This window comes from Felis catus, chromosome B4, assembly GCF_018350175.1.
Source record: "Felis catus isolate Fca126 chromosome B4, F.catus_Fca126_mat1.0, whole genome shotgun sequence".
Classification (NCBI taxonomy): Eukaryota; Metazoa; Chordata; class Mammalia; order Carnivora; family Felidae; genus Felis; species Felis catus.
Window position 1 is genome coordinate 131359674 of NC_058374.1, and position 58721 is coordinate 131418394.

The 58721-nt window shown below is 53.8% G+C and overlaps 2 protein-coding genes and 1 long non-coding RNA gene across 7 annotated transcripts; 1 reads left to right on the forward strand and 2 right to left on the reverse strand.

The window, feature by feature from the left end:
- Positions 1-286: 286 nt before the first annotated feature.
- On the reverse strand, positions 287-14060 carry LOC109501794. Of its 3 annotated transcripts, XR_002160084.3 has the most exons (6): positions 12909-14060; positions 9874-10002; positions 5033-5193; positions 4151-4228; positions 1095-1739; positions 287-858 (listed from the first exon to the last, which is right to left on the reverse strand). It is a non-coding gene; the product is annotated as an uncharacterized LOC109501794 (long non-coding RNA). The 3 variants fall into 3 exon arrangements; XR_002160085.3 differs by lacking the exon at positions 5033-5193 and having other exon boundaries at positions 12909-14056; XR_006601111.1 differs by lacking the exons at positions 4151-4228; positions 5033-5193 and having other exon boundaries at positions 12909-14053.
- Positions 14061-24186: 10126 nt separating this feature from the next.
- CDC42EP1 (CDC42 effector protein 1) lies at positions 24187-31964 on the forward strand. 2 transcript variants are annotated; one of them, XM_023257482.2, is made up of 3 exons: positions 24187-24336; positions 28750-29479; positions 30712-31964. In XM_023257482.2, exons 2-3 carry the CDS (start codon positions 29017-29019, stop codon positions 31350-31352), a joined length of 1104 nt encoding a protein of 367 aa, XP_023113250.1. In that variant the 5' UTR covers positions 24187-24336; positions 28750-29016; the 3' UTR covers positions 31353-31964. The 2 variants fall into 2 exon arrangements, with proteins under 2 accessions (XP_023113250.1, XP_023113251.1); XM_023257483.2 differs by lacking the exon at positions 24187-24336 and adding an exon at positions 28361-28670.
- A 491-nt stretch (positions 31965-32455) lies between these two features.
- On the reverse strand, positions 32456-38427 carry LGALS2 (galectin 2). 2 transcript variants are annotated; one of them, XM_019835531.2, is made up of 4 exons: positions 38300-38427; positions 34249-34331; positions 32938-33094; positions 32456-32762 (listed from the first exon to the last, which is right to left on the reverse strand). In XM_019835531.2, exons 1-4 carry the CDS (start codon positions 38303-38305, stop codon positions 32616-32618), a joined length of 393 nt encoding a protein of 130 aa, XP_019691090.1. In that variant the 5' UTR covers positions 38306-38427; the 3' UTR covers positions 32456-32615. The 2 variants fall into 2 exon arrangements, with proteins under 2 accessions (XP_019691090.1, XP_011282504.1); XM_011284202.4 differs by lacking the exons at positions 34249-34331; positions 38300-38427 and adding an exon at positions 33243-33676.
- Between the last annotated feature and the right edge of the window lie 20294 nt (positions 38428-58721).

Here is a 58721-nt window from a genome sequence, read left to right on the forward strand (position 1 = left end):
TGGGATTTTCTCTCTCTCTCCCTCACTCCCCCCTCTCTCTCAAAATAAAAGAAATAAAGGTTTAAAAAGTGGATTTTGTTTTTTAGACCAGTTTTAGGTTCACAGTAAAACTGAGTGGAAGGTTGAGGCGCCTGGGCGGCTCAGTCGGTTAAGCATCCAACTTCGGCTGAGGTCACAATCTCGCGGTTTGCGGGTTCGAGCCCCGCGTCGGGCTCTGCACCGACGGCTCGGAGCCTGGAGCCTGCTTCGGATTCTGTGTCTCCCTCTCTCTCTGCCCCCCTCCCCACTCATGCTCTGTCTGTCTCAAAAATAAATAAAACATTAGGAAAAAAAATTTTTTAACTGAGTGGAAGGTACGGAGATTTCCCATATACCCCCCCACCTCCCCCCATTATCATCAGCTTGCTTATCAACACTGTCCAACGCTGCAGAGAGGAAGGCTTCCCGGAGGAGGCAGGGCAGAGGCTGAGCCTGGGAGAGTGGAGCAGATTTGTGCGCACAGACTGGGGAGCTGGCTCCCGCAGCAAGGAACTGAGTGTGCCCGGGTGCAGCTGGCATGAGTAGAGCAGAGAGGGCCTGGAGGGAGCCCTGAGGAATGAAGTCACTAGGTGTTCCAGTTGCCTATTGGCGCATATCAACCCACCCCCACATAAACAGCAGCCAGCTTGTTTAGTTTGCGAACCTATAGCTGGTCTCTGCTCACGTGGCATCAGCTGGGACAGACGAAAGGGTGGAAGAGGCTGGACAGCTGGGGCCCCTCGGGCGTCTCCACCTGCGGTCTCCCTGCACAGTCTGTCTCCACAGCACGGTGGCTTCAGGACAGCCAGCTTCCTACATGGTGGTTCCGAATACACAGGTCTAAAGAGAGTCAGGGGAAACCATCACACGTTACGACCTAGCCTTGGAAGTCAGCCAGTGTCCCTTCGGTCACCCTCCGCTGGTCAGAGCAGTCATAAGTATGGGGCGGTGGGGGGACGGGCACAGAGCACGGACTGCACCTCTCGACGAAGGACTGGTAACATTCAGAGGAGCATCTGGCTCTTGACCCCAGGGTTGTGAGTTCAAAGCCCACGATGGAGGCAGAGATTACTTACTGAGGTATAAAACACACTAAGGGGCACAGATCCTGAGCAAACACTCAGTCGATTTTTCCCTTAGGTGTTCACCCAGGTGACCACGACCCAAACCAAGAGACGGAGCGTTTCCAATGGCCCGGTCAAGACCACCTCCAGAGGCAACAACTCTTCCGTCGTCCGTCACCAGGGATTCGTTCCAACGATTTTTGTCCTTCACGCGAATGGAAGCACCCGGCGTCTGCTCTTTAGTCCCTGGAGTCTTTCGGTCACCGCGTGTCAGAGAGAACCTTCCATGCGGGCACATGCGCCTGTAGATTGTTCTTGCTCCGGAAGAGAATTCCCTCGTGGGACTATACCGTCGGGCGCGCATCGCGGTAGATCCGTTGGGGGCGCTGTCCGACGGCCGCCGCTGTGGACATTCGGGGCCACTTCTCGCGCGACACGCATCCAGGCGCTTCTGCCGGATTCCTACTGGAGGGTGAGCTTGCTCGGTCACAGGGAGGGGCCTCTGTTCCGTCCCCGGCCACCCGCCAGGCAGTCTTGCCACACGAGTGAGTTCCACATCCCCACCAACACAGGCGGCAGTAAGTTTAATTCTAGCCAACCCCCTGGAGGTGAAGTGGAAACCACTTTTTCGAGTGAAGTCTCACCACGAGCCAGTTCCTAAGACAAATGAAAGGAGACGTAAAGCGAAAGCAAACGCTGCGGACAATCGCGACCCTAGTCACCCCAGGGACGTCGCTAAAGAAATGAGCTCATAAGTGGAGAAACTGTGGGGACTGGGGCCAGCCTGAAATGCACTTCAGTATAGAATTAAAACTAAACAAGGGAAGAGGTTACGGCGGAAACACACACACACACACAGACACACACACACACACAAAATGCAAGTGTTATAAATGCCAACAGAGCAAAAATGATACAAACAAAATTAACTGGGAAGCGGGAAGGAGGGGAGCGGGTTCAAGGGCAAGGGTCATTCCATCTTCCACCTCAAAGAGTCGGTTCATTCTGATTAAATTGAAATATGTAGTTTGTTTGTTTGTTTGTTTTTTCCATCACTCCAAATATTCCAAGGGAGAGATGAGAATGGCCGACCGGATACAAATAACCCACCCAAAGACATGCTGCTTACAAGAGACACAATTTCAGGGCGCCTGGATGGTTCAACCTATTGAGTGTCCCGCTCTTGATTTGGGGATCGAGCCCCGCGTTGGGCTCTGCAAGGACAGTGCAGTGCCTGCTTGGGATTCTCTCTCTCCCTCTGTCTCTGCCCCTCCCCTGCTCGCGCTATAAATAAGGACATACATACATACCTACAATAAATACGATTTAAACATAAGAACACAGGGGCCCCTGGGTGGCTCAGTCGGTTGAGCGTCCGACTGCTGAGCGTCCGACTGCGGCTCAGGTCATGATCTTGCGGGTTTGTGGGTTCGAGCCCCGCGCCGGGCTCTGTGCGGACGGCTCGGAGCCTGGAGCCTGCTTCGGATTCTGTGCCTCCCTCACTTTCCGCCCCTCGCCCACTCACACTCCGTCCCTCTCAAAAATAAGTAAACATTAAAAAAAATTCTTTTTTTTTTTTAGATAAGAATCATGACTAGAGATAAACGGGACATCTCAGTCAGGAAGATATCATCATCCCGAATTTATATGCGCCCAGGGGCAGAGCTTCAAAATAGAAGCAAAACTTAATGGAACTGGGGCGCCCGGCGGGCTCAGTGGGTGGAACGTGCGACTCTAGATCTCAGGGTTGTGAGTTCCAGCCCCATGCTGGCTGTAGAGATTACTTAGAAAGAAAAGAAAAGAAAAGAAAGAAAAGGAAAGGAAAGGAAAGGAAAGGAAAGGAAAGGAAAGGAAAGGAAAGGAAAGGAAAGGAAAGGAAAAGAGAAAAAGAAAAGACCTCGTTGGAGGAAAAAAAAACCAACAACAACTTGGGGCACGTGGGTGGCTCAGTCGGTTAAAGGTCTGACTCTCGATTTTGGCTCAGGTCATGATCTCACCGTTTGTGGGATCGAGCCCTGCATCCGGCTCTGTGCTGACAATGCAGAGTCCACTTGAGATTCTCTCTCTCCCTCTCTCTCTGCCCCTCCCCCTGCTCACGCGCCTTCTCTCTCTCTCTCTCTCTCTCTCTCTCTCTCTCTCTCTCAAAATAAATAAATAAATATTTAAATAAATAAATAAACTCGGGGCACCTGCATGGCTCAGTCAGTTGAATGTCCAACTGTGGCTCGGGTCATGATCTCACGGTTGGTGAGTTCGAGCCCCACATCAGGATCTCTGCTGACAGTGCAGAGCCTGCTTGGGATTCTCTCTCCCTCTCTCTCAGCCCCTACCCCACTCGTGCTCTGTCTCTCTCTCTCTCTCTCTCTCTCAAAATAAATACATAAACTCAAAATAATTTTTTAAATAATAAACATTTTAAAAAATTGAAGGTGGAGTAGAGCTATATATACTGATGTTGGATATTAATTGATTAATTAATTAATATGGATGTGGATATGGATTAATATATTAATTAATTAATACGGATATTAATTACTCCAACATATTTAAAAACAAACAAGAAGTAAAATTATTTTTTTTAAAAAGATGCGCATCAGGGCGCCCGGGTGGCTCAGTCGGTTGAGCGTCCACCTTCAGCTCAGATCATGATCTCACGGTCCATGAGTTCGAGCCCCGCGTCGGGCTCTACCCCGGCAGCTCGGAGCCTGGAGCCCGCTTCCGATTCTGTGTCTCCCTCTCTCTCTCTGCCCCCTCCCCTGCTCTCAATCTCTCTCTGTCTCTCAAAAATAAATAAACGTTAAAAAAAAATTTTTTTAAAGATGCTCAGCATATAGCATGGAACGGCACATTAAAACAATAATGAGATCACCCACCCATTAGAAGGGCCAAAATCCAAAACACTGACAACACCAAACGTTGATGAGAACGTAGAGCAACAGGAACGCTCTTTCGCGGTTGGTGGGAACGCGAAACGCTACAGCTACTTGGGAACACAGTTTGGCCGTTTCTAAGAAAATGAAACGCAATTTTACCATCAGACCCAGCGGTCGCACTCCTGGGTTATTTACCGAGAGGAGTTGAAAATGTGAGTCCACACGAAAACCCGAGCACGGACATCTGCGCAGCTCCATTCACCATTGCCAAACCTTGGAAGCAACCAAAATGCCCTTCGGTAAGTCAATGAGTAAATAAACCGTGGCATAGCCACACAATGGAATATTGTTCAATGCCAAACACAAACGAGCCATCGAGCCATGAAAAACACGAATGCATATTGCTAGATGAAAGAAACCAAAGACTACGTACTATGGGATTCTAAGTCTACGGCACTCTGGAAAAAAGCAAAACTGTGGGGACAGCAAAAAGATCCGTGGTTTCCTGGGATGGGGGCAGGGGAAGGAGGGATGAATAGACAAGCACAGAGGATTTTTAGGACAGTGAGGACTGTTCTGTGGGGTACGTGATAGCGGACACATATCACCTCACATTCGTCCAAGCCCATAGAACGTTCAACACCATGAGCAAACCCTAATGTAAACCGCGGACTTTGGTAACACATTTGGTAACAATGTGTCAACATAGTTTCCTTGCTCGATAAACCAGGATGTTGACAGTGGGGGGAGCTCTGCATGTAAGAAACACGTGGAAACTCTCTGAACCTTCCACTCAGTTTTGCTGTGAGCCTAAAACCGCTCTACAGAAAACAAAATCTATGTTAGAGAAGTAAACCAAACCATCTATGGGAGCGTCAAAAACATCAACTTCCTAGAAATACAGGTTCCTGCTATCCGCAAGTGTTCCTATGAAACTTTTGTAAGCTGAAATGCTATAAAGCGAACAACAATTACCCTTCGTTTATATGGAAACATTTTTTAGCATTCCCAGGCCCAAAAAACAACCTCTCTCAGGCTTTGCTGATACCTTAGGACACATCTTGCTAATAGACGCACCAAAGAAATCCAGACAAAGCATCGATTCGCAGACACAGTTCAAAGCTACGGCGGCTTGAGGCTGAGTGGGGTTCTCCGGGCAGGAGCTTGGCGGGGCCCCTCTTGCTGCCTAGGGAGCGTGCGGCCTCTGTGACGGCCCCTTGAAAAACCACCGCGGAATGCTAAAAAAAACCACAGTGAGATTCCATTTCACGGCCACTAGGATAGCGGTAATCAAAATGACAAACAGTACTAAGGGTTGGCCAGGATGCAGAGAAATTAGAACCCCCTCTCTCACACTGCTGAAGGCAAAAAGGGGCAGCCACGTTGGAAAAGAGTTTACCAGGTTCTCAAAAATTTAAAGGTAGAGTTACCATATGACCCAACACTTTTCACTCCCAGGTATCAGATACCCAGGAGAATTGAAAAGATCTGCCCACACACAGATTTACACGTGATGTTCACCGCAGCGCTATTTATAATCGCCCCAAAGTGGAAACAACCTAAATGTCCCCATCAACTGATTCGCGAATGAACAAAATGTGTATATTCGTACAATTAAATATTATTCAGCCACCAAAAGGAATGAAGTCCTGACGCAGGCTACAACGTGAATGAACCTTGAAGACGTGATGCGAAGTGAAAGAAACCAGACGCAAAAGGTCATTCGTTGTTTGATTCCGTGTATACAAAACGGCCAGAAGAAGCAAAGCCATAGAGACAGAAGGTTCCAGTGGTTGTCAAATGCGGGGGATGGGGACAATAAGGAATGACCGTTACTGGGTATGGAGTTTCTTTGGGGAATGTTAGGAATATTCGAGAATTGGTGGTGATGACTTTATAACTTCGTAAAAGTACTAAAAAGCCACTAAATTGTACACTTTAAAATGGTGAGTTTTACGGTATGTGAATTCTATCTCAATTTCTCATTTTTAAAGAACAATTTTGTGTTGTTACAATAAGATCTAAACAAACCAGAATTAAATAAGACCTAAATAGGGGCGCCCGGGTGGCTCAGTTGGTTAAGCATCTGACTTTGGCTCAGGTCATGATCTTGCGGTCATGGGATCGAGCCCCACAGTGGGCTCCATGCTGACAAGGAGCCTGCTTGAGATTCTCTCTCTCCCTCTCTCTCTCTCTCTCTCTCTCTCTCTCTCCCTCTGCCCTTCTCCCCTGTTGCTCTCTCTCTAAAAAAGAAAAAAAAAAAAAAGAAAGGACAAAACTGGAGAACTTACTATACCAGATAACAAGAACTATTTTAAGTATAGAAACTCAGGCCATGTGGTGTTGGTACAAGAACAAACAAACAGACTAATGGAACAGAACAGAGTCCAGAAACAACACACACTTGATCTATGACAAAATGTCACTGCAGTGCAGAAAGATGATCTTTTCAGTAAACAGTGCTGGGTCAACTGGACAGAATTGGGGAAAACGTGACTCTGTGTGTGTGTGTGTGTGTGTGTGAAATCTCCCTCTGCCCTCCTCTTAGAAGGATACATGTGGTTGTATTTAGGGCCCAACTACATAATCCAGGATAATCTCCCTATCTCAAAATCCTTAACTTCATCGTATCTGCAAACACTTTGTCATATAAGGTAATAGGTTGCAGGGGTTAGGATGTGCACGTCTTTGGGAGCCCACTTTTAAGCCTACCACAACCCCTACCTCACACCATAAACAGAAATAAACTCTACACCTAAGTGAGAAAGATTCAAACAATAAAGCCTTAGAAGACAATACAAGAGAACATCTTCACGATCTTAGAACAGGCAAAGGTTTCTTAAACCGAAAACAAAAGCACTAACCATTAAAATATATAGATATATATATAGGGGCACCTGGGTGGCTCAGTCAGTTTAGCATCCGACTTTGGCTCAGGTCACGATCTCCTGGTTTGTGGGTTCGAGCCCCACGTCAGGCTCTGTGCTGACAGTTCGGAGCCTGGAGCTTGCTTCATGGATTCTGTGTCTCCTCTCTGCCCCTCCCCCGCTCGTATTCTGTCTCTCTCGCTCAAAAATAAATTTAAAAAAACATTAAAAAAACAAAAAAATTTAAATATAGATATATAGACTATATTAAAGTGAAGAAATATGTTCAATAAAAAAATATACTTTACGGGGCGCCTGGGTGGCTCAGTCGGTTAAGCGTCCGACTTCGGCTCAGGTCATGATCTTGCGGTTCCTGGGTTCGAGCCCCGCATCAGGCTCTGTGCTGACAGCTCAGAGCCTGGAGCCTGTTTCAGATTCTGTGTCTCCCTCTCTCTCTGCCCCTCCCCTGTTCAGTCTCTGTCTCTCTCTGTCTCAAAAATAAATAAACGTTAAAAAAAATTAAAAAAAAAAATATATATATATACTTTAGAAGAGTTAAAAGACAACCCACAAAGTGGGAGAGGATATTTGCAATACACATATACAGTAAAATACAGTAAAAAGTTTCTACTTGTGGGGCGCCTGGGTGGCTCAGTCGGCTAAGCGTCGGACTTCAGCTCAGGTCCTGATCTCACGGTTCGTGGGATCGAGCCCCACCTCGGGCTCCCTGCCCACAGCGCAGAGCCTGCTTGGGATTCTCTCTTCCTCTCTCTCTGCCCCTCCCTTGCTCGCCAGCTCTCTCTCTCTCTGTCTCAAAATAAATAAACTTAAAAGCAAAAAAAAAAAAAAAGGAAATTGTACCCCAAACAGTAGACTTTATGTAGTAGTATGGATCAAATGCAGACACGTAATTAAGGGACAAAAGTAAATGCACAAGGTATATTGCGTGGCCACCGTGCGTTTAGAGCAGGAGGGGCGGCGGCGAATATACGCGCGTGGGCGTGTCTACGTGCACTTCTGTAATCCCCCGAAGAGAGTGGAAGAAGCTGCCCTCGGCTGATTGCCTTTCGGGGGGGGGGGGGTGTGGGGGGGGGGGTGGGGAGCTGGAGGCCTGCGTGAAGTTTGCTCAAGTATATTTTCAAAACTAGGAAGCTAGTCCGCACACACTTGGAAGTATTTACAGAAAAAAAAACAATGGACACCTAAAAAAAAAAAAAAAAAATGTTGTGAAGCCCAACAGGGTACCTCAGGGAAAGGCTGAGCTCTGAGTTTTTGGGGGGGGTTCGGTCGGGATCAGAGAACTGCAGGGGGCCGCCTGAGCCCCGGGCGGGGGAGGGGGGTGCTCACACGTGCACCCGGACCCCCTTTGCGGATGGAGAAACAGAGACCCAAGGAGAAGGCGGCAGCCCAGCTCGGCCCCGTCCGCCCCCGTCCCGAGCTCAGGTTTAGCTTCCGCTTGTGGATAGCGGCTGCGGCTTTGGAGTCAGACGGGGGTGGAAGGTGGTGTGACCTCTGGGCCGGGGTCCGCTAGCCTGAAAAGTGGCGGTAACAACCCCCACTTCCTACTGATGCGGGCAGAACCGATGGGCGGAGCGGCCGCGGACAGCAGGCGCTCTGTAAGTGGCCGCCACTAGCCGACGGCGGGGCGGGGACCCGGCCGGAGCCTCCGTCCGCACTGCTCCGAAAGGGGCGCAAGGTGGCGCCCTCTCCCCGCGCGTCCCGCGAGGTCCCAGCCTCCAGGGCGTTGGCTCCTGCAGGGACGGAGAGCAGGGGGGGAGGGGGGGGAGGGGGGGGAGGGGGAGGGAAATCCGCGTGGACTCACGCGATCGCGCACTTCTGGGCCCTGGGGGTGGAAGGGGGGAGCGACGGAGGGTGGCTGTGCTCAAGGAGGCAGGGCGGGAGGGCTTGGCCTCCCCGGAAGGAGGGAGAAGGGGAAACAGGATCCCTCTGGATCTTGTTTAGGGTTTTGCCCGCGGGTTGAGTGGTGGCCCCCAAAAAGCTAGGTCCCGCCTGGAACCTGTGACTGTGACCTCATTTAGAGGAAAAATCTTGGCAGATGTTATCAAGATAAGGATCTAGACATGAGATTATCTTGGATTGTCCAAAACCAATGACAAGCGTCCTTGCGAGAGCAGACACCGACCGTGTGGGAACAGAGATTGGAGGGGTGCGGCCACTAGCCAAGGAGGCCGCCAGAGCTGGAAGAAGCAAGGAAGAATTCTCCCCTGGCGCCTTCGGAGGGAGCACAGCCCGGCCGGCATTTTGCTTTTAGACTTCTGGCCTCCAGAACTGTGAGAGGGTTCAATTCTGTTTCAAGCCACCCTCGTTTGTGGCCATTTGTTGTAACAGCCCCAGGAAATTAACACGGATTTTTTTTTAATTTTTGTTTAATGTTTATTTATTTTTGAGACAGAGAGAGACAGAGCATGAGCTGGGGAGGGGCAGAGAGAGAGGGAGACACAGAATCCGAAACAGGCTCCAGGCTCCGAGCTGTCAGCACAGAGCCCGACGCGGGGCTCGAACTCATGAACCGTGAGATCATGACCTGAGCCGAAGTCGAACGCCCAACCGACTGAGCCACCCAGGCGCCCCAACACGGATGTTTAAAATCTCCCCCTGCTGCTCGGCCTGCGGATCCCACCCCCAGTAGCCTACAGGATGGTACCCGAGCCCCCCCCCAACTCCTGACCCCACTATTTGCTCCCCAGATCCCAACTCCAACCTACCCACTGCTTTCCAAACATGGGCTCTTTCATACCTCTACACTTTTGCTTTCGCTGGTGCTCTGTCTAGGGTGCCCTTCCCTCTGGGTCCCCTGTAGAACTCCTATACACCCTTCAAAGCCCTCCCCAAACATCCTCTCCTAAGTATATTCGTGTGTCCTGACTCCCAGCACAGCTGGGCTCCCCTCCATTCCCCTCAGCCACTGTGCCTACTCACCCATGTATCATCACAGCCAGCTCGGCTATGGGTCCCCCACCTTCATCTCCTGCCTTCTCCATCCCCCTCCCTCCCACCTACTGCCCTAGCTCAGGCCTCCCCATCTCTTACCAGACCCTTGTGCCACCTCCTCGCTGGTCTTCCTGCCCCAAGCGGGTCCTCCAGTCTATCAACGCTCTCGGTGCTTCGATCTATCTTGTCACTCCGCTGCTCAAAAGCCTTCCATAGCTCCCCGCTGCCCTAAGGATGATGCGCAAAGGGAAAAAGGTACTTCACATGCTTCTCCCCACCTCGCACCCCACCCCGGCGATGTCTAACATGCTCTTGTGCTACATGCCTCTGCGCCTTGGCATAAGCAGTGCCCTGGGAGGCCCCCTCCCTGTATAACAGGCATGCTCTGACCCACGTTCTCTGCAATACCCACCAGTCTGCAGCGACGACAGCTAAAACATCTTCGGACTGACCACCCACCAGGTGCCCATCTAAGTGCTTTCTACGTGTGGACCCTTGGAGTTCTCATAACAACCCCGGGAGAAAAAGCACCATTACTGTGTCCACATCACAGGTGGGAAAACTGAGGCCCAGACGGAAGAAGAGATCAGAAATGGCAGAGGTCTGCGCTCCCTCTCCTGGTGGGGGCCTCAGAGCTGTTGAACACACTGTTGAAGCCTCCCCTTATTCACCCCGCGGCCCCCCACCCCAGATTAATCGCTGTCCCCTCCGTGGCTTCTGGACTTTGCGCGCACACCCCTCACGGCACTGAGCGGGAGGGACCCGATGACGCGGTGGTCACCCCACCAGGAAGCACCCAAAAACCGTCTTTGCTTCCCTAGGCCCGCGGTAACCGGTGCGGGGTAAGGGCTTCAATAAACCAGAAGGGAGGAGTGAGCCACTGAATGGTTTCCAGGTCCTGGGAATTTTTCACCCTCCTCAAAGACAAGAATAAGTTATGCAAATCTCTGGAGCCAGAACTTTTGCCTTCTCCCTCCCACTCTCCCTCCTCCAACCCCCCTCCCCTGGTTTCTGGGAGGGCACTGGGCTCTCCAGAAAACGCCCCAGGCTCTCTAGTGGCCCGTTTCCTGATCACAGACGAAACTAGAGCTTAAAGCTGGTGAATCACTAACAGTCACCAGCCAGGGCCTGTTGGGGTGTCGGGCCGGAAGGGAGAAACCAGGTGCCCCATCCACCTCCCCTAATCCTACCCCTGCCACCCCCAGCCCCGTCATCACTGTGCGAGTGACCTCCTGAGCCTCTGTTGCCTGGGCGACGCTAGGTGGAAAGGGCCTAGCCCTGGATGCAGGTGACTTTGAGCAGTTCCTAGACTGTCCCCGCTCCTCACCCCCACTCGGCCACTCCCAGGTTCCAATGAAGCTACCACCAGAACGCTTGCAAACCCGTTTCCCATCCCGGGGCTGGCGACTCACTGATGACACCCAGGGAGGTGCAGCACCCCCGTTTGAGAGGTAGGGAACCCACCTCAGGGAGAAGGAACTACGGAGCACCCACAGGAGGTAAGGAGGACGTGGGAAGCTGCATTCCAGCTCTCCGCCTGCCAGAGGGGTTTAAAGCAAGACCAGCCATTTCTTGATTCAAAGGTCCTACCCTAGGGGCGCCTGGGTGGCTCAGTCGGTTAAGCGTCCGACTTCGGCTCAGGTCATGATCTCGCGGCCCGTGGGTTCGAGCCCCGCGTCGGGCTCTGTGCTGACAGCTCAGAGCCTGGAGCCTGTTTAGGATTCTGTGTCTCCCTCTTTCTCTGACCCTCCCCTGTTCATGCTCTCTCTCTGTCTCAAAAATAAATAAATGTTAAAAAAATTAAAAAAAAAAAAAAAACAAACAAAGGTCCTACTCTTAAAAGGACAAAGGAGGGGTTCCCAGCTCCTACCCCAAGAGTCTAGAAGCCGCTTGTCAAGTGTTCCAGGGGCTTGAGGCAGGTCAATAAGATGGGAGCGATTCTAAGTACCTACACCTCACAGGATTGTTGTGAGACTCCTATGAATAACATAGAAAGGGTTTAGAGCCGGTGATGCGATACTCTCCAAACTGTAGCTGTTTTTTAAAGGGTCTTTTTTTTTTTAACGTTTATTTATTTTTGAGACAGAGAGACAGAGCATGAACAGGGGAGGGGCAGAGAGAGAGGAAGACACAGAATCTGAAACAGGCTCCGGGCTCTGAGCTGTCAGCCCAGAGCCTGACGCGGGGCTCGAACTCACGGACCGTGAGATCATGACCTGAGCCGAAGTCGGACGCTTAACCGACCAAGCCACCCAGGCGCCCCTTTAAAGGGTCTTTTGAAGGACTCCCTTCCCAAGAATGAAGCATGTGGAGTGAATCCTTGTCATCAGAGAGGAATGCTCCCCACACCTGTCTGGGAGAAGCTCAGGCCTGGGGCCTCCTTATAAATCCTGAGACTTGTCCCCACCCCCCCACCCCACCCCCCCAGACCTGCCAGGTCAGAGTCCGGGGGTGGGAAGCTGATATCTTTAATAATATTAGGGCCTCAGGGGTTCCTTGAATCAGCCAAGTCTGGAATCCCAAAAGAGTTGGGAAGTCAAGTCACTTTTTGAAGATGCTTCTGGTTAACACACCTTCCTCCCACCTGTCACCCTGTCCTTGGGGGAAAACCAACTTTCTCTTGTTCCCAATTAGTAATACCACTATTCGTAAACTGGTCTAAACCCTCCCTTGTGCCAGGTGCTTTGCTAAATTAATTCTACCCACCAACGGCCTTCTGAGGCCGGTTCTCTCTTTAGCCCCATTTTACAGAGACGGACACTGAGGCCAGAGACCTGGGTCCCAAGGTCATAGAGCTGGAACTTGGAAGAGCCAGGGCTCTATTCGCCGCCACAGTGTGGCCCGTGCCAATAGCCCCAGGTCCTCTGAGAAGGTGCCTAGATGCCCCGGGGCAAGCCTCTCCGGAGCCTGCGGCCTCTCTGGGCGGCTGCACAGAGCTAGAGGCCAAGGTCTCAGTCCCAGTCTCCAGGACCTTCTCTTCACCATGGCCACGTACCCACACCGAATCCTGCTGGTTCCTTTACCGGACTCCCCTCCGCCTCCTGGACGAGGGCAAAAGCGGGTGCTCCAGAGCCAAGGAAAGTCCAGGCTTTGGGGCACCCCCCACCCCACCCCATCTCCCCTCAATCCCTCACCTGCTCCTTTCTCCGGACCCATCATGTCGCTAGAAGGGCAGTGCCTTTGACCAGACTGGTTCCCGGGTCAGGCACACCGTTTCCTGCCTGATGGTAGACTTCCACGTTGAGAGGCGGCCTCCTCCAGGAAGCCCTTCCTGACTGCCGGCTCTGGGTTAGCTGGCTTCTCCGTGCCCGCACCACTGTCTAGAGGATGACTGCCTCAAATAGTCATGACCTTGTGGCTGAAGGATCCATATCTCCAGGTACTCTAAGCTGGCCGGGAAGGGGGCGTCTGGCAGAGACAGAGGACAGGTGTCGCTCACCTCCTTCTGGGTTAGGGAGGGAGGGCAAGAGGGACAGGGCCAGTCTCCCTGCCCTGCCTCTTCCCCTGGCCGTGACCTCCAGGCCCTGGGTCAATACCTGTTGGGCAACCAAAGGACAGATTGGGAGAGGCTGACTGGTGGGGGAGGAGGGCAGGGCTGTTTGCTTCCTGAGGGGCAACTTTGGCCAGCTCCTCCCCTCCACCTGACCCCCGGTGGCACCTGTGCCCTGCTCGGACCTGGGACTTGGAACATGGAGGGATTCTGTGAGGTGTTGAAGACTTGTCTTGGTCTGAGGTCTCTCCAGTGGTCCTGAGCCTCCAGGCAGCCCCCGCCCCACCCTCCGGAGACGGTGAAGGAAAAAGAAGGCTGACGGAGTTGCTGGCCCGTGGCCCTTGCCCACAGATGAGAGACTGTGGCTGCCAGAGGCTGGTCAAGCCAGAGCTGAAGTCTTGTGGCCCCCGCAAGGCAGGATGGGGTCTGGCCTCCTCCCTCCCGGCTCCCACAGCCCTCCCCTATCCAAGCAAAGGGAGGGCCCTACGGTTGGGGGAAGAGAATGGGGCGTGTCATCCAGACTTGGAGGGGGCTGTGCCCTGGAGCCACGGATGCTTCCTGCGGACGTTCGGGACGTTGGACTCCCACATTCCTGGCCATTCCAAAGACTCCTCACTCCTCCTCCCTTCTCGCCTTCCCCAGTGTAGGGGGAGGGCAGTGGCCTGGGTCTGAGCTAGCAGCGTGGGGCCTCTCGGGGGAGGGACTGAGGTCTGGGCTAGAGGGGCTGCTGCCCGGGAGTCCTGTCCCAGGCGCCGCCCCAGGGGTCCTTGTGATTCTCATAAACAGGAAGTCCCCCCCCCACCCTCGCAGACAGGCCCCTGTGTGTACCGTGGCCGGGCTCTGAAGGCCCAGCGGCCCTTGACCTCTCCGGCTGCTTCCTGTTAGCTGGGCCAGAGGAGAGAGAGCGAGACAGAAACGGCCTGAGATGGGGAGAGGCCTGAGGGAGTGTGAGAGCAGAGAGGAGCACAGTGAGGCTGAAGGGTCAGAGCACATAGTAGGCACTCAAAAAGTAACATGCCCTAGGCTGCGGTTGGATAGGGAGGAGAGGGACCCCCCGCCCCCGGGGAAAACAGCACAGTTAGAGAGAGGCTGGACCTTCCCACCCCGGCCCTCACTGAAGCCTAGCACATAGTAGGTGCACAGAAAGTATGTGACACCTATGTTTCGGATAGGCAGGGAGGGGGTGCTCTTGGGGGACAGCACTACTGGGGGAAGGGGACAAAGGGGCTCCCCCGGCCCGGCTGCGCCCTGTGGGTGGACAGCCCCCAAGACTCAGCATCCCATTGTCCCTGTCTGGCCCCCACCCCACCCCATCGCTGGCTGGGCCAGGCCACTGTCTCAAGGCCCTTTATTTTTAAAATCCCTGCGGTGTTCCCACCCCAAACCGAAGGAGCCGTGCCAGCCACAGATCCGCCTGCGGCCTGGGCTCAGGGCCCAGAGGCGCTGGGGGTGGGGCATCCGGCCACCCCGCAGCTGCCGAGGCAATTCCGGGAGGACTTCTAGGCCAGCCAGCCTGCCGGGCAGAGTAAGGAGGCCCCTGGGATGCCCCCACCCTGGGCCCAAGGTGTCAGCCCAGAGGCCGCCTAGGGCAGCCACCAGATCTGTGTGTTAAGCCCAGGGGCATGTTCTTCTAGACAGCATATCTTGTCTCCCCACATTCCACCAAAAACGCGTGTGTGTGCCGCACCTACTGTGCGTCAGGAAGGAGGCACAGGCTCGACCTTGTGGGGGCGACAGGTGGGCCAGTTGTGAAGCAGTTGTGAAAGAAGTCCCCAGCTCCCTCCAGGCTGTGTGGCCTTGGGCAAGTTATTCAGCCTCTCTGAGATCAGGCTCCTCCCCCGTAAGATGGGACAATGATAGATACCACAAAAGGCTGTGGGCCATCGCACGCACACAGCAGCAGCGAACAAGACAGTCATGGGACCTGTCCTCATGGAGCTTAATGTCCTGGGGCGGGGGGGGGGGGAAGGAGGAGGAGGGGGGCCCCTGCATGAACAAGGTCATGGCAGTCACTCAAGACACGACGCAGAGGCACAGAAAGGAGGGTGCTGGTGGGATCAGGGGCGGGGGCAGAAGTGAATTTAGAGGAGCGGTCTTGTAGGCTTTGGAAGAGGTGACTGGGGGCTGAGAAGAAGGCAAATTTTCACTCATCTTGGGGAAGAGGGTTCTGGGCCGAAGGAATAGCGGTGCAAAGGCCCTGGGGCGGGAATGACCTGAGATAATGGGTAGGGGAGGACTTTGCAGACTCTCGAGGGCTGTGCACTTGGCCTTCCGAGTGGTATTGTTATTGTCATTATGTCAAGTATGGGGAAGAGACAGGAATGTCAGGCAGACTCAGGCCAAGGCTGATAGCTGTCCCTGAATCCCTTCCCCTTGGCTTCCTCCACCTAGAGAATGGCAGGCTGGCCGGCCGATGTGCGTGGGCCCTTGGACTACAAAGGGCGTTCACTCTGGCCCAACTCGTTTTCCCCTTTGAGCCTCCCAACAGCTATGAGGTAGGGCAGGCAGGGTTTATTATCCCTGTATCCATTTGATGGATGGGGAAATTGAGTCAGGGAGTGGCTTGCTGAGATCACCTAGCTCATTCACTGCAAAACCGAGCCATGCGCCCAAGTAGCCTGGTCGCCAGGCTAGTCCATTCACCCCGCAGTGTCTCCTGGGGTCCCCCACCTTGACCACCTCCCCCATCTCCCTACCTCCGCCCCCTCAGCATCTATTCCGGCACCCACAGAGCAGCACACAGACTCCACCAGGAGGTACCAGCCTCCCCCCCCCCCCCCGCCAACCCCCAGGCTCTAGCCAGAGAAGAATGCAGCCTGACCCTCCCCGTGGGAGCTCTGGCCAGAGGCCTTGGCAGAGGAGAGGCGGGCTGAGTCAACAAGAGGTTGGCAGGGGCTCAAGCTGCCCACCGAGGTGGAGTCAGAGACCTACATACCCATACCCCATACCCCATCCCTCGCTCTCCATGCCACCCGCCCTGCTCCTGGTCTGGGCACCAGCCAGCCCAGTTAACCCCTGCAGGCCTGACAGAGGAACGGCCTGGTGGGAACAATCGATCGGGGCGCCTGGGTGGCTCAGTCGGTGAAGCCTCCGACTTCGGCTCAGGTCATGATCTCACGGTGTGAGGGTTCGAGCCCCGCGTCGGGCTCTGTGCTGACCGCTCGGAGCCTGGAGCCTGCTTCGGATTCTGCGTCTCCCTCTCTCCCTGCCCCTCCCCCACTCGCGCTCTGTCTCCCTCTGGCTCAAAAATAAATAAACATTAAAAAAAAAAAAAAGCTTAAAAAGAATCAACTGATCGATCACCCTGCAGGGAGGCGCTGTGGGACCTCAGGTAGGTCACTCCACCTCTCTGGGCCAGTGGCCTCACCCGTGAGATCCTCTCCTTACCCCTGAGGATGTTGTTGGAATCTTTATGAATGAATAAAGGTCATTCTGAACATAAAAGTGTACCAGCCACTGTGTCTCTCCTCTGCGAGCTGGAGGAGGGATTCCTGGGTTCAAAGGCGAGAGTGGCGCCCCATTGCCAGGGCCAACAAGCAGGTGCTTAATGAGTACTTGCTGTGATGTGACCATTGAGTCCGTGGAATGACTCAGGAAAGTACGAGAAGCCTAAACATCTGTGATCGTCATGACACACCACCCCCCCACCCTGTCTTGTGTTTGCAAAGCTCCTTCCCTAGGCATCTTCTTTGATCACGGGCATTATTATTCCCATTTCACAGATGAGAAAACTGAGGCCTGGGGAAGCCAAGGAACTGGCCCAAGATCCGCAGCTTGGGACTAATTGGAACCAGGCCTTCTGACTCCCAGGCAGACATTTGGAAACGGGGAACCTCTGGGGGCATCTGGGTATAGCACCAGGAGGTGGAAGGAGGAACGGTGAGCAGGGGTTACAGAGAGTTGATTTCTGTTCCGTTTCAGAGAGAAGTTCTTGACCGGCAGAGCTGCCCTCTTGGGGCTGAGCTCCCAGGGACCAGAAAAGTAGTGGGTACGACCCATCAGTCAGGGATGCTTCTGAGCATGTCCGGCCCCACGAGGATGTGCATGTGGCACGTGAGGTTCCTTCCCACATACTGAGACGGACGGAACAGGGTCTCTTGGGGGACTCAGAGCCTTTGCCCTCAAGGCAGCAGGGCACTGGGGACACTGCAGGCATGGGCTCGAATCCAGTGGGAACACTTCCAAGCTGTGAGAGGTTGAGGAAGTAACTTTACCTCCTCGGCCTGTTCCCTCGCCTGCGGAATGGTGCTGCGCGGACCACAGCAAACACAAGCACCAAGCCCGGAGCTCCAGCTCGAGTCTGACATTTAGGAGGTGCTTAATCAATATTCCCCTGGCTTCTGATGATCGCCCTCTGGCCATCCATCCCGGAGAGGCAGGAAGAAACCAGGAGCTAAGAAGCAGCGGCAGGGAGGAGAATCATTGGGTGAACCCAAGACTCAGAGCCAGGACCGCCGGGTTCGATTCCCAGCTCCAGGGGAACAGGCAGGTGCCACGAACGAGTTGCCTGTCTCTCCTCTGTAGACCACGGATGTGAACGCCCTTCATCAACCAAAGGCGGCCAGCTTTTGCTAGAAGAAAATTCTAGGGTGAGGAAGGAGCCCCCAGCCCCATCCAGACAGGGCCACACGAAGCCCCAAGGGCCGGGCTAGGCCGGGGGTGGGGGGATGCTGGAGATGGTCAGGCCAAGGCAGCACTGGCCTCCAGCCCACGGGCCTATCTCTCGGGCCAGGCTGGACGGCAGAGAATGGGCTATTGTCTCTGCTCCTCAAATACTTTTCCTGTCCCCCTGGCCCCTCCTCTCTCCACACCCAGCCCCCAACATCGAGAACAAAGGTCTCCGGGAGGACCCCTCCTCACTGCCTTTCCATCCAGGCTCCTGGACGCCTGGCCCAGCTCTGGAGAACCTGGCTCCATCACCCCTGGGACGACAGGGTCACCTGGCCCTGACCCTGTCCCTCCCCGCCTCCTGCAACAGCAGACGCCTCAGACCCCCCCACCCTCGCCTCCATCCATCCACCTGACTGTCCTCCTCAGGGGTGGGGCTGGAGGAACTGACCCTACATCCTTCCTGGTCCCCGAAGCAACTTCTTGTCCTGTTCTCCCAGAGAAAGGGAGCCTCGTGCCTGGGGGCGGGGGGCTGGGGGGGGCAGGGGGGGAGGCCCTTCCCCGCGCCCATTTCCCCGTAGAGCAGTGAACAAGGAATCAGAGCTGAGTTGGCCTGGAAGGGTCCAGCTGAGAAAACTGTTCCATACGGCCAGCCCCGTCCCCAGAGGCGTTTCCGGCCCTGACAGCTGCCTGCCTCCGGGAGCCACGCTCTCCCTCTGGGCCTCACGGCCACGCCCTCCAAAATACCCTTGGGATTAACTGCCATCCTGACCCCACTGCTCCCAACAACCCACTCACACCCAGGCATCACCTCCAGAAAACAGCCGGGGCCGGGCGGCCAGGGACTAATCTGCCATCACCTTGTCCTCCGGCCCCACGCCAGCCCCGGGCCGGGCCCCTCATTACTCAGCTGTCACTCCAGCTGACTCCCCGTGGGGCACACACACTTGGTGCACCCAGCCTGGCTCTCCTGCCTTCGGGTTCGCACAGCTCCACGCGTCCGCCCGCCTCTTCCAGGGAGCCTTCCTGGAAGCCCTGCCAGGTCTGTGCTCTGTCTGAGCCTTGTCTGTCTGTGAGCCTGTCTGTTTCATCATATCGGGCTGGGAGCTGGCACACAGTAGGTACTCCACAGATGCTCACCCACACTGAAGGCGGCCACGGGGTGGGTGGCTGCGGGGACTGCCAGCTCTCCGGCAGACCGGCTGTGCAGCCCGGTGACAAGGCCTGCCCTCTCTGGGCCTCAGTGTCTCCACAGCCCCTCTGAGGCCCTGACACTCCACAACCAGTGTGGACTCTTGGGGCTCTGCTGTAAAGAGGAAGGAATGGGAGGGCTGCAGTTTCCTTCCAGAAGGGTCTCCATCCCCTGGCTTCCTCAGACCACATTCCTGTCCTCAAGGTCAACCAGGGGAGAAAAACTTGGGGCTAGGTTGCAATCTAGTCTGTTAATGAGGAAACCCCAACAGGGATCCCAAGGCACCCCACTCCTGAGGGCAGCCATCACGGGGTGGGAGGGCAGAGCAGTGGCCCGGGCTAGCCCAGGCCACACTACAGAGGGCCTGGCGTTCAAGGCCTCTCTCCCATCCTCCATAGTAGACCCTTCCCAGCTCATCTCCTACCCTCCTGAGCCCTGTCCTCTCCCCAGCTCACCTGCGGGCAATCTTACCCCAAGATACAAAGCCCAGCTCAAATAGCACCTCCTCCAGGAAGCCTCCCTAGACCTCCTCCATTAGTCCTCTGGCTCCCTGGCCCCTTCTACCACTGTTTTGGCCCTCCATCCCCACCTGGATCCTGGCCTATATCTTCCCTCCCAGACCAGAAGTCTCTGGAGAGTAGGAACTACACTCCTTACTCCCTGCTGCCTCCTCACAAGGTACCTCAACCTAGGGCCTGACCCACAGAGGGAATTTACTTAATATGTGTTCAATGAAATCACCTCCAGGGGAAAGGAGAATGGTTAACAATAGTGATCTCGCCACCCTTTCTTGACCATTAGTTACAGGCCAGGCAGTGAGACTTATGGCTTATCAGAGACGACACAGATGAGGCCCAGGCAAAGTGGCCTGTCCAAGGTCACTCTGCTAGGGAGAGGCAAAGCCGGGATTTGGACTCAGTTTGTGTGACTTGCAAATACACGCTGGGTCGTCCAGGTATCGCGTGGGCGATAGTCTCCTTGGCCCCATTGCTGGTTTACCCTAGCTGACAAACCAATCTACCTCACAAACTCCCTCGAGAACCCAATGCTGTCCCCTTCCCCGGCAATGCCTTTGTGTGTCCGAGCCCCTGCCAGGGGGCTAGCCCACAGGGACTCTCCCTAGAGTGGTCCCAGGAGGAGGGCACCTGCCCTGATGGTGGCGGCAATCCTAGACAAGGACTCCTTTCCTACGCCGTGACCATTCGTTCCCCAAACGCGCCAGGAGGACAGACATCACCATCTCGTGGGAGGATTCACAGATACCAATATGGAGGCTGGAGCAGGTGTAGAGGAGAGGCTCGCTCTGAAGGAGGATCTCCAGGAGGAGGGGACATTTCAAAGGAGCCTTTAAGGACGTTTTGCCCAAGGGTGACCCACTGAAGAAGGTGAGTGAGGTCTGTAAGTGTGAGAGAAAGGAAGACGTGCCCAGAGACCCGTGAAGGTCAACAGAGGCCAGGTGGGAGTCAAGGCCAGCGCTTCATCGGAGGGACAGGGAAAAGAACGGGTGAATGCGTGAAGGGACAGGTGGGTGAGCCAATGGGTGTGGGTCAAAGGATGCTGGATGGATAGAATGGGTGGGTAGACACATAGGTGTATAAATGGACGGGGGTGGAAGGATGCATGAGTGAGGACAGACGGGTGGAGGGGTGGATGAATGAACAGACAGGGGTGTAGGCAGTGGGCGTGGGTAGGAGGTCAACAAATGGGTAGGTAAATAGATGGGTAGAGGGGGAGTAGACACATAAGTAGGAGTGTGGGTAGTGTGTGGAAAGATGGGTTGGTAATTGCATCCATGGCTGGACGGACCCCTGAACACTCAGGAGAGAGAAGACGGGGAAGACCAATCAATGGGCCAGTGAGCATCTGCTCAAACTGCCCAGACCCCCACCCAGACGTCGGGAGGGAAAGGGTACCCGCTCCTCTCCCCAGGGAGAGGCCAGGATGAGGGCTGAGAGATACGGCCAAGCCAACTCACTCAGCTCAAGGATCCCACTCCAGACCTTCCTGGAGCCGGGTGGACAGCTGGTAGCATTCTTGAGTCCCCAAGGAGGAAGTGCCCCGCTCTAGCTGTGTCCTGCTCTAGTCCACAGAGGTCTCCCTGCCCAGAAACTGCCTCCTTCTCATAAGCCCTAAGCCTCAGCCCACCCGGTCTGCAGGGGTGAGTGGAGGGGGCAGCTGAGCTCTGTGATTAGGCCGAAGGAAGGGGCCCGGTTCCTCTAGGACAGAGGAGGAGCTAGGGGCTCCCAGTAACTAGCTGGGAGACATTTGTTCTGCATTTTACACGGTTATTATGGCTCCCCAGGGTTAACCCCTGCGCTCCTGGCCACCGCCCCTCCACAGGGAAGGGAAAGGGACCACGAGAAATCAGTGGAGGACCAAAGCACGGGAAATGGGGGACTGCCCATCCCTGCAGCCTTCACAAGGGTGCCAAGACCCCTCCACTCCTCCCATTTTCCAGAGGGACACACTGAGCTGGATCAGTCTCCGTGGAGAGGGTATTTCAGTCTGGAGAGAGGCTTTGAATGAAGGGAGAGAGCTGCTCGAGCTGCTCATAGCGTCAATTTACCCGTCTGTAAAATGGGGCAAAGAATCCCTGACTCATGGATTGCTCCACCGTGAGTTAGTGGAGACAGAGTGCCTGGCACCTTGTAGGAAGGTTCTCAGGCACTGGTCCCCTGCCCCCGGCTGGAAGTTGGAGAGGACGGAGCGAGCGTGCGGTGGGTGGTAACCCTTTCCTCTCAGACTGCTTTCTCAGCCGTCTCCGGGCTGGCAGCAACTAACAGATGCCCGCACTGGCATTATACCCATTTTATAGACAGAAGAAACTTGAGGCTCAGAGAGGCCAAGTGACTTGGCCACAGTCACACGATGCCCGGGAAGCCGCCGGGCCAAGATCTGGGGTCAGGGCCTTTGACACGGCACTAAACTGCTTCCTTGAAGGCCAGCTGTTCTGGGGACCCTCTGACTAGAACCACCAAGTAATGTATCGTCTAACCAGGTCACCTTCGAGAGTGAAAGGCTTGTTAATAATCATGCTGGGACCGACCTGGGCAAACAGGGAAGTGTGGCCATCCTGCCACCGCAGGAGGCTTTGGGCAAGTCATTGCACTTCTCTGCAAAGCGGACACGAGGGCGGGATTGTCGCTATGGGGCTCTCACGATGACTAAATGTCACAGTGCCGGTAAGAGACTGGAAGGCCCGGGGTTCATTCGATGTTCAGTAAAGGCAGGTTATTGCTAACCAGTGGCCACTGGTCTCTGCCTCCATCACTGCCCTTCCAGTCCATTCTTGGCTAAGAGTAAGACCTTCCAAGTACACATCTGAGGGGCCCCTGGGTGGCTCAGTCAGTTAAGCGACCGACTTCGGCTCGGGTCACGATCTCGCGGTCTGTGAGTTCGAGCCCCGCGTCGGGCTCTGTGCCGGCAGCTCGGAGCCTGGAGCCTGCTTCGGATTCTGTGTCCCCTCCCTCTCTCTCCGCCCCACCCCTGCTTCTGCTCTGTCTCTCTCTGTCTCTCAAAAATAAATGTTAAAAAACAAAAAACAAATACGCATCTGACTCATGCCGCCTGCTGGCTTCCCCATCCCGGCCCGGGTCGAGGCTGAACACCTGGCCCAAGGTTAAGCCCCCAACACCTGGCCCAGTTCTCTCCTAGCCCTTGACTGTGCTCCCCACCATCCCTGCCCTTCTTCCTCACCCATGCTCTGCAGCACCCCTGAGACCATCCCCGATTCTCTCCAGGACAAAGCCCCTCCAAGCCTGAGCTCTGACCGACGGGCGTCTCAGTCCCACAGCTGTGCCACTTGAACAAGTGCCGGAATTCTTTGTGCCTCAGTTTCCCCATCTGTCCATCTCTCTAGCTGGGGAAATAACCCCGTCCCTGGGTGGCATGAGCATTCGGGGAACCACTGAAAGAGGCCCAGCGCTCCGTGAGCAGCCAAACCTTGTCTCCTCCCCCTGTGTGTCAATATGGCCCTCGTCTCCAGCCAGGACAGCATTCGGAGGCTTTCCGCCAGCCGCGCCTGCCTCCTCCATGTGGATCCTTAGCTCTGAGTCTTTGCTTGGGTTGGCTCCCCGCACGACACAGGCATGTGCACTCCTACGGCCCTCCCCCTGCCTATGTGTCCTTTACAGCTTAAGTCAGGTATCACCTTCTCTGGGAAAACTTGTCGGGCCCCTCCACTCCCCTGCAGGCTGTTAGGGGTGTCTCCGGGCAAGGACAGCCCCCAGGATTTTCTGCCTGTCCCCAGGGAGCTCACAATCTGAGGGGAGTATCCAAGGAGGGCAAAAAAAAACATGAGGCAGGGATCAGAGCCCTGTCTCCCCTCCTTGAGGGTGACACAGGTACCTGTGCATAGCTGTCCCCTGCCCCTCCTGGGTGGGGTTTCGGGGAGGGGGGGTGCTCAATAATGCTTTCTAAACCCATCCATCTGAGGTGTGGTCTCATCTACCTGTTCCGCAAGCCTCCTAGGTGCTGACAGAGCAGAGAGCACTTAAGAACGTGACATCCGATGCCTACTGTTATTATCTTATTTTTCGGATGGGAAACCGAGGCACGGCAAGGCTAAGCAGGGGCTAGGGCAGGCTGGGAAACCAGGCTGTGGGGTTCTAGGGCCCCCGTCCTTGACCACCACACCCACCCACCACTCCGCAAGTAGCCTGCTGTGGTCTGCGCCCCCGACACCCCTGTGGCCTGTAGAGGATTGAGAGCCAGGTGGACCGGGAGAAAGACAGCGGGCATCTCAGCGTGGAGAGCTCAGGGTCCAGGCGAGTCTTTGCGGCATTCAAGGCCCCGGGCGGGCTTCTGGGTTCTCCCAAACTCCCACAGCGAGCGGCTGGAGAGCGCAGGAGCCGGAGTTGTCAGGTCCCGGAGCCCCAAGGCCCCGCGGGGCGCCGGTGGGGGAGGGGTGGCCGCACACGACCCGAGTCGCCTCGCCGGGGCTTCCCCGCACGTTCGGCGGCTCCCCGCCCCGCCAGCCCGGCGCCCCCGCCGCCCCCCTCCAGCTCCCGCCGCCACTCGGGGCGGCCCGATCGGTGCCCCGGAGGGGGCCCGGCCCCGCCCGCAGGCGGGAGGGGCGAGGCGCGGGGAGGGAGCGCGCCCACACCCCGCCCCCGCCCCCGGAGCCAGCCCGCGGAGCCCGCGGCCAGGGCGGCGCAGACCGGCCCAGCCACTCGCCCGGGCTGCGCACCGGGACGCGCCGCCGCCGCCGCCCGGGCCGACGCGCCCGCCCCTCGGCCCCCGGCCCCGGGCCCCCGGGGCTCGCGGAGCGAAGGTAACAGCGCCCCCCTCCCCCGGGTGGGCGTGGACGCCGGCGGGACGGGGACCCGGCACCCTCTTAGGCTCCCGGGGACCGGGGCGGGGAGTGGGGGGGGGGGGGGGGGGAGGGAGGAGGCCAGCCTGCCCAAGGCGCCCCGGGTGCCAACAGGAAGGCCCGTCGCGCAGGGCGCGGGGACCCTCCGAGTTTGGGGGTGGTTTTGCAAGGTCCCGGGCGAGCGGAGGGGCGCAGAGCAGTGGAGCGGGCGAGCGGTAAAGCCGGCTGCGGGAGGAGGGGGCGCGCGGAGGGCCGTCTACGCTCCTTCCTGCCCTGGGAAAGGAAGGGAAGGAACGGGGAGGGGGCGAAAGTGCCGGAATGTCGGGCCCCTTGGCGAGGCCGGCGCGGAGAGCGGGAAGTGGGGGGCGGGAGGGACCGCAGGGGAGATGGACCAGGCACCCTGCCCCCTCCCCAACCGCCGCATTCCAGGCCGAGCAGGGATGAGGTCATCCCGTCCGGTTCCCCTCGGGCCACGACAGCCGGCTGTCCCTTCTCCCCTCCCCCGTGGAGCGACCCTCCCCATCCGAACTCCTTGCCTCCCAGAGGGAACGTTTTCTGGCCAAAGTCTTTCCCGGACTTCCAATCTCGACCGGCCTCGACATTGTTCTGTTCTTGCCTCGACCACGCAAGGTCTGCCCAGCTTGAAGCCCATTTGCTAGCCCGGGAAACTGAGGCCTAGAGAGGCGGCGGGACTACCCCCCCCCCCCCCGCCCCGAGGCGGCCCCCGAGGCCGCAGCAAACGCGTTTTGGGGGGGGGGGGCTGGAACCCAGGCCTGTGCGACACTTGGGCCGCGGCCCGCCTGCCTCACCGAGTGTGCCTTCCAGGGGTATGAGAGGCCCCAGGGACTTGACGTTTTATTCCAGGGCCATAGCAGCCCTCATCCAGGGACCGTCACGCTGTCCAGCGGTCTGGGATGTTAACCAGCTGGACACGGGTGGGGAAGGGGCTGTGTGCGTGTGAGTGGCCTCCTGGATGACAGGTGGTGAGCAGGCAGGCACCAGTACCTGCGGGTGACCCCCAGGTGAGCGCAGGGGTGCAGCTGCCCCAGCCTCTGCCCCCTCCCCCAATGTCAGACAGCCCCCAGCCTCCTCCGAACCACAGGTGCCTCCACAGCGGCCCCTGTTGGCCTCTCCTAACGCGGGGTCCCTGCCCTCGGCCTCAAACCCTGTCCTTGCGTCATTACCACCATTGAGTAACCTCTTACCAAGTGCCCCCGCCTGACTGTCTTCTGTAGGGTAAATATGAGGACTGCTAGGACACCCAGGCCGCTTGGTGACCGCTCTTGCCTGGTCACGGGCACCGAATCCGCACAGCTCAGTCTCCTGCTTCCCAGGCCTGCCCTTCTGGAGCTGGGCAGCTGGGCATCGCCTCCTGCCACAGCTGTTCCCCCGCCCCTCGCCCCGCCGCTGTGGTCCCATCCCTCCCCTGGCATTTACTAGTGATGGTGACAGAATCCTGGGGAGGCTGCCAGCCACACCACTTTTTTTTTTTTTTTCTTGCTCTGTGACTCGGGGCAAGTCGGTCCCCTTTTCTACGCCTCATCGTTTTCACCTGTAAAATGGGTGTCATGAGCATCAACAGGCAGTAATGCTGGGTTGGGAAGGGGAGGTAGGCTTTGCACCAGGACGCCTGGAGCCCTTCTTCCTCCAGGGCCAGATGGGACACACCTGATTGCCAGCGATACCCTGAAGTCAGTGTCAGGTGCCAAATAGCTCCCACCAAGGACGCCCAGAGTCAGAGATGCTCCTGTTCATATGTTGGATTTGAACCGGGGCCGCCTGACTCCGGGACCTGGGGGTTTAATGACAGCACCTTCCGCTCTTCCCGCTCCTTTGGGAAAAAAACAGATTTCGGTGCTGTTATTGTTTCCCACGTGGGAAAACGGGTCCCCAGTAGCACTGCCCTGTCCTTGGCCCCACCACCCGGCAGTGTCTCTCTGTCACAGCGGGCAAGGTGGAGAGGTAAGGAGAGACCTTTCAGAGGTGCCCAGGGGCACTGGGGAGGTGGGAGCGTCGCAAGGTTGGAGCAGAGGCTGGTCTCGAGAGTTAAGGTGGCCGTGGGGATTAGGTGGGGGCCAGAGTCCTCTCGGTGGAGAGAAGAGTGGCTCCTTCAAGGTGGACGCTGGGAGTGAGGTGGGTGTAGCCACATAGCAGACACGGTGACCCCTCACGTGGCATTCGGGGTGACGCCCCCACCCCCGGCCTGTTCCTTTCCCGCCCAGAGATTCATCCGTCGTCTCTGCAGAGCTAGGAAACCTGGCCCATGCCATGCACCTGCCAGGTGACCTTGGCCAAGTCCCTTCCCTCGGAACCTCGGCTCTGCTTGTAAAAATGGGCTCACCCTCATGACCTCAACAGCGGGGCCTTTGGAGTCGGATGACATCATGTAATGGGTGGCCGACTGCAGAGTGCTTCCTAACTTCAGCAAACATTCCACGAGGACTTCTTGGTGCTGGGGGTGCCAGGGAAAGGGATGATTCAGACACCCCCCCCCCAAGGGGGAGGAGTTAGGGCTGGGGGGTGGATCAGATGGTGGGAAGGGACGAGAATGCAGTCCGAGAACAAAGCTAGCTTTGTTTGATTGCTTTCTTTGTTTTTTATCTTGTTATTTAACCGATTTTGAATTTCAAATAACATTCAAAGGGCAGTATTGAGATTTTGTGTGTTGGAGGTGGCAGCGGTATTTAAAAACAAGCGGAAAAAAAAAAAAAGTTGAGGCACACATCTAGGTCTTATCAGCTTTTATCAGCTGAGGCCCCACACCTGTGGAGGTAAGTGACTTGCTCAAGGTCACCCTGCGAGGCCTTTGAATCCCCCACCTACCCTCACTGGGAAGGTGGCAAAGGGTGATCCTTTGGTATGAAGGTCATCACTAAGATCCCCTGTGATTGAACCTCTGTTGATTTGGCACCTGGCCGGTGCGGAGCCCAGGCTGGGTGCTGGGAGGGGGGAAGGCAGGAAAATCCAGGCAGCCGCCCCACCTTCAGAGTGTGTTGCCAATCTAGGGAGACAAGACGGGGCTCCAGGAGCCGATCAAAGGGCCATGAGTCAGAGGCTCTGAGTTCAAGTCTCAACTAGCTCTCTTGCTGGGACCTGGAGCAAACTTGGACCCTCTGTGGGCCACAGGAAAACCAGAGGTCAGACCGTAGGCTCATAGGTGTCCTCCAGACCGCACTTTCTATGATGCTAGAAGGGATGGGGTCAGACCAGAAGAAGCTTAGAGAAGGTTGGGGCTGGGGACGAGGTGGGGGAGATCAGGAGGGGACGGAGTGGGGAAGGAATCGCTTTTGGCATCTGCTGAGCTCTTTCCAAAACTTGTTCCCTGACAACAAGGCTCCTACGTCAATTTGAAAAATTATGGTAAAGGTCTTTCCTGCGGGCCTTCTCAGAGCCTTGAATCTGCTCAGGCATGCAGTAGGCAGCTGGAAAAAGCCACTTTTGACCACAGGAGCCTTTTTCCAGGAAGCACCTTGAAGGCGGAGGGTTCTAAGGAACCACTGCGCAGGCTGTTTACACAGCAGTGCACAAAGCCTGTGGCAAGGCACCTCCTCCCTCCTGGCCTCTCCGAGTGAAAGACAATTTCACCCACAGAGAAGGGAGGTGATTTGCTCAACGCACCCGCAGAAGAGAATGTAGCTTGGGGCTCAAGGGCTCTGGGTCGGGAGGGCTCTACCTCACCATTTTTACTATGTAGCCTCAAGCAAGTCACTTCACTTCTCTGTGCCTCAGTTTCTCCTCCCTAAAATAGTGCCTCCCGGGGCGGCTGGGTAGCTCAGTCGGTTAAGCGCCCCCCACGCCGGCTCCGGTCACGATCTCGCGTTTTGTGAGTTTGAGGCCCGCATCGGGCTCTGCACTGATGGCATCGAGCCTGCTTGGGATTCCCTCTCTCTCTCTCTCTCTCTCTCTCTGTTCCTCGCTGCTCACTCGCTCTCAAAATAAGTTAACTTTAAAACATAAAATAAAAGAATACAAAATAAAATAGCACCTCCCTCCGGGGTGTCGTGTGAATGACACGAGTAACAGGTCATTTCTTGGCACTTAGTAGGTGCTTCATAAACGGCCTCCGTAGAAGGACCATTCATGCTTTTTACAGAGAGACGTCTCAAGCGGGCAGCCAGATGAATTGTTTCATGCCCCGCTCCGGTCCATACCTGTTCACGGGCAACAGCCACAATTCCTACTGTGTCACTGTTGTTTGCTTTGCCTGGTCCTAAGCATCGTCCTCCTCCCAGAATTGTCCGGCCTGTCGTCTGCGCACCCGCTCAGCACGTGGGCGGTATCCCTCATCGGGGTTGGTGGGTATAGTCACTTGTTCCCTTTCACTGTGTGACCCAGGATCCCCAACGGGGCCTACCATCATTGTCTTTCTTTCAGGTCTCCACCGCCGGGCAGAGAGGGGCAGCTGGCGCTGGAGGGTGCATCTGGTACCTTCTCTGTGTTGGGACAGGCATCCGTAGCGGTTTCCACGGGGCCGGGAGCCAGGCCTCAGGGACAGGCGAGGGGGCGGCACCTCAGGAGCGCACAGGAGCAGCCTCCGTCCACCCCCCTTCCTCTGGGAAGGAAGGAGCTGAGAAGTGGATCGTGAGCCCCGGCCCCGGGGAGGGGGGGGCCCGGACCATCCACCGTGAAGAGCGGGAGCTGATGCCAGGCCCCCAGGGGGCCGGAGGAGCCCCTGCCATGAGCCTGGGCAAGCTCTCGCCGGTTGGCTGGGTGTCCGGCTCGCAGGGGAAGAGGCGGCTGACGGCAGACATGATCAGCCCCCCACTCGGCGACTTCCGCCACACCATGCACGTGGGCCGCGGCGGGGACGTCTTCGGCGACACGTCCTTCCTCAGCAACCACGGTGGCAGCTCGGGGAGCACTCACCGCTCACCCCGAAGCTTCCTGGCCAAGAAGCTACAGCAGGTGCGGAGGGTAGGGGCACCGCCCCGGCGGATGGCTTCCCCGCCCGCACCCTCGCCTGCTCCGCCCGCCGTGTCCCCCATCATCAAGAACGCCATCTCCCTGCCCCAGCTCAACCAGGCCGCCTACGACAGCCTCGTGGTCGGCAAACTCACCTTCGACCGCAACCCTGCCAGCTCCACAGACGGCCACTCCGGTTACGGTGAGGGCCCGGGCTGGCCACTCGTTCGTCAGGTGCCGAGGCCCAGGGTGTTCGGTGGGACGGCCGAGCCACCAAGTGAGCTCTTTGCCCCGCGTTAGTTTGGTCCCACCGTGGAGGTCAGGCCCGAACCCCAGACCGTGGAAGGGGTTGGGGGGGGGGTGGGGCGGGGACAAGGGTCGCAAACCAGCTCACTCCGCAAAGCGCGCTGAGGTTGAGAAGGGAGGGGAGGGCGGTCCAGCTCTCCCCGACTCTAACTCGCCTCCCTGTGTCCGGGCCCATGGCTGAACCAGCCCGTCCCCTTCCACTGAAGCAGCCCCCTCGTGTCAGAATGACACGGTGGCCAGACTGAGAGTCTGGGCTCTGGATTAGAATCCTGGTTCTACCCGGTTTCCAGCACTCCGGCTGACCTCTGCAGGCTCAATCCTGGCCTGTATGTGTAATGAGTCCATTAGGGTCATTGCTAAGACTCAGCGACAGGACATCGGGGCTGTTGCTGTGTTTTTGTTATTTGCACAGAACCTGACAAATTTGGAAAAACCACTCACGCGGACAGAAGCCAGGGGGCCCTCCCGGCCGTGGTGGGGGGCTGGCAGGTGCAACCTTAGCTCCGCTGGACAGCTCGCCTTGGGAAGCAGGGCCCCTGCTGCCACCTGGTGGCCGTTCTCTGCCCTGTGGCTTTGCCCCACTGCCAGGGGCTTCCGTGGGTGCTCCGCCCCCAGCAACGCAGCTCAAAACTCCGCTGAGGGCTGGTCCACAGTGACCACACTGTGCCTCAGGCATGGTAGTTTTGGAGCCAGAGGCTGGACCAGAGGTCCTTTGCAGGGCATCTGCCTGTCCTTTGAGTCTGTGATTTCTGTGCAGTCAGACCCCAACTTGCTAGTTCCGTCCCCGTGCCCACAAACCCGTCCACTATGGGTTCGCCTGCAGCCATCGGCCACTGTCATGCAAGAGGACCGTGGCCATCAGCCTCTCCCCGTGTCCCAGACTGAGCCTTCCCTTTCTACGTCTGCAAAGAGGGAATGAGAATTGTGTCCATTTTCAACTTCTGGGTTGATAGAAAGATCCCGTGAGAAACTTCAGGGTTCGCTATATTGGAAAGATGGGAGAATCTGAGGCCGGATGAGAGAGTGACGTGTTAGAGGCCACACAGCAAGCTAGGGTCGGTCCTGGCTCCCCCCGCCCCGATTCCTGGTTAGGGACCCCAGCTATGACCCTTCTCCCCATTCTTCTAGGCCCGGACTCCGGGTTCTGCACTATCTCCCGCCTGCCTCGCCCGGAAAAGCCTCGTGACCGAGAACGTGATAGTGCCTTCCCCTCCGAGCCCGAGCTTCGCCGCTCTGACTCCCTCCTGTCCTTCCGCCTGGACCTCGACCTGGGGCCATCTCTCCTCAGCGAGCTGCTGGGGGTCATGAGCCTTTCAGAAGCCTCTGCAGCTGAGACGACCCCAGCCCCTGCTTCAAGTTCACCAGCCCCTGCTTCAAGTTCCCCAGCCCCTGCCGCAAGACCCCCAGCCCCTGCCTCAAACCCCCAACCACGTGGACACTGCCCCAATGGGGTGACTGCTGGATTGAGCCCTCTGGCTGAGGTGAGGGCCAGTGTGGTGGGAGAGTGTCCCCGTGTACCTGCTGACACGGCCCCTAGCAGGCACTGGGGAGCAGGCTGGGGGGGCGGCCAGGGTAGCCACCGCTATACTGAGATCGATGCCCGGCAAGAGCTAGCGGGGGTCCTGCCCCAGGCTCGGGCTTCTTGGGAGAGCCTGGACGAAGAGTGGGGGGCACCCCAGGCGGGCAGCAGGGCCCCCGTGCCCAGCACGGTGCAAGCAAACACCTTTGAGTTTGCTGATGCTGAGGAGGACGATGAAGTCAAGGTGTGACCAGCTGGCCGGGGGCTCAGGACCCTGCCAGGGCTCAGGGCACTGCCCGTGAACAGTGCAGAGCCAGCACCGAATAGCTAGGTCCTGCCCACGATAGATGGGAGAACCCAGTTGCCCCCAAGCCCCTCCACGCCTCCGCAGGACAGACATGGGAGGGAGGCCGGAGGAGACCAGGCTTGTTCTGGGACCTGGGTGTTCCCGTGGGCCCTGCTGGGCTGCATTACCTAGCCCTTTGCCACTCTGGACCCAGGGCCGTTCCTTAGGCTCACCCCCCACCCTCTGCCACCCCCACTGGCTGGAGAGCCCAACCTCACAGTATAGCCTTTGTGCTGGAAAAGCTGTCCTTGCTGGGGGGGGGGGGGGACGGGGAGCATACCACACAGGGCCTTTGTCTCCTCTCCCTAAGGGACGTCCTGCCCCAGCTCATCCCAGAGCTGCCCCCAGCAGGGTCCCTCCTGCACCCCTCAGAGCCCCAGCCCTTGCTAAGGCTGCTTCCCCAACATTCCAACCCCAGAGAAAAGTCAGGTGCGACCTCACAGGGGAGGAATCCCACCTTCCTGTGCACCCCAGACCTGCTTCTGGGTCCTGATTAAAAAAGGCTTTTTGATAAAAGGCGTCCTGCAAGATGCTTGGGGACTTGGGAGAACAAAGTCAGCTCCACCTGCTTAAAATACCTTCGGTATCGGGCTTGGAAAACCAAAGAATCTCTTCCCCCCCCCCCAACCCACACCCCCAGGGCCCCCAGCGAGGGGAGGGGCCAAAGCAGGGGGTAATGAGTAACCAGGCTGGAATGAATGTTCCAGAGATAAGAGGCCCAGGTGGAAGCCCTTATCTACAGTTCCTGTAACAGCCCCTGGCCCAGGTGCCTGGAACGGGGGGGGGGGGGGGGGGGGGGCCTGCTCCGTAATCCCCCCTCCGTAATCACGAATCACTTGCCCGGTGATAACTGGGGACCGAGGGGCTGCAGCGGGTGCTTAGAGGTGTTTGGGAGAATGTCTCAACCCCCACCTCGCAGCCCTCCGACCTTATGCCTCAGTTTCCTTCCCTGTCGCATGAGGCTGCTGGGAGCATTATGGAAATCATCACAAGGACTGACGCAGGAAGACTAGGTAAAGGTGGCTTCTTTTGTCTGGTCTTAGCCTCAGGGGAGGGAAGTAGGGTCCCAGGGGCAGGAACTGCTGGCCAGCAGCCGGGACTCAGCGGCCGCTGATCTGGAATCCGCAGTGGGCTCTTTGACTTTGACTCCGGTGAGGTGCTCTCCGCTCAGTCGATCTTGAAGGAGGTGATGCTCAACCCACCCTGTATGCTCAGGTAGCTCAGGTGGCTGTGGCCCATTCTGTTGGGAAAGGTCAACTGGTGCCCGTCTGACAACTTCACTTTGAATCCGTCATTGTCAAAGGTCACGGTGAACTGCGGCAGGAGGGAGGGTGTCAGGGAGGCCGGAGGCCCTGGAAAATGGGCCACGGCAGCCCCGGGGTTGGCCTCGACAGTGCCAAACCCCATGTCTAGGCCAGGGTGCTCCCCCCCCCCAACCTGGGCTCTCTCTTTGACATCCTCCTCGGGCGCCTCTCCCCTCTGACCTCACCTTGACCTCTGACCCTGGGCTGAAGCACATGTGACCCTCCTTCTGCTCCTCCCCCCAGGTGCCATCCAGTGAGTTGCAGACAATGACAGATTCACAGAAGCGTGGGTTGAAATGCAGGTCCACTTTAGATGGCCCCTGGCCCAGATTAAGGGCAAATCTGCAGGGAAAGGGGGTAACAAGGATTAGGGGCCAGCCCTGGGTAAAGCTGCTCGGGTTGCGGGGTCTTGGTTGACCACAAGCTGAAAGAAATCACAAAAGAAAAGTGTTAACAGAGGCCTGTGCCTTAAAACAAAGGAGGTGACAACCTGCTCGGACTCAGCACTGGAGCGTCATTCCATTCGGCACAGGGACTACGGCTCTCGACAGGAGGGTGACTGATAGTGACAATCTCAGGAGTTCGGGGGACCTGTCCTTGGGGGAGAGAATTGTCCTTAGGTATCTGAAGATCCGCTGAGTTTGCCATGAACGGCTAACCTCAAGTGGCGAGCTCCCTGTCATTCCAGGTATTCAATCAGGGGCCGTGTGACCTGTTGACAGGACCCCTACAGCCTGGGTCAGACCTCCAAGGTCCCTGAGAATAGAACATTCTGAGTCACGAATAGGGTGCCTTCACTGGGAGGTCTCAGACCATGACCATATACTTAGGGAACCCAAGTAGGAGAAAGGAGTGATTTTCCTCTTGGCTCCTACCCTACGCCTCTGCCCGCCTCTCCTCAACCAAAAGCGGTTGCGGATCAGTCCCAAGAAATTCTGTAACCGTGTTCTGCCCACGGGAGAGCCCGAGTGCCGAGCTGTTAAACAACGGAATTAGAAGTGCGGCTAGTTCTAAGGGAGAAGATACAAAAGAGACCACTTGGCGCCCCCTGGTGGCTCTCTATGGTGTAACGTGTGTGAATGGCTGGCCTCTGCCCATTCATCTGGGTGAGGAGGGCGGTGGGGGGGGGGGGCGTGGAATTGGCTTTCCCTAGAGACACCTGACCCACAGGGGGCTGGGCAGATCTCTAGGGGCTTCCCTACCTACCCCCTTCAGTGTCTTTGGGGGCCACGGAGTTGAGCAAATAGCACGAGTTGTGAAATTCTGGGGGTCCCCAAACCTAGCCTCGGAGGTGAAGGCAGGCCCCTAACAGGAGGGGAGCCAGCGGGGGGCATGGCAGGGATGTGAGCACGAGCAAAGGATTTAAAAAAAAAGGCCCCTGAGGTCGCTCTCCCCTGTGACCATCTCACAAGGCTGCCCTGCCTGCCCCCACCTTCCAGGCCTGTGGACAGCCCCCCTCCCCGGGTCGGGCCCACCCGGCCTCTCCCCCTGCTCACCCAACGGCGTCACTGGCGATCTTGCCCTTGATCTTCAGGGTTGAGCCCAACTTCATGTCCATGTTCACGATCTCAAAATTTCCCTGTGCCAACGGAGAAGCACGTCACGCACATGCCCAGAGCCCTCCTGCTGGCGGCCCCCATTCACCGGCATCTTCTCACGGGGCCTCAGGTCTCGTTCACCCTCTGCACCCTCGAGGGCACTGAGCTGGGAAGGGAAAAAGCTAGAGTGCGCTGGTCAGAGCCTTCTAGAACTCCCTCTTCCCTGCTTTGCTTCACTCTCATCCACCCAGGCTGATGAGAACAGCTGAATGTGGACACATGGGGCCCAGCTGGGGGATCCTCAGTATGCCCATCTGTGAAGTGGGTACTGTGGTCCGTGCTGACCTTACAGTTCCCAAATAGGTTCAGGTGATGAAGGCACCCTTAGCAGAACCCCCCAAATGAGGATGTGTTCAGCTTCTGCAAAACCTTGGAGCCATTTTACTAACAGAAAGTGATCGTATCAGAGGCGTGCAGGGCTTAGCCCATCCAAAACCAGGAACTATAAAGCTCTGTAAGTCACATGTCTTGACATGTCCTATCAAAGTCCCTCTCCAGACCTTACTTTCCTCATCTATAAAATGGGCTCATTTGATTTATCCATTCACAGCCAGTGCTAAGCCGCCCCCTCTGTGACAGACACTGCCGGGGGCCCTGAGGTTAATAGCACCCACCTTCAGGCCGTTGGGAGGGGCAAGGTCACGTTTGCAGAGCCCCATAGAGGCTGGCATGAACTACAGGCAAATCGAGCGACGGATACCATTATGATCACTTGCTGTTATGATTCACTCACTCCTTTTGCCATAGGACCTTAACAGTGCCTAGATTTCTATATAGCACAAGTTTCCCACAGCTGCTCCGTGGTTAAAGGAAGGGTCTTGAAGCTATCTCTCTCTCTTTTTTTTTTTTTTAATGGGGAGGGAGGATGGCTATTTTTTTAATGCTTATTTATTTATTTTTGAGAGAGACAGAGACAGAGGCAGAGAGGGAGACACAGAACCCGAAGCAGGCTCCAGGCTCTGAGCTGTCAGCGCAGAGCCCGGGGAGGGGGGCGGGGTGGGTTTGCTCAGACCCACAGACCGTGAGATCTCGACCTGAGCGGGAGTCAGACACCCAACCGACGGAGCCACCCAGGCGCCCCTTGAAGCTGTTTTCAAAGCTCATTACCCAACACTTACAAAATGTCCCTTTTTCCACATCCATGCTCGGAAGGCGTGGGGTGGGGGGTGGGGGGTGGGGGGGAGAGGACACACGCAGCAGGTACCGAAGATCTCAAACATCCCGTGGGAGAACACGTTTACGTTGTGCAATTTCTGTTCACAGATTTTTGGGTTTTTTCCTGGAGCCCGCACGCCTGAAACTCACAGGCCTGGGGCGCTTTGCTGACAGCCAAGGGCAGCGTCCTTGGGAGGATAGTCAATGCTCCCCCCCGGCAGCTGTCTTCTTTTTACCAAGGGGGAAGGCGATCCAGTGTGCACCCACAAGGCGGGCTTGCCCGGCTGCCCCAGGGACGGGACATTTCAAAAGGCAGGTCTGAAAAGAGGCTGTGCGCAGCCCAGGAGAGTGGAGCCAGCAGCCCCCACACCGGTGAGGCGGGATGACTCTTTGTCGTGGGGATGGCCCGTGCATCCGAGGGTGTGGAACTGGCAGTCTGTATCCACCAGATGCTGGTAGCACCCTCCCCGCCAGTTGTGACAAGCGCAAACGTCCCCAGATGTGGCCAAATGCCCCCGGGTGGGAAAAACCTCCCCGCCGTTGAGAAAACGGGGGTTAGAGGCAGGAGAGCCTCACCCGTCCGAGGGACGCTTGGTGTGACAGCTGGATTGCCATCTTGAGAACCAGACAGGCTGGGTTAAAATTCTCCTCCAGCGTCTCACAGACAAGTTTGCCGCTCAGAGACAAGGTTATCCGGTCCCTCCCAAAGATGTTCAGACGTTACCAGAAACATAGATGTCCTGCCACAAAGCAAGCTGTCACAGATGGGCGCTCTGAGACGCACACACGGCTACAACCAGACATCGTGAGCGGGCTGAGTCTTCTCGTCTCCCACCCACTCCCCCCAGGACCCTGGACCAGTCAGGCTGGGGCCCGTGTAGGGAAGAGCACCCCCATTCCTTTACCACCTCCTGGGAGCTGCCTGGCTGAAACAGAAGGAACAAAGCCCCCAAGGATAGAGGTGAGGGTTGCTATGGGACGGGAGCACCAGAAAGGCCAGGGACAGGTGCCTCTGGACAGAGAAGGGTGCCGGTGGGAGCGTGCAGACCCGGGACCCCTGTCCTCACTCAGCAAAGTCTGAGAGAGACAACAGGGGGCAAAGCCAGTATGGGGAGTGGGGCAGGAGTCGGTGGTCAGGGATCGAGTCCCGCCCCTGCCCCTGGTTGGCTGAGTGACCTGGGGCCAGCTGCCTCCCTTTCTGGGCCTCGGTTCTCCCATCATTAATGTAGGGTATTTGGACTAGGTGATCTCTGGAGAAGGAGGAAAGAGAGGGCAGGGATGGGACGACCAGAGAAGGGGAAAGACGGGAAGGTCTCTGGGCCACAAAGTTGCCCTTGGGAGGCAGGGGGTGGGGAGTGCATCATCCCCGCCACTCTGACCCCTCCAGTCACGGTCACATCCTGCACCTTACAGGGACTGGCTTGAACGGCGTCTCCCGAAAAGTCACGTCCACCTGAAACTTACGGATGCGACCTATCTGGAAACAGGGTCTTTGCAGGTGTAATCAACTTAAGACTTGTTTAGGGTGGGCCTTCAATCCAATGTGACTGGTGTCCTTATAAGAAAAGGGAAGAGAGGGGCCCCTGGGTGGCTCAGTCCGTTGAGCGTCCAACTCTTGACTTCGGCTCCAGTCATGATCTCACAGTTCGCGGGTTCGGGCCCCTCATCGGGGCCTGAGCCGACAGCGCAGAGCCTGCTTGGGATTCTCTGCCCCTCCCCAACTCACGCTCGCTCTGCTCGCTTGTGCGCGCGCGCTCTCTCAAAATAAATACACTCAAAAAAAAAAAAAAAAGAAAAAGAAAAGGGAAACGTGGACCCGGAAGCACAGACACACAGAAGAAGAGGCCATGTGAAGACAGAGGCAGAGATCGGAGTCGTGCAGCCACAGCCAAGGAATGCCACAGACTCCCGGCAGCCACCAGAGGCTGGAAGAGACAAGAGAGAATCCTCCCCTGGAGACTTCAGAGCAAGCATGCCCTGCCAACCACTTGATTTCAGGCCTCCACCCCCCAAAACTGTAAGGGAATATTGTTACAGCAGCCACCGGAAACTAAGACACCGTCTAATCCTCAGAAGAATTGTGATCCAATTCCACAAATGCGGGAGATTGAGGCTCAGAGAGGGAGAGTGACTTATCTGAAGCCACACAGCAAGCTGTGATAGCGCCAGGTTTGGAATCAAAGATTGCAAAGAGGATCCACTCAAACGCCTGCAACGTACAGGTCGTAATGTTGGGTGGTTTAACCTCTGAGCCTCAGTTTCTTCATCTTTATAAAGCGCAGTAGGGGTGCCTGGGTGGCTCGGTCGGTTAAGCATCCGACTTCGGCTCCGGTCATGATCTTGCGGTTTGTGAGTTCGAGCCCCACGTCGGGCTCTGTGCTGACAGCTCAGAGCCTGGAGCTTCCTTCAGATTCTGTGTCTCCCTCTCTCTCTGGCCCTCCCCTGTTCATTCTCTGTCTCCCAAAAACAAATAAACGTTTAAAAAAAAAAAAGTTAAAGCCCAGTAGATGTTGGCAGTTATTATTACGGATGAGAAACGGAGTCTAGAGAGGGGAAGAGGTAGGTTTCGGCTCCCCCTGCAGGGTGGTGGTGGAGGGAGCGGAGAACATCTACCCTAGAGGGCTGTGGACGCCGTCTGTCCGACTTGGTCAGTCTACGGACAGGGAAACCGAGGCCCGGAGAGGGGCAGTGGCTTTCCTCCAGCTGCGCTCCCCCCACCCCCCACCAGCTGCCCCACTGAAGCACAGATGTGGGAAACGGAGGAGGTGGGCAGTGGGCAAGCCGGCATCCTCACCGACATGGTGGCAGCTCCCGGTGCGGCTCCCGGTGACTCCTGGAGGTCTGGACTCAAGATCACGCCTCACAGCCCAGTTTATATTCTAGAATATTACACATTAACTCCCCCAAGGCCGTACATGAGGACTTTGGTCCCTCCTGCCCGGGTGTCTGCCCCCCTCACATCTCCCAGGACGGATGAGAGGCTCCTCGTCCGGGCACACCCAGCCCAGCCCGGAGCCACCTGCCCCGTGCCCGGCCCAGCACAGGACCAGCGCCCAGCCGGGCATCGGAAGCCAGCACAACCATCAGGTGAGCTTGGCAAGCCACCCAAGGTCCTGAGCCCCACTTCCTCATCCTCGAACAGGGAGACTTGCTGTGTGAAAAGCTCGAAGCTTTTTAAAAAAATAAAATCTTAAAAACAAACAAATAAACAATAAAATAAATGTTAAAATAATAATGATAATTTAAATTTTTTTTAATGTTTATTTATTTCTGAGACAGAGACAGAGCATGAGTGGGGGAGGGGCAGAGAGAGAGGGGGACACAGAATCCGAAGCAGGCTCCAGGCTCTGAGCTGTCAGCACAGAGCCCAACGCAGGGCTCAAACTCACAGACTGCGAGATCATGACCTGAGCCGAAGCCGGACGCTCAACCGACTGAGCCACCCAGGTGCCCCTAAAAATTTTTTAAAAAGCTCGAAGCTTTAAAAAAAAATAAAATCTTAAAAATAAATAAATAAATAATAAGTAAATAAAATAAATTTTAAAATAATAATATTTAAAAATTTTACAAAAGCTCAAAGCTTTTAAAAAAAATAAAATTTTGGGGCGCCTAGGTGGCTCAGTCGGTTGAGCGTCCGACTTCAGCTCAGGTCACGATCTCGCGGTCCTTGAGTTCGAGCCCCGTGTGGGGCTCTGGGCTGATTGCTCAGAGCCTGGAGCCTGCTTCTGATTCTGTGTCTCCCTCTCTCTCTGCCCCTCCCCCGTTCGTGCTCTGTCTCTCTCTGTCTCAAAAATAAATAAACGTTAAAAAAAAAAAAACTTAAAAATTAATTAATTAATTAAATAATAAGTAATAAATAAAATAAATTTTAAAATAATAATTAAAAATTTAAAAAAGCTCGAAGCGTTAAAAAAATAAAATCTTAAAAATAAATAAATAAATAATAATAAGTAATAAAATAAATTTTTTTTAATTTTTTTTTTCAACGTTTATTTATTTTTGGGACAGAGAGAGATAGAGCATGAACGGGGGAGGGGCAGAGAGAGAGGGAGACACAGAATCGGAAACAGGCTCCAGGCCCTGAGCCATCAGCCCAGAGCCTGATGCGGGGCTCGAACTCATGGACCGCGAGATCGTGACCTGGCTGAAGTCGGACGCTTAACCGACTGCGCCACCCAGGTGCCCCAATAAAATAAATTTTAAAATAACAATAATAATTAAAAATTTTAAAAAGCTCGAAGCGTTAAAAAAATAAAATCTTAAAAATAAATAAATAAATAATAAGTAATAAAATAAATTTTAAAATAACAATAATAATTAAAAATTTTAAAAAAGCTCGAAGCTTTAAAAAAAATAAAATCTTAAAAATAAATAAATAAATAATAAGTAATAAAATAAATTTTAAAATAACAATAATAATTAAAAATTTTAAAAAGCTCGAAGCTTTAAAAAAATAAAATCTTAATAAATAAATAATAATAATAAGTAATAAATAAAATAAATTTTAAAATAATAACAATAATTAAATTTTTTTTTAAAAAAGCTCGAAGCTTCTCGTTCTCTGCTATGTCGAGATTCGTTTTGAGAGACTTCTGTTTTGTCATCTCCCGCCACCCGATGGTTTTTCTGATTGTACGTGTAAGTCTTAAAAACGATACACAGTTGGGGCGCCTGGGGGGCTCAGTCTGTTGGGCGTCTGACTTCGGCTCAGGTCATGATCTCATGGCTCGGTCCATGAGTTCAAGCCCCACGTCGGGCTCTGTGCTGACAGCTCAGAGCCAGGAGCCTGCTTCGGGAGTCTGTGTCTCCCTCTCTCTCTGCTCCTCCCGTGCTCTTGCTCTGTCTCTCTCTGTCTCAAAAATAAAAATATTTTAAAAATAAAATAAAATAGGGGTGCCTGGGTGGCTCAGTCGGTTAAGCGTCCAACTTCAGCTCGGGTCATGTTCTCACAGTTTGTGAGTTTGAGCCCCACATCGAGCTCTGTGCTGACAGCTCAGAGCCTGGAGCCTGCTTCGGATTCTGTGTCTCCCTCTCTCTCTTTCTGCCCCTCCCCCAACTGTTCTCTCTCTCTCTCTCTCTCTCTCTCTCTCTCTCTCTCTTTCCCTCAAAAATAAATAAATAAACTTAAAAAAAAAAAATAGAGGCGCCTGGGTGGCTCAGTCAGTTAAGCATCTGACTTCAGCTTCGGTCATGATCTCACTGTTCATGCGTTCGAGCCCCGCATCGGGCTCTGTGCTGACAGCTGGGAGCCCGGAGCCTGCTTCCGATTCTGTGTCTCTGTCTCTCTCTGCCCCTCCCCCGATTGCACTCTGTCTCTCTTTCTCGAGATTAAACAGGCATTAAAAAAATTTCTTTTAGGAGCACCTGGGTGGCTTAGTCGCTTGAGCGTCTGACTTCAGCTCAGGTCATGATCTCACGGTCTGTGGGTTCGAGCCCCGCGTCGGGCTCCGTGCCGACAGCTCGGAGCCTGGAGCCGGCGACGCCTGCTTCGGATTCTGTGTCTCCCTCTTCTCTGCCCCTCCCCCACTCATGCTCTGTCTCTCTCTGTCAAAAATAAATTTAAAAAAAAATTTTAAAAATTAAAAAAAAAAAAAAAAAGAAGCAAACATTCATAACCTTACCGCCCGGAGGGCACCTGTTCTGTTTATGGCATGCCTCACTCACTCCTCACGGTTTTCAGTGAATTTTTATCCCTCTGTGCAATTGTTTATTCTGCTGCGTTCAGGAAACATTAAACCCACAAATCTATATTTCAGAACTAGATTTTAATGGCAGTGAAATATGCCACTTTTCAATGACTCAATTTATTGGCCCAATTTCCTCCCGCTGAACACTTACATTAATTCTCAACGGATGCCATTAAAAGTCCCGCTGCATTAAATCTATTTGCGTATAAAATCTGACTGCCTCCTGACAACTTACTGAGGGGTCGATTCCCAGAAGCGGGATTTTTCTAGAGCCCTGGTTTGGCCAAGCCAGAGCGGTTTCCATCAGAGCTGGCAATGGCCACTCTGGAAGGGGTGGGGGGGAGGCGAGCCCTGCTCAGAACCCTCTGGTGTCAGGAGCTGATGGGTGGCTTGCTGCCCAGTGCTTACACGGGACACCACCTCCAGTCCCCTGCCCGCCCCCGGAGGAGGGTGATTTCCTCCTCTTAAACCACAGGGAAATCAATCCCTTCTCGGCTTTTCTCCCGGGGCTTCGGTAAAAAGCCCAAGCGAGATAAGGAGTCTCCAAGTGCTTTGGAAACGGAAACTCCCTAATCAACAGAAACTACCCCTTGTAAAGGTGGTACTTTTCTGATTATAATAGTCACCCTGGCTCACTGTGGAAGGTTTCAGAGAATGCACAAAGTAGAGAGAACGGACACGTTCACTTGTTCTGGGAGAATGTTTAAAGGCGGGGGAACACGACCACATTCTGAATCGGACGCTTTTCTGCGTATGTGTGTGATATGAGTGAAAGATATTTTTTAAAAAAAGAAAGAAGGAAAGTAAGGGGGGCGGGAAGGAAGGGAGGGAGGGAGGGAGGAAAGAAGGAAAGAAAGAAAAGAAACAAAAAATCAAAATCACCCACATTTGTATCTCCAGCCCGGTTCTCTTAAAAACGCTTACCTTCCTGGGGCGCCTGGGTAACTCGGTTAACCAACTGACTTTGGCTCAAGTCATGATCTCACTGTTCGTGGGTTCGAGCCCCGCGTTGGTCTCCGTGCTGACAGCTCAGAGCCTGGAGCCTGCTTTGGATTCTGTGTCTCCCTCTCCCTCTGACTCTCCCCCACTTGTGCTCTGTCTCTCTCTCTGAAAATAAAGAAAGAAAGTTAAAAAAAAATCGCATTTTGGGGGCACCTGGGTGGCTCGGTCGGTTAAGCATCCAACTTCGGCTCAGGTCATGATCTCACAGTTTGTGGGTTTGAGCCCTGCATCAGGCTCTGTGCTGACAGCTCAGACCCTGGAGCCTTCTTCAGATTCTGTGTCTCCCTTTCTCTAACCCTCCCCCATTCATGCTCTGTCTCCCTCTGTCTCAAAAATAAATAAACATTAAAAAAATTTTTTTTTAATTTTTAATCACATTTTTGGGGGTGCCTGGGTGGCTCAGTCAGTGAAGCGTCTGACTCTTGATTTCTGCTCAGGTCATGATCTCACAGTTTGTGAGTGCAAGCCCCACACCGGGCTCTGCGCTAACAGCATGGAGGCTGCTTGGGATTCTCTCTCTCTCCTTCGCTCTCTCTCTCTCTCTGCCCCTCCCCTGCTCACATGCTCTCTCTGTGTCTCTCAATATAAATAAATGAACTTAAAAAAATTGTTCCTAATCACACTTTTTGGAGACCCTCCATGGCCACGGTTACTTGCTCGTGGTACAGCGCTAAGTGAATGAAGTGGGGATGGAAGCAGGTTCCCAGGCTACGCGATGGGCCTTACAGAGCTGCCCTCCCTGAATTGTGCAGGAGGCCATCAGGCTGCCCTGAGAGGCAGCAGCGAGGAGCAGCCACAGCAAAACTGCCAGCGTGCGCCCCTCCAGGGTGCCAAGAAGGACATCGCCGAGCTGGCCGCACAGGGTACATAGGACTTTGTTCAATGCATGGGATTGAGAGCTTCCAAGAAGAAAAGTAGAAACACAGCCAGGCCTTAAAGAGACCAAGCCTAAGAGGGGAGACGAGCTTAAGCCCGGGAAACAACCAAAACACGATTAATTACAAACCACCCCCCACCCCCACCAATGAAAGGCTGCAGAAAGTTCCGGGATCCTGGGGCAGGAAGAGGTCCTCGGATACCATTTGGAACTGGAATCTGGGTGCCATCACTTCCCAGCTATGTGACCTCGGGACCAGTTATTTAACCTCTCAGATCGATCTCTTCCTCTGTAAAATGAGACCATACGTGTTATAAGGATTAAGGGAGATAGAGCCTGGAGCTTTGTTAATAGTTAACAGATATTATTTATTATTATGACCAGGAGCCCAGTGCCCCACCTGTGTTGGCTGTGAGGAAGGTGGCTAGCCCCTACCCGGCAGGTGCATCTGAGCCCCCAGGCCTGTGGGAATGTTCTGGCAACCCCCCAGGGCCCCATTATGACTTTTGCGGGTTCAAGGCACTTCTGCCTTCATGGGCCCCTTCTTACATTAATATATATATATATATATATATATATATATATATACATGCACATATATTTTTATATACACATATATATAATTATATTTTACAACTGCACTGAATGAATCTATCAATGTACCTATATATAATATATATTATACCTATATATAATGTATAATATGTAATATATTATATTTAATTTATAATAATATGTAAATTCTATTATAATTATTATATTTAAGTTATATATCATATAGGTATAATATATTATATATTATATATTACCTATATAATAAATTATACATTATATATTAATATACCTGAAACTACCATAACACTGTATGTTAGCTATAATGGAACTTTTTTTTTTAATTTTTTTTTAATGTTTATTTATTTTTGAGACAGAGAGAGACAGAGCATGAACGGGGGAGGGTCAGAGAGAGGGAGACACAGAATCTGAAACAGGCTCCAGGCTCTGAGCTGTCAGCACAGAGCCCGACGCGGGGCTCAAACTCACGGACCACGAGATCATGACCTGAGCTGAAGTCGGCCGCTTAACCGACTGAGCCACCCAGGCGTCCCTATTAATGGAACTTTTAAAAAATGTTATATATTAAACATTTTTTCTCAGGGGTGGGTGAGATGGGTGAAGGGGTCAAAAGGTATGAACTTTCAGGGGCACCTGGGTGGCTCAGTCAGCTGAGCGTCGGACTTCAGCTCAGATCATGATCTCACAGTTTGTGAGTTGGAGCCCTTCGTCAGGCTCTGTGCTGACGGCTTGGAGCCTGGAGCCTGCTTCTGACTCTGTGTCTCCCTGTCTCCCTGCTCCTCCCCTGTTCACATTCTGTCTCTCTCTCTCTCTCTCAAAAATAACCATTAAAAAAATTTTTTTAATTTAAAAAAAGGTATGAACTTTCACTTATAAAATAAATAAACTATGGGAGGTACAGCATGGTAACCATATTTAATAATACTCTTGCATATTTGAGAGCTGCTAACAGAGTAGATCTTTAAAGTCTTCATGCAAGAAAAGAGAAAGAAAAACAAATTGCGCGACTCTGCACAGCGCTGGATGGTCACCGGACTTAACCATGGTGGGCATTTCCCAACATACGCAAGTATCAAATCGTTACGTTGCATGCGTGAAACTAACATGATATGACACATCCATTATACCTCAATCAAAAACAAAAGCAAAAAACCCCACACTTTTTTCTACCCGAAAGTTCATTTTCTTCCGATTTTATAAGAAATCAAAACCTTTCGGTGAGCCTCTGGAGCGCGTTGGGTGCCTGGTGGGGAGTCAGCCCCCGGTTTCTGGTGACTGTTGCCCCCTGGCCCTTCTGCTGTTGGGAGACTTTGATCCCGAGGCCTGTGCGATCCCTGTCTATCTCCTGTCCTGTCCTTCTCCTCCTAAAGAACAAACAGCCCAACACATCCTGCTTCCCTCCCTGCTCACCCCCTCCCCAACATCCTCCTTCGGATGGCAGAGGGAACAGGGCGGGGGCACAGAGGCACCGGTATCAGATGGGTAAGTGTCCTGGCTGTGTCACCTACAAGCTGAGTCGCCATGGTAAATGACTCTGAGCTGCAGTTTCTTAATCTGTGAAAGGGAGCTGATAGCACCTTCTTCTCAGGGTGACCGTGAAAGTGTTTTAATTTAATTGAAAAACTTATCCTATGCTGGGGCGCCCGGGTGGCTCAGTTGGTTGAGCGTCCGACTTCGGCTCAGGTCATGATCTCACGGTCCGTGGGTTGGAGCCCTGCGTCGGGCTCTGTGCTGACAGCTCGGAGCCTGGAGCCTGCTTCAGATTCTGTCTCTCTCTCTCTCTCTCTCTCTTCCCCTGCCCCGCTCGTGCTCTGTCTCTCAAAAATAAATAAACATTAAAAATTGTTTTAAAGCCTTAACCTATGTAACATAATAGATGCTAAGAAGATAAATAAACAGATGTCTTCCTTCCCTTGGGAGAATCCCTAAATGGGTGACAGTTCCACCTGTGCTGCCGACCCCAGTGTCCAGGAGGAGAGAGGACAGAGAAGAGGCTTGGGTGAATTTGCAGTGAGCAGCACCGAACAGCATGGATTGTGGCTGGTGAGCGTACTCCCTCCTCTGCCCCCTTGGGAGGACAGCCCTCCCTGGGAAGCCATGTCCCTTCTCCCAGAGCCTGGGAAGCTTGGACAGGAACATGTGGCGGGTGAGGGGAAAGATGCTGGTGACAGCCAGATGTACCACCACCAGGTGGCCAGGAGCTCACGGCACCAGGTTAGGGGTTCCATCTCCCGGACGGCGCTGGGGGCTCATGATGTATGCTTTCTGGTCTCCATATAGATCAAAGCCCTCCTAGCCTCAGTCTTTCTTTCTTTCTTTTTTTTTAATTTTTATTTATTTGTGAGAGAGAGACAGACAAAGTGTGAGTGGGGGAGGGACAGAGAGAGACGGAGACACAGAATCCGAAGCAGGCTCCAGGCGGTCAGCACAGAGCCCGATGCGGGGCTCGAACCCACGAACCGGGAGATCATGACCTGAGCCGAAGTCAGACGCTCAACCGACGGAGCCACCCAGGTGCCCCATCAGTCTTTCTTCAGATGTGTTAGCCTCAGGCACAGGGAAGCTTTTCTCGAGCTGTGTGACCTTGGGCAAGTCCCGTAACCTCTCTGGGCTTCCGTTTGTCCATCCATAGTATGGGAACTGTCACACCTCACGGGGCATTCGTGAACCTTAAGGGAGAATGTACGCAAAGTGCTAAACACAGTCCTGAGCCGTGTTCAGAGATGAGTAAGCGTTTCCTGTTATTAAATATTAGTTTCTAGGCCTGCTGGGGTGTTCAGGCTCTGCCCCAGTGGATGTCCAGTCTTGCTTCTCCAGTTCTGACCAGCTGACCGTCTGTCCTTCAAGAAACTTCCACAGAGCTCTTGCCTCCTCTGGCTCAGAGATCTTCTTTATTTAACCTGACCACCAGTTTCTCTGGCTCCACTCTGAGCCCAGCTGCTGGCTGTTCCTGGCCACACGCCTGGCTGGCGTCCCTCCAGGATCACCTAGGTCCACTGAAGCCCTTGGATCATCCCCGCCTCACCTGGAATTGGGGAGGGACCTTGAAGGAGGAAGGAGTTTGGCGAAGTGGGGGATGGGCTGCCGCCACTTAACTACTCCTCCCCGCCCCCGTCCTCCACTCCTGCCCCACAACCCTTTCCCCATCCCCTGCGATCTTTACAAATGGAAGTGAAAACACCCCCACTCTCCTGCTCTAAACCCTCCAGCGGCTTCTTCCGGCGTTTAGAACAAAATCCAAATTCGCCTCTTGGCCGATGAGGCCCACCTGACCTGGTCCTGTCCACCTTGCTGCCTTGAGTCACCCCCCACGTCCCCTGGCCAGGCTGACCGTTGAATTCACCAAGCTTGTTCCAGCCTCAAGCGTTTGTCCTTGCCTTTTTCCTCCACCTAGAACTCCTCCTCGGTTTTTGGATGGGCCTGAACGTGTCCATCTCAGCTCAAAGGTGGGGACGGGGGTGCCGGGTGGATGGGTGGCTGGAGGGCGAATCATCAGCAGATGGGTATTTGCAAGGGCTCCAATCTCGTGGCGCACGGCCCCATCACCTCCTCCCTCCCCTCCACCCCCCCCCACCACACACCCAGAATGCTACCCAGGCCCTTTGGACCAGGGAGGCTCCTTCTCAGGCTCACACCCACCTATGCACACACGGGGCTGGAAGGCTTTACAGAAGAGGCCATCATGTTCTGTGTTTGGCTTCATACAAGCAGCAAGAGGGACATTTTCCATACAGAAAGTCTCTCTAGAAATTAAACAAGTAAATCAAACTGTTTCTGTTCCTGGGGTGGCCCTGCAGGGCTCTTCCTGGGGGAGAGGAGACCCCAGCCCTGTGCCCCATCCCCCCTTTTCCCCGGGGCCACTCAGTCTTCCTGTGGACAATGGAGTCTGGTCTGCTCTGATCCCTGGTCACAGCTGATGGGGCAGATCCCTGGGGGACAGAAACATCTGGATCATAACCCCCAACCTGGCATTCCCAGCCTGCTCCAGAGCTGCTGGCAAACTCTAGGGCAGGATGATATCTGCCTCAGGGCAGATGGGCAGTCTTTGTGTCTGTAAGGGAAGGGGGACAGGCATTTATCTGCCCTGATGTGGTAAATGGCAGAGGAACCCCCACACCGGAGCAAGCTCACCCCCTCCCAAGGCCTGCAGTCCACCTTGAACTCACGAAGCCACTAGACAGACCTCCCTCCTGTGGAGTCAACATCTTCCCCGGGGACAATCTCCTCCCCATGCCCAGCTGGTCCCGGGCCATGCGGAACACCTGCTCAACCACCCTAACAATGCCCGTCCTTCCAGGACCCTTGGGCACCCGGGCACTATGCTCTGCCTCCCAGGGGGACAGAAGGAGTATAGAACCTGGGCCCCATCCTACTTCTATGGTCAACTTCACAATTCAGAGAGGCACCACCCAGAGCAGTCGTGGGCCCTCGTGCAACTCCCAGAGGCCTCTCAGGGGACCACTAGCTGCCAGCACGGTGCTAGAGGAGACCACTTGAGGACACCGGCGGGGACGGTGGCCCCAAGTCCAGAACAGCTGCCCTGCCCTGGGGCCTCAGTGGGATGACATCACCCTCCAGTCCTGACCCTGCCTCTTACGGTGTGTGATCTTGGGCTGGCCAGGTGGCCTCGGCTTCCTCACCTAGAAAGTTATTTTATTTTATTTTTTGAAGTTTATCTATTTATTTTGAGAGAAAGAGAGAGAGCATGAGCAGGGAAGGGGCAAAGAGAGAGAGAGAGAGAGAGAGGGAGAGAGAGAGAATCCCAATCTGGCTCCGTGCTGTCAGTGCGGAACCCAACACGGGGCTCGACCCCACGAACAGTGAGATGATGGCCTGAGCCGGAACCAAGAGTCGGACTCGGACCAACTGAGCCACCCCGGGTGCTCCTAAGAAGTCGTTTTAAAGATTTCTACTTCACAGGATTGCCACGGGGCTAAACGAGAGGACATATGGGGTGGGCTTCATATACAGACTGGCACATCAGAGGAGCTCAGCTATCATGATTCTGTAATTAATAGCTAATGGCTGGCATTTCACTGAGTGTTTTCCATGCCTCGGGCCATTGCGAGGCCCCTCACCTACATCATTAGATTCACTGTGAGGTGTTCAGGGGCCTTCACAGGGCAGAAGCTCCGCAGACAACCCTCCTCTCCAGTGAGCACAGGACAGCCCCCAACCTCGGTGTCCCCAGCTGCGGCAGGAGGGGTTGGGAGCGATGACCTTCCAGCTCAACGTCCAGAGATCTCTGGGTCTTGGTTTCTCCCCTCTGCTGCTCCTCCCTGCCCTGGCCACCCACCTGTCAGCTGGAGGTTCTAGGGGCCTGCCTGTAGACTCACATGCCCTTCTCCCCTGCAGATATCTAGAGCCCCCCCAGCCCCGCCCTCCCCAGCCTTCAGGCCCCAGGTCACGTTCAGCCCAGCCCCCAGGAGTTGATTTGCAAAGAGGATAAGGGATTGTTCACGAGAGTCTGTCCATTTCCTGGCAAGCGGCAGACAATCAACCCACTGGTTTTCAATATCCAGATTTCCGGACGCCTGGGTGGCTCAGTCGGTTGAGCGTCTGACTCTCGATTTGGGCTCAGGTCGTGATCTCACGGTTTGTGAATTTGAACCCCCCCCTCCCCACCGTCAGGTTCATGCTGACAGTGCAGAGCCTGCTTGGGATTCTCTCTCTCCCTCTCTCTCTGCCCCTTGCCCGTTCATGCCTGCTCTCTCTCAAAATAAATAAATAAACTTAAAAAAAGTGTTTAGGGGCGCCTGGGTGGCTCAGTCGGTTAAGTGTCCGACTTCGGCTCAGGTCATGATCGCACGGTCCGTGAGTTCAAGCCCCGCGTCGGGCTCTATGCTGACCACCCAGAGCCTGGAGCCTGCTTCAGATTCTGTGTCTCCCTCTCTCTGACCCTCTCCCGTTCATGCTCTGTCTCTGTCTCAAAAATAAACATTAAAAAAATAAATAAATAAAAATTAATAATATACCAAAAAACATTGAACTGTACACTTTTTTTTATCTTAGAGACAGAGCATGAGAGTGAGGGAGAAGGGCAGAAGGAGAGAGGAAGAGAGAGAATCTTAAGCAGGCCCCACATGCAGCACGGGGCCCAACACTGAGCTCGATCCCACAACCCTGGGATCGTGACCTGAGCTGACATCAAGACTGGGACACTCGGGGCGCCTGGGTGGCTCAGTGGGTTGAACGTCTGACTTCAGCTCAGGTCACTATCTCACGGTCTGTGAGTTCGAGCCCCGCATCAGGCTCTGGGCTGATGGCTCAGAGCCTGGAGCCTCTTTCCGATTCTGTGTCTCCCTCTCTCTCTGCCCCTCCCCCGTTCAGGCTCTGTCTCTCTCTGTCTCAAAAATAAATAAACGTTAAAAAAAAATTTTTTTTTAAAAAGAGAATGGGACACTCAACCAACTGAGCCACCCAGGCGCCCCTTGAACTGTACATTTTAAATGGCTGAGTCATAGGGTATGTGAATTATATATCGATAGAGCTATTTTTTTTAAGATTTTATTTTTAAGTAACCTCTACATCCAACGTGGGGCTCAAACTCACGACCCCGAGATCAAGAGTCAAATGCTCCACAAACCGAGCCAGCAGAGTGCCCCACAATTGAGTTATTTTAAAATCAGAGCTTCCCTGGACTTCATAATGGCAACTTATTTAATTTATTTTCCTCCTAAGGCCCCACCTGGAGTCTGAGCTCCAGCCACAGGGCACAGCCACTGTGTTTTTAGGAGGTTGTGGAAGGGGGTAACCTCTCTCCAGGAGAGAAAGAATTTGCCTCCTCCTGCTGGCCACTAAAGGAACAATCTAAATTAGCAAGAGGGGCGCCTGGGTAGCTCAGTCAGTTGAATGTCCAACTTCGACTCAGGTCACGATCTCGCAGTTTGTGGGTTTGAGCCCCATGTCGGGCTCTACAATGACAGCTCAGAGCCTGGAGCCTGCTTCGGATTTTGTGTCCCCCCCCCCCTTCCCCATTCATGCTCTCTCTCTCTCTCAAAAATAAACATTAAAAAAAATTTTTTTTAATTACCAAGAAAAATAGCTTGTCAGTTGTTAAGCATCTATCTCAGAAAAATGAAAAATGAAGACATACATGTGATTGAAAAAACACTTCATAGGGGCACCCAGGTAGCTTGGTCCCTTAAGCATCTGACTCTTGATTTCGGTCTTGACATTGAGCCCCGAGTTAGGGTCTGTGCTCAGGGTGAAACCCGCTTAAGAGTCTCTCTCTCCCTCACCCTCTGTCCCTCCCCCGACTCGTGCGTTTTCTCTCTCTCTCAAAAATAAAAATAAATAAGGGGCGCCTGGGTGGCGCAGTCGGTTAAGCGTCCGACTTCAGCCAGGTCACGATCTCGCGGTCCGTGAGTTCGAGCCCCGCATCAGGCTCTGGGCTGATGGCTCGGAGCCTGGAGCCTGTTTCCGATTCTGTGTCTCCCTCTCTCTCTGCCCCTCCCCGTTCATGCTCTGTCTCTCTCTGTCCCAAAAATAAATAAAAAACGTTGAAAAAAAAAATAAAAAATAAAATAAAATAAAATAAATAAGATACTTCATAGAGCTTGAGAGGATTGTGCAGGGAAAAGCGAGTCTTCCTCCTACCCAAGTTCCCACAACCACCCAGAGGAGGGTACCACTCTCCTACTTCCTTCCAGAAATATGTTCCATGCCCCTCAGGTGAGAGCCTGCCATACATACTGTCCCACACTTTGGTTTTATTCTCTTAACAATATATCTTGGAGATTGTTCCGTGTAACTAAAATTCTTTTTTCTTTGTAATTTTGTTCGATGTTTATTTATTTTTGAGAGAGAGAAAGAAAGAGAGAGAGAGAGAGAGAGAGAGAGAGAGAGAGTGCAAGCAGGGGAGGGGCAGAGAGAGAGGGAGACACAGAATCTGAAGCAGGCTCCAGGCTCTGAGCTGTCAGCACAGAGCCCGACGCGGGGCTCGAACTCACGAACCCTGAGATCATGACCTGAGCTGAAGTCAGACATTTAACAGACTGAGCCACCCAGGCGCCCCTGCTTTTTTCTTTTTGAAGGCTAGGTCTAATTTGAGGTCCGACTAAGGGGAAGCTGATTTGGACATGCATTTAGTTTGAGTTTTAGTGGGTTACAATTATTTTTCTTTTTGAAGGTCTTTTTTTTTTAATTTTTTTAACGTTTATTTATTTTTGAGAGAGAGAGAGCACAAGCAGGGGAGAGGCAGAGAGAGAGGAAGACACCGAATCCGAAGCAGGCTCCAGGCTCTGAGCCATCAGCACAGAGCCCGACGCGGGGCTCGAACTCACGGACCGTGAGATCATGACCTGAGCCGAAGTCAGCCGCCCAACGGACTGAGCCACCCAGGCGCCCCTAGTGGGTTATAATCATAATGCTCACAGTCACTTCTAGGAAGAGTTAGGTGATTGCTAGCTGTCCTAGTATAGACAACGGTTTCCAGAAACACTCCTATCACCCATACCCACACTCCAGATTCAGCTGGTGTCCTGACACAAAGGGGCAGGGAAAGAGGTCATATCACCACGTCACCACGATATGTACCCTTGGCACCCAACGTGGGAAGAAGGTGGACAATGGAGGAGAACCAAGGTCTGCATTGTGCAGAGCCAGAAGCGAGTGTATGGAAAACTCTTCCAATTTTCAGATGTGTGGAACCACAAGGGGGGGGGGGTGGATTCAGTTCCGCCGATGCCTGGTTGCAAGAGAACTCGGCACCATTGGGAGGACAGTCGACCACACGGCATAGGTAACTGTAAATGTGCCACGCACGATTTTCTTCTTTGCTGGGAATCCTGTGGAACAGAATGGATCAGAACACCTCTGTCGTAGGACACACGCCGGTAGCAGTGCAAACAGCGAGTGCGTCCGTGTGTCATGCCAGACGTTTTCTATAGCAGGACACATTTTGTTCTGACAAAATTTTGCAGCTCCCGATGAAACAGCACAGAAAATTTGGCCTCCCCAAATGTGACAATATTAAAAATTTAAGATTTGAGGGGGTGGGGGCGCTGGCTGGCTTAGTCAGCAGAGCATACGACTCTTGATCTCGGAGTTGTAAGTTCGAGCCCCACATTGGATGTAGAGATTCTTTTTTAAAAACTCTTTTGGGACACCTGGGTGGCTCAGTCGGTTGAGCGTCTGACTTCAGCTCAGGTCATGATCTCGGGGTTCGTGGGTTCGAGCCCCACATTGGGCTCGCTGCTGTCAGCACAGAGCCCTTCGGATCCTCTGTCCCCCCTCTCTGCCCCTCCCCTGCTTGCACTCTCTCTCAAAAATTAACATTAAAAATTTTTTTAATTTAAAAAAACTTTGAGATTTATGTGACATTACCAATAACAGATTATAAAGCTGGGAAATTTTTCTTTAAATTTCTTTAACGTTTATTTATTTTTCAGAGAGACAGAGTGCGAGCTGCCAGGGAGGGGCAGAGAGAGAGGGAGACACAGAATCCGAAGCAGGCTCCGGGCTCTGAGCCGTCAGCACAGAGCCTGACGCGGGGCTTGACCCACAAACCGTGAGATCATGGCCCAAGAGGAAGTCAGACGCTTAACCGACTAAGCCACCCAGGCGCCCCGAGAAAAACTTTTCTAACATAATAAAATGAAAAACTTTTTTTCGATCAAACATGCTGGAAGCCTGACCTTACTTTCTCCTGATAGAAAATATAATAAAGTCACTGCTCTCTGAAGAGCATGCAGCCCAAATTGTAGAAAAGGAAAAGAAAAAAAAAAGTATTACATGGAATGTCAGGCAGTTAAGAAAAAATGTCTTATTGCTCTGACTTTACGATATGGTATTTGTCAGCTTTTTAAAGTTTGTCATTTATAAGAATGTGTTTTTTCAGTCTCAATGAATACCTAATTTTATGTTCTTTTATTTATTTTATTATTTTTTTTTAATTTTTTTTAAATTTTTTTTTCAACGTTTTTATTTATTTTTGGGACAGAGAGAGACAGAGCATGAATGGGCAAGGGGCAGAGAGAGAGGGAGACACAGAATCGGAAACAGGCTCCAGGCTCTGAGCCATCAGCCCAGAGCCCGACGCGGGGCTCGAACTCATGGACCGTGAGATCGTGACCTGGCTGAAGTCGGACGCTTAACCGACTGTGCCACCCAGGCGCCCCTATGTTCTTTTATTTTAATGAGGTCTCCAAATTTTTATAAACTTCAGGCTCCATAAAACTCGAGTTCAACCTGTCCTGATGTAACACGCATTGCTTACTTTAGGTATCTGTCCCAGAAAGAAAGGAAGAAAAGAAAGGAAAAGAAAGGAAAAGAAAAGAAAAGAAAAGAAAAGAAAAGAAAAGAAAAGAAAAGAAAAGAAAAGAAAAGAAAAAGAAAAAGCCTGGATTAGATAAATGACATCAGAGACTTCTTCCAGCTCCAGAATTCTCTCTGTGGGAAACGTGCCCTGCCGCCCTCCTCCCAACAGCTGCGACTCCAACAGAAAGACAAGGAAGTCCTGTCTTGGAGCTTATCCGAGTCTTTCCTGCTGTACTTGGAGCCCATTTCCGGCAGGCAGACAAAACCACGGGTGTGCAGAGCTCCGGAGGGAGAGGTGAAGACAGATACCTTGAAGGTCCAAGCTTTGGGGGGAAGGAAAGGACAAACGGATAGGACCCAAACCCTAAACGTAGAGAACTGATATAACAGCCTCTCCCCATATAACAGCAATAGTTACCATTTAGAGCTTTCTTTAATTTAGCATTTATTGAGTGCCTACGGTACGCTAGGTGTGGTACATGTAATCTCTAATCCTCCGCCAGCCAGGACTTGAGGTGAAGTGACTTGCCCGAAGTCGCCCGGCTCTGCTCTCTCCTGCCCTGCACACCCTTCCCTCCAGTCAAGTCCTACTTCCCACATACTGTCTTCTCTTGGGGAGGAAATTCCTGCTCCTACTTTGGTTTCCTGTTCACGGGCACCTCCTCTCTCTCACCCCTCAGTTCACCCCCAGGATAATTGGCCTTGCCCTCCCCTGCATCACTTAGAATATACCCCCAGAGGATGTTGATAGTGCGGGCTCACAGCTCCCTGGTGCATTGTCCTCTTGGCCTCACCCCGCTTGAAATTCTATTGTTCATTTCTGGGTTTATCAGTTTAAGAGAATGTAAATTCCACCAGGGCACGTGAATGAAAGCTACGCATCCCTCCATCAGCAATTAACAAAGGGCTATATTTGCATATTGCCTTCCGATTGGTGAATCCCGTAGTTTCTAGTTTCCTCCCAGCCAGTAGGGTGAGGGTCAGAGGGTCGGCATCTGTGGCCACGCTTCCTGTAAACCAGCTCTTCCTACCCACTGGAAAAGGGTGCGGGTGGGGGTGGGGGTGGGGGAACGACCCTTCATTCCCCAGCCTTTCCTTCCTCCCTACCCCTGGGGTTGGCACACAATCTAGTCACTGGAAAGGGTGACTTCACTTGGTACATCTGAGAACCAGAGCGGGGAAAGGTTGATGTTACAACGAGCTGGGGCAGAGGGAGGCCAGGAACCAGGGTCCTACTATGCTGCAGAGATCGGCCACATTGTGGGGTCAGACCTTTGGGGTGAGTCTGTGTAACACCATCTCGGATCTGGGATCCTTGGGGATCTAGATCGGGCAGGTGCAGGAGGGCTCAGGGAGCACGGGGTGGACTGTACACAGAGTAAAGCTCAGGGTATGGGCTGCAAATTCCTGGGCCACCCCCCACCCCCAGCGAGTCCAAGCTGAATACGAGGTTGTCCAGAAGCCTGTGTTCTTACTCAGCTCCCTGGGGGATTTTGACACAGCAGTCACCTCAGAGAAAATCAGCAGAGAGGCGCCTGGGTGGCTCAGTGTGTTAAGCATCCGCCTTCGGCTCAGGTCATGATCTGGCGGTTTGTGAGTTCGAGCCCCGTGTTGGGCTCCGTGATGACAGCTCAGAGCCTGGAGCCTGCTTTGGATTCTGTGTCTATGTCTCTCGCTCCGCCCCTCCCCTGCTCGCTCTCTTTCTTTCTCTCTCTCAAAAATAAATAAACATAAAAAAAAAAAAAGGAATCAAACAGAAGTTGGTGGCAGCACCCCATTAACTTGCGGCCTCAGTCAAGATTTTCTTTAACCTCTCTGGACCTCAGTTTCCTCCTCTGTAAAACGGGGAGACTAATCCCCACCTCAAAGATATATAGACATGTAAAAGTCAGGGCACACAAGAGGTGAGTCAATAACTAGTAGCAAATTATCTTTGTCACGGAATCAAAGCAAAGACAGTGAAACAAACTGTCACACAGGAGATGCTCATCCGCTGGCCAACCCCCCCAGGACATGGAAAAGTTCAATGAACAAGTTCCTTGCCCTGGTGGCCTCAGGCCTGTCCCTCTACACACTAGAAACGACCCAGGCCCCCATGAACCACATCTTATGTTTACTGACCTATCGTTTCAGGCAATCCAGATTTTCTGGGAAAGCTTTAATCACAAACAACCAATTAGATCATTTTCCATAATATAGGCTTTATATTTGCACGGAATTTATCTTTCCTTCCAGCTAAAAGGTCATTCTTTTTCATAAAGATAATTTACTAAACGTACAGGGAAACAGGGCTGCATTTTAATACTTTATGAGGCTTTTCACTGGTGTAAATTCATACATCAGTGCAATCATCTTCCTTATACCACATGGCCTCGTGCTGATTCAGGAAATATGAGCCCCTATCCCTTGTCCTTTTCACATACATAAGAGGTTGAATGCTATACGTTGCGTGTACCCCATCATCTTTCTGATTCCTGCTTTCTCCTCAGTCAGCAGTAGAACCTGGAATCGTGATTCCTGGAGCCAAGCACAGACTTTGGATGCAGAGACTCAAGCTTCCGTTCAAATTCTGACTCTGCTGTGCTTAGCTGTAAGACCTCAGGACCTTTGCACTTGCCTTCTCTCGGACACCCTTCCTACAGCTAGGTCCTTCTCAGCTAAAACATGAACTCATCAGAAAGGTCAGCCTGGCTTCTCCATACACGGTCTCCAATCCTCACATCAGCTCATCAGTACTTTTATAATTAATTCACCATACTCTGTTTGCTTTTGTGTTTTCTGTCCTTTGAAGGCAAGGGCTTGGCCTTACGTAGGCTCTTGTGATGGAGGCTGTGTGGGCATGTTGGCCAGTCACGTCCGTCCATACACGGGGCCTCAGAAATGTCATCTCTAAAAGAGGGACAAAAATCCCCAGGCCTGAGGTCTGTGTGGGGATTACAGGACACAATGACACCTGCGGTTCTTTGTGCCTCCGCCCCCAGAGGTCAGCCAGGAAGGGAGACGGATGTGATCCCGGATCTGGCTGGAGTCACAGGGGCTAGAAACGAGGCCATGTCTCAGCTTGTTCCTGGACCTCCTACAGTTCCCCCAAGAAACGATTGGGTGCCCTCCTACTTGCCCTCCAAGGTCTCTCCCATTTCCTCTTTTTTTTCCCTCCCCCACCCATCCTCACCAGGCTTCCCAGGGTTGGAAGGGGTTTTCCTGGGAAGGAGATGAGGCATGAAGCCTTTGGAGGTCAGCATGGGTTGGTTCATTACAGGTGCTTCAGGGAGAGCCCTGCTTTACTTGTCATCTCCCCTCCCCCACCCCTGACCCCAGGGTTCCCAAGGCACCCAGAGCAAGGCATGGAAATGGAAACTGCTTCCAAAGGCCAAATTCCTGCATTCCCTGTCTCCTGTGCTGGCCCCCCTTCTTTTCACCATCCTCAGGCTTTCTTCCTCCTGCACCTCCTACTATGACCTCCAGCCTCAACCAGATCCTACCTGCAGTGACCACAGCTCCTGGGTCTCCCTCACCAAGCCCTATTCTTTGGGACCCACTGCGGTACAGCCTAGAGCTTTCCTTAAGAGCACAGCCTGACTCCCCCCAGCCCCCCACACATGGACTTTGCAATGTGGGACACATTCCTGCACCCCCCCATCCATGAAACTTATGAATAATAGTTCCTACTCATTCACTTCTTCAATCCATATCTGTGTGGATATGTGCCGCAATTCTTTTAAGCTTTGGGGATACATCGGTGAACCAAACAGATGAAATTCCTTGCTCTCCTGGAGCTTACATTCTGGTGGGGGAAGACACACACACACACACACACACACACACACACACACTGAAAAAAAAAAGAAAATATATAATAAAAAATATTCAGCAAGGAAACATTCAGCAAGGAATGTGGTTGGGTGGGGAGCATGTGTTGAGGGGTTCACTTGGCAGACACAATTTCTTTGAATTCTCACAACCACGTTTCAGTGGAGAAGCCTGAGATCTAGAGAAGCTAGGTGATTTGTCCAAGGTCATGCGGTTTGGAAAGCAGGGAAGTCAGAATTTGAATCTAGGTCAAACCTATGGTATCTTTAAAAAGTGATTCCTGACAATGTATATGCCTCTGAATCGGTGCGGTAAATACAGTTGCCTTTTATTTCTGGGACAATTCTTCCAGTGATAAAAGAAACAAACAGAAGAGATCTAAGTACACATTACGTTACAGCTTTTATTGAGGAATGCAATAAACACACGTATCATTTTCCTGTATAATTTTAATGGCCTGCGGGAGAGAATTTTAGAAAAGCATCTCAGTCGGCTGAATGATGAGTTTAGGGAAAAAACTGACTCAGCACAAACCCCTCATCCCCCCAGATGAGGTCACTGCAGTTGGGCAAGGTGACTCGAGGTCGTTCACCAAGGCGATCACCAAGCCGAACCGGCTACACCAGATTCCCCTGTCTTTGTCGCTTTGACAGTACGGGGCACTTGGTGGCTCCAGAGGGCGCTATAGACTGGTTCCCCAGAGGACCGCCAGGGGGCGATAGACTGCGACCGACCTAGGTGAGCCGGGGACCGACTCTCCCTGGTAGTGACGTCATCTGGCGATCCCCGGCCGCGGATGCGAAAGTCAGATGAGGGAGATTTCTGATGAAGGGAGAAACGGCAAGAGAAAAGACACCGAGGCTAGGACGTCGGTCCATTCGGCCTTCCCTGATTTCGGATTCCCACTGTTGCCGCCTGGACAGCTCTAAAACAAAAGCCTGACTGTCGCCCCCCATGAAACACTGTTAAGGACATCAACATAGCTTACAGAAAAAAAAAAAAATCTA

Excerpts from the sequence above, each read along its gene's own strand:
- CDC42EP1 (XM_023257482.2), top strand. The coding sequence starts at position 29,017 with ATGCCAGGCCCCCAGGGGGCCGGAGGAGCCCCTGCCATGAGCCTGGGC. Across the intron at positions 29,480-30,711 it reads AGACGGCCACTCCGGTTACG|GCCCGGACTCCGGGTTCTGC; the intron begins GTGAGGGCCCGG and ends CCATTCTTCTAG.
- LGALS2 (XM_011284202.4), bottom strand. The coding sequence starts at position 33,400 with ATGGCAAACTCAGCGGATCTTCAGATACCTAAGGACAATTCTCTCCCC. Across the intron at positions 33,095-33,242 it reads CCAGTGCTGAGTCCGAGCAG|ATTTGCCCTTAATCTGGGCC; the intron begins GTTGTCACCTCC and ends CTTTCCCTGCAG. Across the intron at positions 32,763-32,937 it reads GCCCAGGGTCAGAGGTCAAG|TTCACCGTGACCTTTGACAA; the intron begins GTGAGGTCAGAG and ends CTCCTGCCGCAG.